The sequence below is a fragment of the Phodopus roborovskii genome, unplaced genomic scaffold (assembly GCF_943737965.1).
Source record: "Phodopus roborovskii unplaced genomic scaffold, PHOROB, whole genome shotgun sequence".
Taxonomy (NCBI): domain Eukaryota; kingdom Metazoa; phylum Chordata; class Mammalia; order Rodentia; family Cricetidae; genus Phodopus; species Phodopus roborovskii.
In genome coordinates, this window is record NW_026125472.1 from 7,976 (window position 1) to 79,465 (window position 71,490).

At 37.3% G+C, this 71,490-nt stretch overlaps 2 protein-coding genes and 2 pseudogenes across 2 annotated transcripts; all 4 read right to left on the reverse strand.

Moving 5' to 3' along the window:
• Nucleotides 1-14,544: 14,544 nt before the first annotated feature.
• LOC127215540 (vomeronasal type-1 receptor 4-like) lies at nucleotides 14,545-15,505 on the reverse strand (annotated as a pseudogene).
• Nucleotides 15,506-33,730: 18,225 nt separating this feature from the next.
• Nucleotides 33,731-34,724, reverse strand: LOC127215536 (vomeronasal type-1 receptor 4-like). The gene is given in 2 exon segments (XM_051175945.1): nucleotides 33,731-33,921; nucleotides 33,924-34,724. Coding segments are annotated over 2 exon segments (918 nt in total). The 5' UTR covers nucleotides 34,651-34,724.
• Nucleotides 34,725-42,603: 7,879 nt separating this feature from the next.
• LOC127215537 (vomeronasal type-1 receptor 4-like) lies at nucleotides 42,604-43,470 on the reverse strand (annotated as a pseudogene).
• A 7,894-nt stretch (nucleotides 43,471-51,364) lies between these two features.
• LOC127215538 (vomeronasal type-1 receptor 2-like) lies at nucleotides 51,365-52,303 on the reverse strand. Its single transcript, XM_051175946.1, has one exon. It carries the CDS (start codon nucleotides 52,301-52,303, stop codon nucleotides 51,365-51,367), a length of 939 nt encoding a protein of 312 aa, XP_051031903.1.
• Nucleotides 52,304-71,490: the final 19,187 nt, after the last annotated feature.

Here is a 71,490-nt window from a genome sequence, read left to right on the forward strand (position 1 = left end):
TATCCGCCAGCCTGGTCCCTCATCCATGCCAGCCCAAAATAACACACAGAGATGCTGTATTAGATATAATGCTGTTGGCCAGTTACTAGTTTCTTATTGGCTAGCTCTGTCTTAAATATTAACACGTTTCTATTATTCTGAGTATTTCTACATGGTCTCATCTTACTGGAGAGAGGGCCTGAACTTCTGTTCTTTTGGTCTTACATGTTGACCCTCCTCCTACCTCTTTTTCAAAACCTCCTTGTCTCCTAGTCCTGCCTATCTTGCTCCCCTATTGGCCAACAGTGCTTTATTCATTAACCAATAACAGAAACATATTTACAGAATGACATCTCCCATCAGACTGTGGTTCAGGAGTTGCCTACAGTACAGAGAGTGCTTACAGTACAGAGATCACCTCCAGTAGAACCCAGCCAAAAATAACACACTCCAACCCTAGCCTCCTGCATGGAACCAGGCTTCTATAATCCAGGTAATCAGGCTTCTAACACAAGTCCTTTTTTCAAATCATGTTAGTGAAAACAAAATGATTGTTCTTGAATCCCTGATGGGAGTGAAGAAATTGAGAAAAACAGTCTGTTGACTGCAGTGAAAATCAGGGAACCAAAAGTGACCAGGAGAAATTTCAGGCATTATAGATCCATTAAATGGCACTCCTTTAACTCATCTGGAATTGAAAATGCTCAAAATGTTCAAACACATTGCATACCAGGCGTTTAAGCCAATGGTGAGTGAACTGATAAGTTTTAATTGGAGGCTAATATAATTCAAGGGTTGCCACATAAAATGTTGGTTGGTGGGGTTTTCAGGCATGAATGAAGATAAAGAGGGTTGAGAAGTCCTTTGAGTAGACAAAACAAGAATGTCAGTCACATAACAGAGCAGAAATTGATGCATAGGCTAGAATGTCTGTTTGGAAGTCAGAGATGATGGTGGCTTTTGAATTTATAAAGTGTGGTGAAATCTTGTTTGTACAAATAAAGTGTATCTGAAGATCAGAAAGTGGAGCTTGCCACAAGCTAACCATAGAGGCCTTCTGGTCTATGCAGGCAGACAGGCAGTGAGATGGCTGCGGAGAGAGGAAAACAGGAATTAGTTCTTTTCTGCAGGGAAGCTAGAGTGGTAAAAGTGGCTTTGGCTTGATCCTTCTTTCTGGTCTCTCAGCATTTTCCCCTATATGTGACTCCGGGCTTTTATTATTAAGACCTATTAGAACTGAGTTACAAATTGGCACCCAATCTAGAAGTACCAATTCACAAAAAAAAAAAAAAAAAAAAAAAAAAAAAAAAAAGCAGCTTTGAGGCCACTGGCCAAGGCCCAGGCCCAAGCTACAGTCAGTACTCCTGCCTTACTCCGTGCCTAGCTGGCTAGGTGTTCTCTGTTTTTTTTCTCCAAGTCTTTGAGTGAGTGTAAGATGATGATGATGATGATGATGATTACTATTGTTGTTGTTATAGCTTTTTTAAACATTTTGTAAAATTTGGAATAGTAATCTTAGGGACTTCAGAAATGTCTTTCCTCTGACACAGATGTTCTAGGAATGTCCAATGACTATAAAAACATCTCTCTAGGTTGGTCTAATGCAATGTGGCATTTGTGTAGCATTGTCTGTTTGTGAGGCTCCTAACAGTGGGATTGAGAGCTAACCTTGGCACTTGAGCTGGATTTTGAGAGCCTATTACTTGTGCTGAGTTGCTTTGATAAGCCTGGATACAGGGGGAGGACCTTGGTCCTTTATCAACTTATTGATGCCCATGGATGCCAGGAGTGATCGTGGCATAAGCCTTAGAGATTGCCAGCTTTTTCTTAGAGTTAGAAAGTTGCTACCTTCAGTCCCAATCTACCTTCTCCCCCTCCCCAACTCCTGAGAAGTAGAATTTAGGGCTTACAGGAATGCAGTTAAGTAACCCCTCTTTATGCAATTATTTAGCAACTCCCAAGACCACTTCCCCTGCTAACAATTTGCTTATCTGCATATCCTGCTCATCTTCAGTGATCTATAATGAAGAACAGCAGGCAGCTGGGTTAACAGGCAATGACCTCGCCCCCTTTGATTCCCGCCCTACCTAGCTTCCCGCCCTGATCACTATATAACAAGCTTGAGAAAAATAAAATTTTGCAGCTTGATCAGAAAGCCTGTCTTGCTGCCGGTTTCTCCTGTCTCCTTTCCTTCATTCCAGATCCTTTAGCGTTCAGGCTTTCCTTACTGTCCCATTGGCCAGGGCACATGGGAGCCCTGCCACTTTCTGAACAGAGAAGGAATAGTGGATAAGGGGGAGTCAAGAGGGGTGATAGGGGAGGATGGGAGGGTGAGGGAACTGGGATTGACATGTAAAACATGCTTGTTTGAAATTTAAATAAAAAGGAAAAATAACAAATTCACTTAACATAATACTAGTATTAACTTTGCCCCAATACCTCTGACCTATCCTGGAACAAGTTTTTGTTCCTGTTAGTAGTACCATGCAAGAGCTCTATCTTTTAGAGCAGGGCTAACACCCAAATAGAAAGTCTTTGTTTATTCCCATAACATGCAGGGCTCTATTATATCAGTGGGTGAATTTGTCAGGCTAGGTATTACTGTAACTTAAAGCCTAGGTAATATTACATCTGCCGAGTAACATTGTTGGGTTTTCTGCCTCACTAACATGCATGGCACCTTCCAGAACTATGAGAGATAGTGAATAGGGAACAAGATTTCAATTGGATTACAGCTTTACATCAGGTTGTACTTGACTCCCATACATAGTCTCTTTAGAATTGTGTTTCCTAAATCATTCTCTGAAGGATAACCTCCCCCCCCCAAAAAAAAAACAATGGCAGTATACTAAGAGCTGTCAGGGCCTTGGGAACACTTGAACAAATGACCCAGTTGGAGCATGTAAGCCTGCTTTCGAACTGAATTCGTGGGACTTAGTTCAAAGTTAGTGCAGCAAGGGAGGGGTGAAGTGAAATAAATAAAGAGCAGCATGCAATCATAGTGTGAGACTTGTGGGTCAGTCTTGAATCCATGCCACTGGGAGTCACTCTGACAGTTTTTGGATAAGTCAAAGAGTTATTTAGAGAGACAGTGGTCTACCACATACACGAAATATGAAAGTCTTCCAAGTATTTCCACAAAGTTTGCATTCATAACAGAATTCATGGAGTTTAGTCTGATAATTGAGTCACACTGAGAGGCATTTTTAAATATTGTGTATTGACTGACCTGTTATACTTTAGAGCTAATAGAGAATAGAGAGTAACTAAACACTAGCCGAACTCCTGGAATCCAGTTGCAGAGAGGGAGGAGTGATGAGCAAGGGGTCAAGACCAGGCTCGAGAAACCTACAGAAACAGCTCATAGAACACAGATTATGTTGTTCTTAAATATGATTAAAGTAAAATGGACTGTGTCAGGCTCATTAGCAACTTTAGCAATCTTCCTGACTGACATTCAGAATTACTTGGGAACTTACACTAGCCAGTATCTTGATGAAATGCTGAGCTGTGGAAATACAGCTTCAAATTACATACTAAATTAAAATTAATTAATTACAAGAAAAGAATGTGGAGTCCACCCTACTTCGGAGACTTCTCGGAGCAACTCTGAAAAAAAGGGAGATCTGACTATCCACGCAGGACCACACGTAATTTCCACCTGCTTGGTCTCTGACCCCACCTCAGTCCTCTGCTGGAGCCCCGGGCCCCTTCCCAGAGATCCGCCTATCTCTGCCGGTCCCTCTGAGTTCCTGATGGCAAGATCCTTGACCCCCAAATCCGGGCCTCTGCTAGAAAGAGGCCTCAGCTGGAGAGTTCAGTTTCCAGTGAGATCCGACTATCCTGCAAAACCTTCCCAAGTTTCAGCTGAGCCCTTGTCCTCTTCCGCCAGCTATTGGCCAGAGGGTGAGTCTGGGCCCAATCAGGGCTGCCTGTCCCCTACAACCACTACCCCCTCCTCCCCCCGGCCTAAATTCCCTGGGTTGGCCCCTGATCCTACTGCTCCTATCTCCTGTTCCCATAAAGAGCACCCTTGGAGCTCTGATACACCCCCACCCAACCCCACCACGAGCCTGCCCCCCCTACCCTGTGCCCTACCCTACCCACAGTCCTGCTGCTCTGGTTGAGCACTGGGACAGAGGGTGGAGCCAACAGTCCACCCTACTTCGGAGACTTCTCGGAGCAATTCTGAACAAAGGAGAACTGACTATCCACGCAGGACCACCCGTATTTCCACCTGCTTGGTCTCTGACCCCACCTCAATCCTCTGCTGGAGTCCCAGGCCCCTCCTAGAGATCCGCCTATCTCTGCTGGACCACTGTGAGTACCTGCTGGCATCTTCTACTGGATCCTCATCCTTGATCCCATCCCTAGGTCCCTGTCTGCAGAGAAGCCTCCTAGAGAGCTTGGACCACACAGAGCTACAGATATTGAATCTCAGACCCACATAAGCCCACCCGGGAAGTACCATAGAGAGAGGGGAGACCCCACCAACACCTACTGGAAGAAGCTATGGGAAGACAGCAATACAAGAAAACACTTAACAACAGAAAGATAAGAATGACACCACCAGAATCTAGGAATCTACACCAACTAGAACGGAACACAACAACAAAGCAGAGGAAGAAGAATGGAAAGACTTAAAAATTACCATTATAAAAATGATAGAGGCCCTCAAAGAAGATGTGAGAAAATCCCTTAAAGAAATGGAGGAAAAAACAAACAAAAAGTGGAAGAAATGAATAAATTCCTTAAGGAAAGTACAGAAAGCCAAGAAAAAACAATTAAGCAGGTGAAGGAAACAGTTCAAGACTTGAAAACTGAAATAGAGAAAATAAAGGCAACACAAACTGAAGGAATGCTGGAAATAGAAAAACTGGGCAAAAAATCGGCAACTACAGACACAAGCATAACCAACAGAATTCAAGAGATGGAAGAGAGAATCTCAAGGCGCAGAAGATAAACTAGAAGAAATAGATTCATCAACCAAAGAAAATCATAAATCCAACAAATCCTTAACACAAAACATCCAGGAAATGTGGGACACCAAGAAAAGGCCAAACCTAGCATACAGAATAAAGAAAGGATATTAAGAGAAGTGAAGGAAAAGGACAGGTAACATATAAAGGCAGACCTATCAAAATTACACCTGACTTCTCCATGGAAACCCTCAAGGCCAGAAGGTCCTGGATAGATAGTTCTAAAAGTATTAAGAGAACACGGATGCCAGCCTAGGCTACTATATCCAGCAAAACTCTCAGTCAATATAGATGGAGAGAACAAGATATTCAATGACAAAACCAGATTTTCCCAATACATATATACAAAATCCAGCCCCTACAGAAAGTATTGGAAGGAAAACTCCAACCCAAGGAAGGTAACTATGCCCACAAAAATGTAGGCAACAGATAATCCAACTACCACCAGAACCAAGGGTAAAGCAGAACTAATATATTCACAATACCACTGCCAACAACAAACCTAAATCAAACAAGCATCAACAATCAATGGTCCTTACTCACCCTCAACATTAATGGTCTTAACTCACCTATAAAAAGACACAGGCTAACAGAATGGATATGAAGACAGAATCCATCCTTCTGCTGCATACAAGAAACACATCTAAGCTTCAAAGATAGACATTACCTCAGGGTAAAGGATTGGGAAAAGATCTTCAATCATTTGATTAGAAATAAAAAGCAAGCAGGTGTAGCTATCCTAATATCTAACCAGTTCAACTTCAAACAAAAATTAGTCAAAAGAGATGAAGACAGTCATTTCATATTCATTGCAGGAGAAATGCATCAACACAAAGTCTCAGTTCTGAACATCTATGCCCCTAATACAAAGTCACCCACATTCATAAAAGAAACACTACTAAAACTCAAAGCTCATATAAAACCTCACACACTTATAGTGGGAGACTTCAATATACCAATCTCAACACTAGACAGAACCACAAATCAGAAACTCAACAAAGAAAAAAAAAAGAATTAACAGAAGTTATGTCTCAACTAGGGTTAACAGACATCTATAGAACATTCCATCCAAAGACAAAAGAATATACCTTCTTCTCTGCTCCACATGGAACCTTCTCTAAAATCGACCACATACTAGGAGACATAACAAACCTCAACAGATACAAGAGAATAGGAATAGTCCCCTGTATCTTATTGGACCACCATGCTTTAAAATTGGAATTCAACAACAACACAAATAGCAGAAAACCTGCAAACTCATGGAAACTGAACAATGTGCACTTGCACCACTCCTGGGTCAAAGAAGAAATAAAGAAATTAAGGACTTTCTAATATTCAATGAGAATGAGGATACAACATACTCGAACTTATGGGACACCTTGAAAGCAGAGCTACGAGGGAAGTTCATTGCACTAAATGCCCATATGAAGAAAACAGAGGATAGTCACATATGAGAATTAACAGCGCAACTGAAAACCTTAGAACAGAGAGAAGCAAATTCACCCCGTGGGAGTAGACGCCAGGAAATAATCAACTTGAGGGGCTGAAATCATCAAAATAGGAACCAGGAAAACGATACAAAAAAATCAATGCAATGAAGAGTTGGTTTTTTGAGAAAATCAACAAGATAGACAAACCTTTATTCAAATTAACGAAAAAGCAGAGAGAGAACATGCAAATTAACAAAATCAGAAACGAAAAGGGGAACATAACAACAGACAGAGAGGAAATCCAGACAATTTTCAGGTCATACTTTGAAAATCAGTATTCCACAAAAATTGAAAATTCAAAGGAAATGGATAAATTTCTGGATAACTATCATCTTACCAAAATTAAATCAAGAACAGACAAACAACTCTAATAGACCTATAACCTGCAATGAAATAGAAGCAGTCATCGAAAGCCTTCCAACCAAAAAACGTCCAGAGTCAGATGAATTCAATGAAGAATTCTACCAGACATTCAAGGAAGAACTAATACCATTATTCCTCAAACTGTTCCACAAGATAGAAACAGAAGGTTCATTGCCAAACTCTTTTTATGAGGCCACAATAACCTTGGTACCCAAGCCTCACAATGACACAACTAAGAAAAGAAAACTACAGACCGATATCCCTGATGAACATCGATGCTAAAATAATAAAAATACTGGCAAACCGAATTCAAGAATACATCAGAGAAATCATCCACCATGACCAAGTAGGCTTCATCCCTGTAATGCAGGGATGGTTTAACATATGAAAATCTATCAACGTGATCCACCATATAAACAAAAAGAAAAAGAAAAACCATATGATTATCTCCCAAGATGCAGAAAAAGCCTTTGACAAAATTCAACACCCTTTCATGATAAAGGTCTTGGAGAGGTCAGGGATAACAGGAACATACCTAAACATAATAAGAGCAATATACAGCAAACCAACTGCCAACGTCAAACTGAATGGAGAGAAACTTAAGCCAATTCCTCTAAAATCAGGGACAAGACAAGGCTGTCCTCTCTCTCCATATCTCTTCAATATTGTACTAGAAGTTCTAGCTAATGCTATAAGACAACAAAAGGAGATCAAGGGGATCCAAATTGGAAAGGAAGAAGTCAACTGTCTCTATTTGCAGATGATATGATAGTTTATATAAGCGACCCAATAAACTTTACCAGGGAACAACTGCAGCTGATAAACACCTTCAGCAAACTAGCAGCATACAACATAAACTCAAAAAAATCAGTAGCCCTACTTTTTTCAGACGACAAAGAGACAGAGAAAGAAATCAGAGAAACATCACAATAGCCACAAGCAACAAAGTATCTTGGTGTAACGCTTACCAAACAAGTAAAAGACCTATATAATAAGAACTTTGTGGCTCTAAAGAAAGAAATTAAAGAAGATACCAGAAAATGGAAAGATCTCCCATGCTCTTGGATAGGTAGGATAAACATAGTAAAAATGGCAATCTTGACAAAAGCAATCTACAGATTCAATGCAATCCCCATTAAAATCCCACCACAATTCTTCACCGACCTTGAAAGGATAATAATCAACTTTATATGGAAAAACAAAAGACTCAGGATAGCCAAAACAACCCTATACAATAAAAGAACTTCAGGAGGCATCACCATTCCTGACTTTAAGCTCTACTACAGAGCTATAGTTCTGAAAACAGCCTGGTATTGGCATAAAAATAGACAGGTAGACCAAAGGAATCGAATTGAAAATCCTGATATTAACCCACACACCTATGAACACCTGATTTTCGACAAAACATCTAAAATTATACAATGGGGCGAGGACAGCATCTTCAACAAATGGTGCTGGCACAATTGGATGAGGGTGTGTAGAAGACTGCAGATAGACCCATGTCTGTCGCTATGCACAAAACTCAAGTCCAAATGGATCAAAGACCTCAACATCAATCCAGCCACATTGAACCTCTTAGAAGAGAAAGTAGGAGGTACCCTTGAACAAATTGGTATAGGAGACTGCTTCCTGAACATAACTCCAGGGGGCACAGACACTGAGAGAAACAATTAATAAATTGGACCTCTTCAAACTTAGAAGCTTCTGTAAGGCAAAGGACACAGTGGACAAGACCAAACAGCAGCCCACAGACTGGGAAAAAATTTTCACCAATCCTATATCTGACAAAGGGCTGATCTCCAAAATATACAAAGAAGTCAAGAAACTAGTCAACACAACACCAAATAACCCTATTAAAAAATGGGGTACAGAACTGAAGAAAGAATTCTCAATAGAGGAAATCAAAAAGGCTGAAAGACACTTAAGAAAATGCTCCACATCCCTAGCTATCAGGGAAATGCAAATCAAAACAACTTTGAGATGCCATCTTACTCCCTGCCAGAATAGCTAAAATTAGAAACACCAATGATGATTCATGTTGGAGAGGATGTGGAGAAAGGGAACACTCCTCCACTGCTGGTGGGAGTGCAAACTCATACAGCCATTTTGGAGATCAGTATGGCGGTTCCTCAGGAAAATGGGAATTAGTTTACCACAGGACCCAGCAATCCCCCTCTTAGGCATATACCCAAAGGATTCACATCCATGCAACAAAGACATCTGTTCAACTATGTTCATAGCAGCACTATTTGTAATAGCAAGAACCTGGAAGCAACCTAGATGCCCCTCAATTGAAGAATGGTTAATGAAGATGTGGCACATCTACACAATGGAATACTACTCTGCAGAAAAAAAAATAATGGTATCTTGAAATTCGCAGGCAAGTGGATGGCACTTGAAGAAACCATCCTGAATGAGGTAACCCAGTCACAAAAAGAGGAACACAGTATGTACTCACTCATATATGGATTTTAGACCTAGATCAAAGGATCACCAGCCTATAATTCACACACCAGAGGAACAAGGTGTATTCTAAGAGATTCATATAAAGTCCCTCACAGAACTGGTAATGGACAAGTCCCCCCCAGAGCTCAGGGGAAGTGGGGGGGGCAGCGAATAGAGAGAGAAGTAGGAGAAAACAAGGGAGAGGAAAGGAAAACATGTGTGACCAGAAAGTTTTAGCCTGGTTAGGAATAGAAGACAGGAAAGAGAGAGAGGAGAGAGAGAGAGAGAGAGAGAGAGAGAGAGAGAGAGAGAGAGAGAGAGAGAGAGAGAGAGAGAGAGAGAGAGAGAGAGAGAGAGAGAGAGAGAGAGGAGAGGGGACATAAAGAGGGAGCCAATATTGGTTTGAAGATAAAATTGAACACAAAGAAAGGTCTAGAGAACTACAAGACTGCTGCCAACTAACAATTTGAGCTTCTGTGGAAAGGCTATAATAAATGCCCTTCCCGGAGATTAAGATCAACAACTAACTTCTCCATGGAGCCCTCAACTAATGCCTGTTGGAAACAGGAGCAAACACCCATACATAAACACTGAGTCGAAGTAGAACCCAGATGCAGATGGAGAGGACAAGACCAGGCGGCAGAAACACACAGAGACAGCTTACCTGAACAAGGAGGAGCTAACAGGCCACCAGACTGATAGCTGGGAAGCCAGCATGGGGCTGACTCAGGCCCCCTTGAATATGGGTCTCAGCCAGAAGGACTGAGCAGTCTAAATGACCTCAGACAGTGGAGCCAGGATGTATTCCTGGTGCACAAAATGACCTTGCTGACACATCCCCCATGGAGGATAACTGCCTTAATCTAGAGACAGGAGAGAAGCCCTAGTCCCTACTTCTTATGACCTGTCAGACCTACATGACCCCTACTGGATGACATTCCCCTACATATGGAATTGGGGTGGGGGGATGGGAGGGTGGTTATAGTGCATGTCAGAGGGCAGAGAGGGTAAAAGGGAGGGAGGGAAGGAGGGAGGGAGGAAGGAAGTGAGGGAGGTTGGGAGGGAGGGAGGGAGAGGGAACTGGGATCGACATGTAAAATAATAAATTAAATTAAAAAAAAATGCTTTGACTCCAAAATTTAAGTTCAAGGACAAGTTACTGGCAAAAAGGATTTCTATTTTTGTTTCCACAGAAAATGAAAAGCTGTGGATTCCTTCCAGACTAATGTGGTTTGATCAAGCCAGACCACCTGAAACAGAGTACCAAGTGATCCTACATGCAAAACAGCTGGACAAAGCAGCCTGACAGACTACAGCCAGGATTTCTGAATCTTCTTCGAATCCCCCATGACAGCACCCCTGAATTGATGGTTTGCAGAGCGAATGAGTCAAGTGATCATTCTTTATATATAAATCTTTTTAAAATTTCTTTATTTATTTTATATAACCAAGTCCATTTAAATGAAAACAAACATTTATAGACAATATTTGGGAATTTGGGCGTCGTTCTTTCCAAACTACTTCCTGCTGGTAAGGGGTGCAAATAAGCCTCTCTCTGTGAGTTTATTCAGGGCCAAATGGCTGTGGATCCAGGAAAGACAGAAAACACCATCTACATTTGTGTATACCAGGTTATGTCTTAATGACAAACAGGCTATTCCTGATGGTTTTGAATTGATCTAAAAGCCTTCTCTCCTATGTCTGATGAGTCTCATCCTACCATGTTGTAAGAGAGTTTTCACACTCTAAAAGCCAGGATTTACCATTCCAGGAAATCTCTGGCCCTGAACCTATTACCTTGTTATGTCCTACCTATGAAGTTCCTAAAATTTCCACAAAAATTGGCAGCAACTTTGTGGCAAAGGTCCAAAACTTGAGTTGTGAAGGGGGCATTTGAGCTTTAAGTTGTATTAATAAAGATATGAGACTTGCTGGGATATTTAGAAATGGAGAGTAAAGAAAAAACAGAACAGGAAATTGAAAGGCAGTTGGCAAAATTAGAGGTAGTAGAGGATTAAAAAGAGGCCAGGCAAAATGTCACAAATGATAGTGACATGTATCAAGAATCATGGGCAGGACTTGGGCAGCCACTAAAGTCATGAGCAATTGAAAATTCCTGAAAGTTGAACACAGTTATAGCCTACATTTTCAATCCAAAAAGGCATAGTTGGTGGGATAAGATATTTAGGTTGAGTAAACAGATAGATAAAGATGGCAACTAAAATTGACATTGTTGGAGTTGACTGGAGGGGAGTGAACGAAGGTGCATCTCAGAAAGACAACATGATTGAGGGGCATCATAGCCTAGAAAGTCTATGTGGAAGTCAGATATTTGGGGGTGTAAAGAACACAGGAGTTGGATGATGGAAGATAAGGAAGGTTTCTCTGATCACAATGATTACAGTCAGGCCTAAGAATCCCTAATCTGTTTTGGCTGCCTAACAGTTCTAGACACCATAATCATCAATGACTACTTATATTAGCTTATGCAGCATATACTAAGATTCTAATATGGAATCTTCTCTCTACGGATGGAGTACTGAATAGTGAATGATTAGTGTTTATATTTTATCAAATACTTGTTTGTTTAGGTTGTGCCAAGTAAGGCTCAACTTGCTGCTGGAAAGAGTTCATTGAGCACAGCTCCAACATTACTTCAACTAAACACAATGTAATATAAATTCTCAAAATACTTCATCATAATTTGGTCAAAATCCTTTATTTGTAATTGTGTGGTAAAACATTCTAGAGGAAAAGGAGAGATGAATATATTCAAGATACATTTTAGGCATATAGGAGAATTTCAAAAATTACATAAAAATATTCTTTTTATTAAAAGTTCAATACTCAAGTTTACATATATATATATGACACAGAATGTTTCAAAAGGCCTATGTAGTTGGGCAGCAAGTAGTGGTAGTTCCCATGTATGATACTTGTTTTATCCTTGGGTAGTTCAAAAGTACCACTGCAGTTCATTAAGCTGCTTATTAGATGATTCAGAAGCCAGTCTGGAAAGAAGCAAGAGATTCAAATTTCTCCCATCTGTAATACCTTAGTTTATTAAACTGAGTGCTTATGATAAGGTAGGCCATATAAAGAAGTACTCTAAAATTTGCTAAACTTACCACAGTGCCCTACTGATTTATAGATATTTTCCAATATTTCCTAGTACATCTGATGGAAACCATATTTCTGGGTACTCTTATCCCGTTTACCCAGTGTGGAGAATACATCACACACCCCTGCTTACCCCAAGCTTTGTCTGTAATACTGGATGCTATTACTCAAAGCCAGTAAACAGAGTTTGCCATCTTTCCTTTCAAAGGCAGCAATATGCATACCATGGGGGAAGATGTTGTAGCTCTTGGTACCAAATAGCTGCATCTGAGATATAACATACTCATGTAAGTTTAAACAAATACTGGAGAAGGACACTGGTACCAACTTCAGAAGGTATTGTCAAGATTTAGCTACAGAGTTGAATCCAGACTAGTTGTTTTTTAATTTCCCAACTAGCAATGGGCTATGTTTTCAAAATTCAACAGGCTTTAAGGGACTTCAGTGATGATGGAGTTTCCTTTAAGTTGTCTATTTTCATTTATTTTTATAGGCTGTGATGTTGGCAGTATTCAAGTTATCTTTCCATGTCATTCCCAGTACATGCAGCCATGATGGCCTAGGATGGAACAGTCTGAAATGAGAATGCCAATTAAGGCTCAAAAGCAGTCTTGCAATAGACTTGTTTAGATATAATTTATTATCAACTGATGCCAGCAATGATGTGTAAGAAGTGAAACAATTGTTTGTTGCTATTAAGCAAGAAAATTGATACAATCAGGACCAATCAATGTGGATGGGTCCTCAAAAACATGAAAATTGATCTACCATAATATCAAGTTATCTCTTTTGACCTTATAAACAAACACCCTACATCTTATTACAGATGGTTTTATATCTATACTAAACAGTGTCCAAGAAATAAGCACTCATTTCTCAAAAATTTTACAATATTTTATGAAATCCCTATAAACAACTACCTATAAACACAACACTTGAAATTTTATCAGGTCTTTTAACACACAAAGGACCCCTGTGCTACATTACTTCACTCTGTTGTGGTTCATTTATCTTCCTTTGAAGGTCCACCATCTCCTCCTAGGACCCATTTGTTAAGCTGACTCAGAATAAGAATTCCTCAAAAAAAAAAAAAAAAAAACAAATGCCTTAAATATTGGGGTGCCAATATTTTAGGATGTATTTGGAACATCAGAAAGTCAAATGTAATTAGAAGAAGTTGAACATGGCTATATCCTTGAAGGATAGACTACTGGCTCTGTAACTCCTTTCAGAACTCTGGATTCTCCACACTAATGTACGAATAATATCACCTCTTTGCGATGTCTTCTTCCAATGTCTCAAAAAGATGCTATTCATGGTCACTCTCTTTCTATCTTCACCCAAATTCAGGCACTTGCTGCTGTAATTACTGACATTGTTGTGAATCTGAGATGATACTGGATACTCCAGCACAGCCCTCTTTAATGATAATGAAGACCAAAAGGTGACAACATCTTCCAAAAATTGAAATGTCACATCATTGATGGGTGGAGGAACATAGAATAAAAGCAGGCTTGATTAACCTAAAGAGAGTGCTGAATAAATTGCTGCATATAGCTTGAATTGTTAATATAAATCTCTAATCAAACCTGGAGAAGATGCTCTTTCTCAATAGCTTGTGCTAACATAGTCCCATGAAAGGTATGATTCCAACTTTCATATGTGATAGAGTATAGCTACATACTGGCCCATGGCAGGTTGTGGCTCCTACATCTGTATCAGCTCCAGGCAAGTAATCAGGAGCTTGCCCATAACAGATGTTTGGGCACTTAGGTTATGAAAACCATATTAACTGAATGAGGTTTCCTTTTTGAAAATTTATGACTTAAACAGTAGCTGTGGTTTCAGAGTCTTGTGCCTGTGGAGTTTGACTTCCATATCCAGCATGTTATATGTACATCCACCCTATGTGAAATGTGGGGATAATTTTTTGAAAACATATTGAGCATGTATACCTCAAGGCAGCCTGGCCCAAAGAAAAGCTGTGAAACAGGTCTTATACAAGGTGAATAGGCCTGGATGACAAAAGTATTACAAGAACTGGGTTAAAGTCCCACCACTGAAAGAAACCTGAATAACCCTAAGGTTTACCTTAAATAGACAAATGTGTTTCCTGAAGAATGTTTAGGTTGTTTCTTTTTTCATGAAAAAGCATTTAGTTTAAGTACCTATTCTGTATCCTTTATCCAATGAAAGCAGAGTATGGAGAGAGGGGAGGATTGACTCATAAGTACAAAGGGGCTCAAAGTAGGAAAGACAAAGTAGTAATGATTGTGATATACATCAGAAACCAATTTTGAACAGACAATAGAGCACTGCAACCATGTGAGATGGTAGAAAGGGTATAAATAGCCAGAAAGATAAACATTCGGAAAAGATGTTCTGGGTAGCTCTGGATTCTGGGGAGTTACTGTGGAAAACACAAGTACTGCGAATATTGTGAACTTTCTCTTTGTGCCTATACAAAAAGACAATCATTAAGATGTTGGACCATGTGATCAGGACAGAAAATAGAAGCTCAGGAAACACAGATAAAACTATATATAAGGACACTGTGATTTTGTCATGGCCTGCAACAGTATAACGTTCAAAGCCTGTCTCTTTTGTTCTGTTTTTTCTTCTTAATTGTGTGGACATGTACAAAGGGAAAAGAATGTTTACCATGATGTACAAGATCCAGCAGATAGAAATGTAGATACCAATGTCCTTGGGAGTTTTGGCTTTAAGTTTCTTCCAACAGGAGTTTCCAGGGATGATGATGATGACCGAGAAGACACTCAGGAGAGAGAGGGTAGCAATGGACATGCTCCTGAAAACTCTTTGAACATACATAAAAAGTTGATAGCTCCAATCATTGAAGAAATATTTCAAGCCAAAAGTTGTCATTGTGTGGCCCATTCCTTTAGAGAGAATGATCAAGAAGTTAACCATGATCAGATGGATGCTAATTAAATCCATGGGCTTTACTTTGTGTTTCTTGTAATATATAAATAGGTAGTAAGAAAGAAGAGAAACATTTCCCAGAAGTCCAATTGTATTCTCTAGCAATAATATTATTCCTATTCCCAAATTCCTGAAGTCCATTTTATTACTGAGCAAAATTTACTTCAAAATATGCCAGCAATCACTTCTCAGAATTTTGTTTTAATTGCTGAAAAGGTCCTGTGTACCTGATGTCACAAATGCACAAGAATCACATTAGCTGCAGTGTGAAAACACAAGATTGTCAGCAAAAAATAGACTCTGTTCATACAACCTCACACAGGTATTTTAGCACTAATGACAATGGTCTATAGGAACTGCAGAAGCCTCAAAATGCACATATTAATGGAGTAAGTTCCGATTACATTTCTCACAAAAGTCAGCACTAAGAATAGGCCAAAGTTATCCTGCCAGAAGCAATGGCCAGTGAGTTCAAAATGAAAGAATGCTGAATTCTACAAGTCTACCCATATGGGGGAAAATGTCTTCTCTCGTCATTTTCTCCAAGAAAGAAATTCACTGTGAATGACTTTCTCCTGTCAATGTTAACATTAAAATTGAAAATATTACAACAGAAAAATGTTTTCTATCCTTTGGCAATTATGTTCATTACACAGCACTAATCATTATGTGAAGAAGTTGAATGAGGTAATGTTATACATTAAGAGATAATGCCTTAAGTTACAACCCCTACACATGCCCACTAAAGAATGGTGGTGCAGAGTTGAGAGGTGGACGGAGGAGACATTCTTTTGCATTAATGTTATCTAACACATTGCAGAGAAAACAGATGAATGATCCCAACATACATTAGTTAGAAAAAGATAATTTATAAATAATATATAAGGGAAGAATGCCCATCATTACAATCTGATCTATTACCTGGCGCCTCACTCAGCAGTAGAAATATGAAACCCGGAGTCTAGGAAACAGTAGTTCTTGACAAACATATGAACACCACAAGAATCTTGGCTCTGCTGTTCACATTAGTTCGAATAATTACACATATGAGAGGCTGTGAGTGTATAGAATACATGAACACCTTAATGTAGAAAACCTAGCATTTATGGAATAGATAAGCCTTCCTAGTACTCAGGACTTATAGCCAACGAAAGACTTGAAAGGAAAGAATACAAACCATCCATACCTGTCCATAAGCAATGGAGTTACTAATATTTTCATAATGCTATAGTTTATAACAATATACATGAAATCAGGAGTGCATTCACAGCACCAAAATGTACTGAAATCTACTTAAAAAATGTAAGAGATCTTTCACTATGATTCAAGCTATACAAAGATTAATACTGGGAAATAGTGTTCTTGTCTTTCACAGTTTAGCAGAGACATGAACCTACCTCTAATAGTTTCCACTCCTGCCAATAACACAAATAGAACTCTAGCATTGATGCAAAGACTTAAATAAAAAGAAAGCTAGTTAAAATATTTTCTATAGTATGATTTTATTTTTCAGACACTTCTTCAATAATGCAAGTTGGCTTGGAAAATGCAATAATCTTCCTGTGTTAGTCCATGGTTTCCTAGTGTTGATACCTCAAGCCAGCCTTCAGTTTCTTAGTCAATGCGTAAACTTGGGACGTTATTTTCATTTATGATCTGTGACAATATAAACAAACATACAAATTCAAGGATATGTCTGTTTTAACACAAGAGATGTCAACATTTTGAAGACAATGTACTGCAGTGGAATCTGTCCTGTGTTTCGGAATCACACATAAAGACTAGAACCTGGAGAAGTTGTAGAAAAAATGAAATGATACAACAAAGAGAGAAAGCATTCAGGATTTCATCTTTACCATAAGACCAGGAATTGCCAATGTAGACAGTTATTAGTTAAGCTGTTAGAATTTTGCCTTACCAGAAAAGATATTGTGTTCAATCTCCAAAATTCAGATAAAAATCTGGATTCAGGAACTCACAGTGATAATTCAAATAGTAGGTAAGTGTCAGAGTCAGTTAGATCTCTAGGTGAGGCTCACCAGAAGGCCTAATATAACCTTGGAATTTCAGATGAGTGATAATCTCATATGATCAGATGAGTGGAAGAGAAAAATATTGGAGGAACAACTGAAATTTTAGTCTGACCCATCACTTTCTCATAAGTTCATAATTACCTGAACACAAGAAAGCTGCTACACACAGACATGAAGACATATGTACACAGTAAGACATTGAGTTATCAATAATTTCCATTTAAAAGTTTTATTTATATTGCCTTTGTCTTGTCTATTTGTAATAAGTCAAGACTCTTGAAAATCTTATAAATAAAAACATATACATGGATAGAATTTATAATATATGTAATCTTATGGATTATATAATTAGAAGATCAAGGGGTAAGTATGGTATGAGGTCTAGATTTAACCTCTATCCTGATGAATATAAGGCTCTAAATTCTGGAAACTTCAGTAATGAAAAGTGAAAAAACCATCATGGGATAGCTGTAAATACAGAATATCAAAAAAAAAGAAAGAAAGAAAGAAAAAGAAAAGAAAAAGTAAAAGAAAAAGGTGTGTGGGGTGGGGGAGAATGACAGAAATTGTATGTGTACAAGACAAGAATTTTGTAAGACTCACACTGACATTGCCATCTAAACTTTAACATGGTGTCCCCAAGTTCAAAATGGAAAACAGTGACCATTAGGGAGACAAAGATCCTGCCCAGTCACAGAAACATTTTCCCCAGGAGGACAGATCCTGGCTCTTTCCTAGGATTAGATTATTTTCTTAATTCCATTTCTATAGCCTATTTACAAACACAAAGTCATGTTCCAAAATTTGTGATTGTCATGCTGCAAAATTAATTTGTGATTCATGTGCACAATAAATGGAAACCTGAATGATGCATTTGAGGAAATCCTGGACTACCTTCTAAATTATATATTTTTAGATTTTATAGTTGTCAATAGGAAAGCTGAGAGAGGATTTTGTTGTACTTTTGCTACATGAAAACTTAGCATGAGTTTATGGATACTGTCTTCTCTTTTTAAGTTAATGCTCTATCTCTTGACTAAATCTCTATAGTTCTCCTCCTACCATGAACTAATTTTAAGAGTTGTGTACTTACCAGACCTGCTTTCCCTGATTTTTTGCCGTTGAGGATGAAAAACAATATGCCCACCTGACTTTTCTCTCTGAAGAACATTCAACACAATGTGCTGCTCCTGACATGTTAGTCAACACTATGGGTGAGAGAGGCAGCCCAATCCTAAGATATAGGTTCACAACACCATGATATCAAATCCCTTCAGAAGTGCAATTCTTTCTCAAGAATAGTCATGATGACAAAGCTAGATTTGGGAGCCAAGAACTTTTTTGAAATTTTCAAATTGATTATTGGCAAAGACAGTGACAAGTTCCTTGTAAATGTATCCAGTGAGACCATGTGTTTGGAGAAGTCCTTATATTTTTCTGATCCCTGATGACTGACAAGGATGAAAGGTCCAGTGAGTATCAAATTCTCATGTGAGAAAGTACTGTAAGAAAGTATGTTTAATCTCTTTGGATGTGCATAGTCTTCCCTAAGGTTTTCTAAACAAATCAAGTTAATTATTAACTTTTGGATCCCAGTGCTGTTCACTTTTAGCACACCCCACTGAACACAATCAGTCATGAGTTTTGGGAATTCTGAAGTACAAGTAAAAGAGAAAGAGTGACATCATAATCCAAAATAGAAATCATTGCTTTCAATGGAACTCAATGAAATAAACTAGGAACAATACTATGAAAATATGATTAAATATTTAGAGATATAAACCTAGCAATGAACTGCAAGTCTCAACAGATCCCTATCCTAAAAGAATTTATATATGTACTCATTCCTCACAAATGACATCATATGTACTCAATAAGATTCACATAAAGAATTGCCAATTTCTCTTTTATAAGTGAATAGAAGCCAGAATAATCTAGTTGTTTTATTTTTTACTAATCACATAAGGAATATTAATTCCTTATCAGTGAATAAAAGGCCATGAAAATTAAACGTTATAAATTTATCTTTTATCCACGAAGAATCTTGCTTTCAGTGTTTTTGGCCAACATTGAAGTCAGTCAATACCATCTACACCAGACTAACATCGGTTCCATCACACTAAGTGCCTTTGGTTAGCAGTTGTCTGTGGGCAGCCGCCAGCAGAACGCCATTACAAGATGGCGAACTTCCTCCCTTCTTGCACCCTCGGTGCCTTACCTTATTTGGGCATATGCCTGCCTGATGGTAGTACTCCGGTGCGCTTGCTCGTTCCCTAGCCAATCCCGTGGCTCAAATGCTGTGGCGAGGTCCTCTGAGCCTATGAGGTTGCGACCCGTTGCCTAGTAGCATATATAAGCAGCTGCTTTTTCCTCCCCGGGGCCCCTCACCTTCAGCTCTCCCTTCAACCAAGAAGTGCTCCAATAAAGTGTGATCTGAGAAGAATCCTCGTGTGGTTGCCGTCTGTCCTGCGGGTCGGGCTGGGCGCGCCACAGTTGTCTGTGTGCTTCAATAATTCTTTAGAATAAGTTAATATCATAGTATTATGATATTAGTATCATAGTATCATAGTATCATAGTATACTTAGTATGGCGAAAGAATAATTCCCCAGGTATAAGAAGATAGACTAAAAATAAGGATAAAATCCATGCACACAATGTTCTTGCCCATCTAGGCATATTCTCTACTACATGTCCAACAATGGCATGCATCCTGATCTTTCAAATTCTTTCAAATTGCACCACTCCTGATGACAAGGAGCCTGTGGGAACAATTATTTTTCAACCTGGCATATCCTGTGAATAGAAATATTTACATAAAGTCAATTCTGATTAACACAAATAGAGAAAAAGTGGATTGTTGTTTTCACCAAACTACCATTGGGGTGAACAGTTTCTCTGGAGAAACATTTTGAGGGTCTTTAAGATTTTTTCACATTCCCTACTGGCTGTTAGGAGCCAGAGAAAGTTCTGGATTTCTTTCCATGTTCATATACATGGATCCTGGCAGTATAAGTCAGCATATATCACTCAGACCATATTACAGTAATGTGGGGACTGTGATCAGTTAATGTTCATATCTCCTTCTGAATGGAACATTCTAGACATATTTGATACATACAGGACATTTATTTTGATATGCCATTATCATCCTTATATTTTGTTACCAATTGATTACACTAATCTCTCATTGGTCTAATTTATACAATGTCTTATTAGTACTATGTTTGAATAATGAAAAAAATAGTATATACAACATTCTACTTTATCCTTTGCTTCACTTGTCTATTGTGATTTTTTTAATATATTCCTCCTGCAGAGAGGGTAAAAGGGAGGGAAGGAGGGAGGAGAGGAGGGAGGGAGGGAGGGAGGGAGGGAGGGAGAGGGAACTGGGAACGACATGTAAAATAATAAATTAAATTTAAAAATAAAATGCTTTGACTCCAAAATTTAAGTTCAAGGACAAGTTACTGGCGAAAAGGATTTCTATTTTTGTTTCCACAGAAAATGAAAAGCTGTGGATTCCTTCCAGACTAATGTGGTTTGATCAAGCCAGACCACCTGAAACAGTACCAGGTGATCCTACATTCAAAACAGCTGGACAAAGCAGCCTGACAGACTACAGCCAGGATTTCTGAATCTTCTTCGAATCCCCCATGACAGTGCCCCTTACCAGCAGGAAGTAGTTGGGAAAGAATGACGCCCAAATCTCAAATATTGTCTGTTTGTTTTCATTTAAATGGACTTGGTTATATAAAATAAAAAAAAAAATACTGGCAAATCGGAAAAAAAATATATTCCTCCTGGAAGATGAAGGTCTAGTAAGTTTCTCTGCAGTGTAAAACAGTCACAAGTTCCAGAATTTAGGATCATAATAATTACTCATTGGCTACTTTTAAAAAATAGTTATTTTTCTACTACATACTAAAGATTCTATTTTTAAAAACATATTCTACGCACAAAATGGCTATTGCACATAGTTTATATACAATACTGAATATCTTTCTTTTACATTCCATCTTCATATCCTTAATATGTTATGGTTTAACAGAATTAAGTTTCCGAACAAAATAATTCATTCCCTTGTCAGTGTCACAACTGTATGAATAAATAAAATATTCCACAGGGCGATATAAATTAACCAATTCTCTCAAGATGAGGCTCCATACAGAGGCTGTCAACTAGAGAGAATTATGTTCCCAGTATCTAGTTGACTAAAGATTTATTTAACCATCTTACTTTGAATCATACCTATAATTATTTTCATATACGTTGAACATTTGATTTTATTCTACAAACCTTTAACACACCTTGATTGGAAGCATAAGTTTCTTAAAAGAGAAATACAGGTGATGACATTTTGTGGAAGAGTTTCCCAGAGAAAACACTCTCATGGGGACAGTGACATTGATGAGCAGGCAGCTGTTTTGAGTTTGTAGATATCTGCTGCAAAAAAAGCTGTGCCGAATGTGTGTGAAGTGTGTGTGTGTGTGTGTGTGTGTGTGTGTGTGTGTGTGTAGGTGTGTGTTGAATAACAGATGATAAACAAGAAGCATGGGAGAAGTGTGAGGTAGTAAATGGGTGAAAGAATGAGTGAATGATGTAGAAGTGTGTGTGTGTGTGTGAGAGAGAGAGAGAGAGAGAGAGAGAGAGAGAGCTGTGTTAAAGACTTTTGACTACAAAGAGGAGCCGTGCCTAGGAAACTTGTCAAGTTCTGTGTAGTGAGAGAGCTATATAAAGATATTTATAGCTATGTCTGTGTGGATATTTGTAACTGTGTGGAGGCCAGGGAAGTTGAAACTCTATGAAAGAGAGATGTAGATTAGAAATTTATGTGAAAGAAAGATGTGTAGCCATATGAAAATAGATGCAAATGTGTGTAGAGCTATATGGCATGTATATATGTAAAGAAAGATATAAATAATATAGCTGGATGGAGACAGATTCTCAGAAAGCATTTTTAAACATGAAGTAAAGAGAGAATTACCAACAGATTGCATATATTTCCTTATTTAACCCTCAGATAGAAAAGTCTACCCTTCATACTATTCATGTATTTTTTTTTTTTTTTGCATACCCTAAGTGCTGGAGGCTGGGACTCAAATAGCAATAATATACTACTACTCCATTAATTACTTCCTGGAAATCCACAATGAGTGACTGAGTTTTAATTCATTAACTTGGGTTAAGCATAAACATTTATGATTTCTATCAATAGAATGCAGTTTATCCATGGCAAGTCAATATATTTCAATCACTTCTGCTATGATCCCATAGGTGCCAGTATAAACAAGATGAAGCCCAAACACACATTACATATTACTTAAGAATGACAAGTTGCTTCTGAGGTAATTTGTATGTGAATTTTGAAGGAGATTAATGATTAGATGCAAATCTTTGTTCCTATGATACAATTATGTGAAATTTTGGTTCCTCGTGCAGAAAAATAAGAACTTGAATAAATTGAGGTATGATTCATAATAAAAAAAAGCTTAATGTGGGGAAGCCATAGAAATGATAGCTGTGATGTTCATTAACCACCATCCACTATTATATACAATAGCATTCCAGCCCTGTAAGATGAAGGAGATGGCATAAAAACCTAGAAAGGTGGACACCAGGACCACAAATGATCTGGGTGGCTCTGGACTCAGGGGGATGTAATAGTTGAAACATAAGTACCATGGATGTGTTGAACTCATTGCTTGTGCCTGTACAAAATGATCAACATGGCTCCACCCATCCAGGCAATGATTATAGAAAGCAAAATTTCAGGGAATACACAGAAAGCCACATACAATGAGCTTCTGACTTTGTTATAACCTACAGTGGAGCAATATTTCAAATTTCTTTTAACTGTCATGCTTTTGCTGCTTTCTTTGGTATACATATACACGGGGAAAATCATATTTATTCTCATGCACAGAACCCAGCATAGGAAATGGAGAGTCCAACATACTTTGCAGCTTTAACTTTCAGATCCTTCCAACAGGAGGCACTGGAACTGATGGTGATGGTCCTTGACATTTCCTGGATGCTCTCTACTTCCTGTTGATTATAAGAACTGATCCAACTTCCCATTGATTCACTGTTCTTGGTGCCATGTTAGGCTTACGTTTCTTTGAATTTCCACCATGAAGAACATTCAATCTGGACTTTAAAACCCAAATAACATCTCCATTCCATATGCAGTTTCTATTAATGGTGTCTCAATAAAGAAAAATAATAATAATAATAATTGATATGTAAGTTGGTATCAGAGAGTGGAGTGGTGCCATGACGAATCTGTGTGACTTTGGGAGGGATGTGGAATAATTTGGAAATTTGCATTGTTAAAACAACTTAATGCTACCAGAAGATTATAAAGAGACATTCTAATTGAATCCCAGGAAACTTTACTTACCAGAGTAATGGTGGAACCTGGCTGGAGGTTTCAGAATGAATCAACACCTTTAATAGTAATCGTGGTCCAACAAAACAAAACACCTTTGTGATTTTTTCAAAGAATACTTTGTTTTTCTGACTAAATCCTGATAACTTAAATTAAGCAGAATTTAGAAGTGATGAAACTATCTCTTTGGCCAAGAATATCTAGGGCAACATAACAGTGACTCTGTGGAATGGTTATTACTAATAACTCCTATAAATTCTACACTGAAAAAGAGCTATTGGACAGAAAGATTAATTGGAAAAATACACAGAAAGCTTAATGATATAGCCAAAGTGTGACAGAGAATGAAAGAGATGTTGTAATTGATGGGAAGATTAGTGCCACTAAGAGAAACCCAGCATGGGACTGACTCAGGCCCCACTGAATATGAGTCTCAGCCAGAAGGACTGAGCAGTCTAAGGGACCTCAGACAGTGGAGCCAGGATGTATCCCTGGTGCACAAAAGGACCTTGCAAACACATCCCCCATGGAGGATAACTGCCTTAACCTAGAGACAGGAGAGAAGCCCTAGTCCCTACTTCAAATGACCTGTCAGATCTACATGACCCCAACTGGATGGCATTCCCCTACATATGGAATTGGGGTGGGGGTATGGGAGGAGGATGGTTAGGGTGCATGTGAGAGGGCAGAGAGGGTAAAAGTGAGGGAAGGAGGGAGGGAGGGAGAGGGAACTGGGATCGACATGTAAAATAATAAATTAAATAAAAACAAAATGAAAATGTTATAAAAAATCAATAAGATTGATCAAAAAAGAAAATAAAAGAAATTGCAAGAAGCTTACAGATCACCAAATAGAGTGGACCACAAAAGAAAGGACCTAAGAAATGAGCTGAAGTAGCTATCCTAATATCTAACAAATTAGACTTTAAACTAAAACCAATCAAAAGAATGAAGAAGGTCATTTCATATTCATCACAGGAGAAATCCATCAAGATGAAATCTCAATTCTGAACATCTATGCCCCAAATACAAAGGCACCCACATTCATAAGAAAAATTACTAAAATTCAAATTGCCTATAAAACCTCACATACTAATAGTGGAAGCTTTCAACACCCCACTCTCAACACTAGACAGGTCCACCAGACAGATACTTAACAAAGAAACAAAAGAACTAACAAAATTAATGACCCAATTGGGTTTAATAGATATTTATAGAATATTCCATCCAAACACAAAAGAGTATACCTTCTTCTCAGCCCCTCATAGAACTTTCCTAAAATTAACCACACACTAGGCAAGATAGAAAACCTCAATAGGTACAAAAAAAATTAGAATAAGCCCCTGTGTCTTATCAGATCACCATGCTTTGAAGTTAGAATTCAAAAACAACACAAATTGCAGAAGCCCTAAAAACTCATGGAAACTGAACAATGCCCAATTGCACCATTCCTGGGCCACAGACGAAACAAAGAAAGAAAATAAATACTTCCTAAAATTCAATGAGAATGAAGTCACAATATACCCAAATTTATGAGACACTTAGAAAGCAGTACTAAGAGGAAAGTGTCACTAAGTGTCCACATGAAGAAACTGGAGAATAGTCACATTAAAGAATTAACAGCACAGCTGAAAGCTCTAGAAAAAAAAAGAAGAAGAAGAAGCAAACTCACCCTGGAGGGAGGGAGACACCAGTAAATAATCAATTTGAAGGCTGAAATCAATAAAGTAGAAACTAGGAAAACAATACAAAGATTCAATGTAACAAAGAGTTTATTCTTGGAGAAAATCAACAAGATAAATAAACCTTTATCCAAATTAAGCAAAAGGCAAAGAGAGAACATGTAAATTAGCAAAGCCAGAAATGAAAAGGGGGGACATAACAATGGGCAATGAAGAAATCCAGAGAGAATCTTCAGGTCATACTTTGAAAACCTGTACTCCACAAAATTTGAAAATTTAGTGGAAATGGACAATTTTATGAATAGATACCACTTAACAAAATTAAATCACGAACAGATAAGCCATTTAAACAGACCCATAACCCATAATGAAATAGAAGACCCATGACATATGGTACCTGTGTGAGGTCAGAGTGAGAGTAAAGCTTGGGGAATCAGAGAATTGGAGGTTTGAGATGGTGTGCAATGTCTGAACCTTTATTTAGAAGTGGTAAATAAGAATAGACAATGACAGAAACTGCGAAAGCACTTATCATGTTTTCACAGTGTTCAACATGTCACATGTTTGAGTGAGGAATATACTCAAGAACTGCAAAGATGGCAAATGAATAGAGTCTCTGCAACAATGGTGATGATATCCTGCCCCATAATTGGGTTTTTCAAGTGAGTGAAGGTGAACTGAAAACAAATCTAGAAACACAGAGATACATCAAATGAGTCATTTCAGCATCAGGTGTTAAAGAAAGTTTGAATGAAGCTAAATAAGGTTAATGTTATTAAGAGATCTTTATGGTAAGCAAATGCTTGTCTTTAGCTTGTCTTTCACTAACCTAAGCTGCTGAGGAATATGGCTCTTGCATTGACAGCTGACAAACTGTGTTATTCCACACAGTCTTGAGGTACTTTCATCCAAAGGATCCTCTGTGTATAGAAAGAACTAAAATTATGTATCCTGCATGCTTCAAAGAATTCCACAGGCACATTGAGAAATGTCCCACCAGATTGAAATGATAGTGAAACTATGACCACTAGTAAATCCACAGGATTCTCCTTCAAGAGGACTTGTGGCATCTCAAATCCCCAGCCTGGAGCTTGTGAGAAATACCACTTTCAGACATGACTTAAACTGATCCTGCCTGCAACTGTGCTTGCTAACTGTGCCTCAGCTTCTTTGAACCTTGACATGGGTGTCACTGGCATGGTCCATGAAGCAGGAGAGCACCCCTTAGTGACCTACCAAGAAGCTTCTGATCCAAACAAAGACACATCATCTTACACAAAGCCTGTGTGAAGTAAGTAGAAAATGTACATCATATGGATTAAGAGACCAGGACAATACAGAAATGACTATAATGAGAAGGGGTTCAGGTTTTAGGGATTAAGGAACATGGGCAGTTATTATTTTCAAAAGGACATGACATACCTCAAAGTTAAATGTTCTGGTTATTATCACAGATTGGTTTCTCATGGATAGCAACCTAAAGTTTTAATCTTCTTGCAAAAAAAAGTAAGTTTAAACCAACTCTTCGCAATGACACATTCTATTTCATACAGTCACTACACTGTATTAAAATTTTTAATACTATTTTGTTTTGTAGATACCCTAAGTTGAAAATTCTTCACAGAAAATAACTCTCTTGAATACTTTGTTTCAGCAGGGGGCAGGGGGACAATGATCAAATAAATAAGTTCTAGTAAGCATCAATGCTTGAAAAACACGTAAACACATTGTGGGATATATATATATATATATATATATATATATATATATATATATATATAGTAAAAATAACCGACTTCCTTCTTTGTGAAAAAAAATTGTGTTTAGGACTTTTGCTAATCCCATGGATAGATAAATATTTGATGATTTCTTCTTTGACTTGCATAGGAAAATATCACATTTGTTTGTGATTTTTCTATTCAGCAGAAAATCACCAGAGGTAACTGACATTTCCTATTTGACTGAAATAAGGCATCAGTACTGTGCAATGGTGTATGCTACCTGAACTCATATGAAGGACCTGGCTAGAAATCAAGTGACTCCAATATATGATCACCCAATAGAACTCATAGTCACTAATGAATTCTGCCACTTATCTCATTCTAATCCTACAATGTCTCTGGTCTGAGGTGTCACTGAATGCCGTATCTTTCCCTTTAAGACACTGTAGAAAATCAACCTCTAGAAGGCACTGGTGGGGTAACAATGAATTTGAAAACCTCAGAGATCAATTCCCTAAAATGTATTTTGACTGGTCTGGTGTCTTGAAGAAAATGATTCTCATTTTTGCTATTTATTCTCTTCAGTGATTCACTTGTATAAATATTTATACTCATGGAATCTCCAGAAACCATTGAGAATTGTTGAATACTATGATGTTTTGGGCAGTAATATAGAGTAGTTGTGAGAGGTCAAAATGAGAGGGTGGTAAGAGGGAAAAGTAGGCTTGGGGTGATGCGCAAAGCCTGAACCATTAAGATGAAGTGTAAAAGGAGAAAGAAAACACAAAATAGACAAGTTCAGAATCATATTATACATGGGTTAAATGTAGCTGGCTTAAATGCAATGCCAGGTTCAACATGAAAAAGGCATCGGGAGAACAAGAAAGTGAATTTTTGGGGTACAGATATTAGGAAGACAGTAAATTGGCAGAGAATAGAACCAAAAAGTGATAATTCCCTCATGCTCATGGGTCAGTAGATGAAAATGTAAAGTCCTTTTAAAGCATGGCATAAAGTCTATGGTGTAGTGAAGATACCCATAATCTAGAGTAAGACCTGAGGAAGTCATCTCTTCCTTGGATTTAGATCAAAAGTTGAACACTAATAAATACTTACAATATTGAGACATCTTTAATCTGTGAATGTTTTAGCATTTCTTAAACCAAGAAGATGAAATATTTTGAAATTTTTTTACACTTTCTCCTGTTTTAAACTTTCTTTTTATTGTCCCGGCATTCAAGAACCTGGAGCTGCTAGCCATGGTGGCAATAGTAGTGCCAGTACCAGCAAAGATTGAAGAGTCTTTGATGAATAAACACAGAATGGAGGAAGAAAACAAACAGCCAGTTCTGTGACCCAAGATTATTGGAGAAGTATGAATAGATGAAAGTGATTAAGAATCCACTTTTTCTTGCAAGGAACTGCTCCTCTTCTGATTTGTTCTCTCTCTTTAATTTCCACAGACTCCCTACATAATACCACCAACTTAGAACAAAGTATAAATTCCATGACTAAGATTGGGGTTAATTCATCTCCAAACTGTATCAGAAAAGAAAGGATAACTTATTTAAAACTGAGAGAAATGGAAACAGATGTTAAGTGTTAACAGAACACTAAAAGGAACAGAGGGCATAGTGAGCACAGGTGGGTAAAGGAACCAGTGTAGAAAGAGGAGAGAAGAGGAAAGCAGTGCAACTAGGGAGATTGAGCCAGGGTAGGAATAGAAGACAGGAGAGGGAGAGGGGGAGAAGAGGGGGAGAGAGAGAGAGAGAGAGAGAGAGAGAGAGAGAGAGAGAGAGAGAGGACATAAAGAGGGAGCCAATATTGGTTTGAAGAGAAAACTGAACCTAGAGAAATGTACCTACAAGACTGCTGCCAACTAACAATTTGAGCAACCGCGGAAAGGCTACGCCCTTCCGGGATAGTGAGATCAACAACTAACTTATCCACCATCATGGAGCCCTCATCTAGTAGCTGATGGAAACAGAAGCAAACACCCATAACTAAACACTGAGTCGAACTAGAATCCAGATGTAGAGGAAGAGGACAAGACCAGGTTGCAGAAACACATAGAGACAGCTGACCGGAACAAGGAGGAGCTAACGGGCCCCCAGACTGAGAGCTGGGAATCCAGCATGGGACTGACTCAGAACCCCCTGAACAGCTAGAAGGACTGAGCAGTCTAAGGGGCCTCAGGCAATGGAACCAGGATGTATTCCTGGTGCACAAAAGGACCTTGTGGGCACATCCCCTATGGAGGGATACTGCCTTAACCTAGAGACAGGAGAGAAGTCCTAGTCCCTACTTCAAATAACTTGACAGATGGCATTGCCCTACATGTGGAATTGGGAGGGGAGGGTGGTCAGGGTGCATGTGAGGGGGGGAAGAGAGAGTAAGAGGGAGGGAGGGTGGAGGGAGGGAGAGGGAGAGGGAAAAAAGAGTACACCGGCTAATTGAAAGAGACATTCATTTTGTAAAAGGACTTGAAAATGCCTGAAATTTCAGCATAATGACTTTTTAGGTTGTTGTTCATTTGAAACACATAGCGCATAGGACTGTTAAAGGCTGTACTCTATTTGAGGACAGTTGCAGAGCATGGAGAAGGGAGACACAGCTGATGGTTTCAAACATTTGAAGAAGTACTGAAGTTAAGGAGGGTCCAAATTGAACATCTTGAGATTAAAAAAAAAATTAATGCACCTCAAAGTATGAATGTTATGTGGGTACAGCACACACTGGTGCATTTGGATTTAAGGGAAGAATAGTGGGTTGAATTGAACACTTCTCTCATCCTGGAACCTGACTCCATTGTACAACACAGTAACCAAGGATCCAAATGTGGGGCTGAACCAAATGGGACTATATCCTTGCTGCTGATCTAGCACAGATACTCTGGGGATTGAGTATTGCTGCTCCCTACAATCTATGCTTTCATCTTGCCATGGCTGTCCTTTGCATAGTTCAGAAGGCAGAAGAGATTTTCCTCTGTAACCCACCAAGAATATTTAATCAACAAAAGAAACAGCAGAGGAAAACTACAGCAATGAAGTAGATATGATTCATCCACATTTGAAGGGCAAATAGAGGAAAGTATCATTACTTTTCCAAACATTTAGTAATCATGCCTTCACTAAATCTCTTTTTATTTTGCCTTGAGGGTTAGGTAATCACACCTTAGACCACATCTCTTGTTATTTAGATAAGACATCACTAACTAAAACCAACCATCCTACAGTAGCCATGACTTAGAATTTTAGGTCTCATGATGTTAACCTTGGAAGAAAAAGGATAGTTTTGAACTCTTTAACCTAACCTGAAGGATGTAAAATTAGTGTAGTGAGCTCAAAATATAATACTAAAATTTTGAATCTAGTCCTGGATATAAAGACTACATTGCTAATAATATATATTCACATTTTGGTATGAGAGAATTGTTATGGAAAATGAAGGCCAGACTTGAGTAGAGTGAACAAGGTAAACATTTAAATATGTTGTCTGTGTTACCAGAGAGTTGAAGTTGTATGCTGTACTTCCTCTTAATCCAGAGGACTATGTTTCATAACCCTAGTTCAGGTTCCAAGCTATAGATACTCCAGGAACTAATATATGTGACACAATGTTTACAGTGTATACATACACACCTACTAGGAGAATATAAAATAACAACTGGAATCAAAATACAAAAATGAAAAAGACAGGAAAAAGCTATATAGGCTTCCCTTATATCTTGAATTTTTTAACTTATTATTTTACATGTCGATCCCAGTTCCCTCTCCCTCCTTCCCTCCCTCTTTTCCTCTCTCCCTCCCTCCTTCACTTTTACCCTCTCTGCCCTCTCACATGCACCCTAACCATCCTCCCCTCCCCATACCCCCACCCCAATTCCATATGTAGGGGAATGCCATCCAGTTGGGGTCATGTAGATCTGACAGGTCATTTGAAGTAGAGACTGGGGCTTCTCTCCTGTCTCTAGGTTAAGGCAGTTATCCTCCATGGGGGATGTGTTTCCAAGGTCCTTTTGTGCACCATGGATACATCCTGGCTCAGCCAGAAGGACTGAGCAGTCTAAGGGACCTCAAACAGTGGAGCCAGGATGTATCCATGGTGCACGAATTTTTAATTTAGTAGAATTCTTCACAAATACATGTCACCATTCATGGTATAGATTTGATGTGATCTGGCTATGGTACACTCTATTTTCTCTATGACCATGACTCAAGATTTGTATATAGTAGAGAGATTGCCTCCAGAGTAATACACAGAAAATAGATTCTATCCCTGTCATGCATCATGGGGCCAAGCTTGCTCTTGTCATGTGGTCAGGTTTTCAAATGCAAGTCTTGGAAGGATATTTTTTCTGATCCCGTTAGGTTAAAATATGACACTTAGTGACTATTGATGAGAGTGAAAGAAATGGGAAGCACTGACATAAATTATTATGTGGAATATAGTGAGCATCAGGGTATCAAAAAAGACCAGGAGAGATGTCAGGCATTATAGTCAATGGGGTTCAGTCAGCAACAGCGGCACACATAAAACTCATAGGGAACTGAAAATGCCTAAATGTTCAAATCCTTGCATACCAGGTTTGTGAGCCAGAGAACACACTGAATGTGTTGACATATTTTAATTGGGGATTAATATAAGTCAAGAAGTTGCCATATAAAATGTTAGTTGATGGAATATTCAGACATGACTGAAGATCAAGAGGACTGGGTATGAATTCCTTTGAGCAGAATAAACAATAATATAAGCCACATAACAGAAAGGAAAAATTTTCATACACTACAATGTCAGCTTGGAAATCGGGGATTATGGTGGATTTGAATTAAAAAAGGTAACAGTTATAGGACAATGAGAGACATAGTGGACAGAACTCTTGTATCCTGGAGTCTCATTTCCTTGAACATGGCAAAGTTAGAGAAATATAACTCCTGTGAAGTCAGCTGGAATAACAATATCAGGGATTTCAGAATTTCCTCTTCTCTGACACAAATACTCTGTGAACTGCAGATGACTATAAAAACATTTCTCTAGGTTCGAGAGTTGTGTAGCATTGTCTGGTTGTGGGACTACTAGCAGAGATCAAGATCTATCCTTGGAAATTGAGCTGGCTCTTGGGATCCTATTATCCAAGATGGGTTGCATCACCCACCCTTGATGCACGGGAAGGAGCTTGGTCCTGACTCGGCTTGATGTGCAGTGTTTGATTGATGCCCATGTGTGGCCTGCCCCTTTATGAACAGAGAAATACAAGGACAGGATGAAGGGATAGAGGGGAAGGCACTGTAACAGGAGCAGAAATGGAAGGAGGGAACATGAGATCAGGATGTAAAATAAAGGCAAAAAATTAATGAAACAACAACAGCAGAATATTTCCCCCATACACATGTTTGTTGAAGAGAGTAAATTTCTGATCTTCATAATTGAAATTATTCAAGAAAATGTGGCATGCTTTGTTTATTGCCATGGGAATCCTTACCCCATCTGAATGGAGATGGAATAAGAGTGGATGTGGTTATAAGGGCAGAGAGTCAAGAAAAATTGGTAGGAGAGAAGAGAGTGGAAACTTTTGTTGGTTTATAAAATAATTTTTTAAATGAAAAGTATGATCTTGGCAGCTTACTATGTATGCTGTATATTGTGACCTCCCTTCTCTCTTTTGAAATTGAAAGACTATTCAACCTATTGCCTCTGGAGTATTTCTTCAGTATTCTCTGAACAAATATACCTGTTAAAAACAGAGCTTCTACAGAATAGTTAACATAGCAAAGTATTTTGGTCATTTTCTACATCTCATCAAAATTCTTTCAGGTCCAACCCTCCCCACCTACAGACCAAATTTCAAGTTAATTTGTTTGTAAGCATATCACATATATTTTGTGTTCACCAAGTATTATTGAATATAGGACCTATCACTGAATGTGATAAACTTACAAAACTACAACACTCTTTAAGGAAACTTACCCACTCAATCTCCTAACAGTTACAAACGCCAATTGTACTTCACATAGTGATTGGACGTAGTGTCTAGGTCCTCCCTGGCCATACTGCTGGTATATTTTCAAACTTGAAAGTGTCTTTTGTATATTGCCACAAAATAACTGTGAGTTCAAATATATGACTGCAAAGTACTTGAGTCATAAAATATGGAAACTAGCAAACACTGACTTAGAAAACTCATCTGTAATGGTAACATTTCTGAATGCTACAAGGTGTTATGCATTATATTGGACAAATTCAGTAATCATTACTACCTAGCAATGAATGATAACAGCTATAGAAAAAGACTGGCCTGTCAAGCTAGGCTTACATACACAACAGTGATAGAAATATGGGAGAAGTAATCAACCATATTAAGATGGGATATATGCAATCCAGTATTACAATAGTTAATGTGGTTTGAACCTGTGGCTTGCCTGACGAGAAACTATGATGAAGAATGTACTACCATTATTCTGGGAAATAATTTTACTATTAAAATAATACATTACATAATTTATTAGACATAATTTGAATGACATGGGCATCTAAACTGTAAGACATACAACATTACAATTGCACAATTTATATAACTTTGATAAGATCATTTCATTTTCATATTCCTTATCAAGAAAAAGTACAACCTGAAAACAATGAAATCATTACTCATCACAAAGGGGCATAAAGCAGGAAAACACATAGAAATGATGGCTGTTATATTCATTAGCAACAGATTGGAATTATGAGAAAGAGCCATGTAGCCTTGTGAAATGGAGGAGATTGTATTAAAAGCTAAAAGGTGAAAACCAAGGCCAGGATGTTTTGTGTGGCTCTGGATTCGGGGGAAAATCTGGTGGAGGCATGAGTGCTGAGGATGTATTGAACTCTCTTTTTGTGTCCATAAAGTATGACAATCATGAAGATGCTGGAACATAAAATGAGTATAGAAAATAAGACTTCAGGAAACACCCAAAATGTTGTGTACAGTAAATTTACTATTTTATCTTGACTGAGAGAGGCACAAAATTCAAAATGTCTCTTGTTTGTCTTATTTTGACTATTACTTTTGGTAGATGTATACATGGCAAAAAATATATTTACTATCATGTACAGGATCCAAAGGAAGGAAATGGAGATGTGAACATATTTTGACAATTTGATTTTAAGGCTTTTACAACAGGAGACATTAGGGATGATGCTGATGGCCTGGAAGACACTCAGTAAGCAGGTGGTAGTGATGGACATGCTCCTGCCAAGTCTATGTGCATATAAAAAAAGTTTGCACACAACATCATTAAAGAACCATTTCCACTCAAAAGCTCTCATTATCAGCCACAATCCTCTAGAGAGAATGATTAAGGAATTTGCTATGAACACATGTGTGAGAATTAAGTCAACAGCCTTTAATGTGTGTTCATTGTAGTAAATGAGTAGATAGTGGAAAAGAAAGGATACATTTCCCAGAATTCCAAGTGTAATCTGAAGTGAGATCACTATTCCTATAGCCAAGTTTCTGGAGTCCATTCTGTCAGGCAGCACTTTTTTTTCTTTAAAATTATACTAACAATTATGTCTCTGAGTCAAATTATACATTGAAAACGTTTATCCTTTTATGCATGTGGAGAACAATCACTTGAGCTCAGTTTGCAAAGTCAGAGTATGTAAATTAACAAGACTGTCTCAAAACAAGTGCTTTGCCACAAGTAATACCTCTCAGTGAATTTGTTGAAGTTTATGATTCTCCATATTCATGGAATTAATTTCTGGTACATCTCTGTATTTCTTAAAGTCTTCAGCATTTAAATTAACACTGTATTTCAATGAAGCAGCAATCACCAATTTAATGCAAGTGTAAAGAATGTTCGTGTCCATGTTCCAGAGTGAACTGTTCTTTGTACAATACATTGATGGAAAGGAGACAACAATTTGCAGCTTTAATATGAAAGAGCTCCATGATATTTTCATCCAAATTTTAAACTAAAAAAAAAATGTACATTTTTACCTCAACAAAGTGAACCTTTTTTATGTTCTTTTATAAGAAAATGTTTATAAAATCTTATACTGAGGTTCAAATGATAAGCTCGATAAAGTTAAATTAAGAAATACAGCACATCAAATTTCACACACACACACACACACACACACACGCAATTTACTTTGATGTATTGTTGGGAGTCAGAAAAAACGTGTGTTCTGTTTGGCAATCTCATATGAAATTTACAACCACAACAATGAGGAAAACCAGGGGAAAGATGTCCTATTCTAAACAGATCCATTGCCAAATGTCAAAATGCAGAAATATAAATGAAAACTAGCATGAATCACAAGACCTGGTAAGAATAAATTAGGCATGTGACACACTGTCAATAGTGTTCCTATTGTCTCAAATGTTTAACTGGAGTATACATGTGTCTACTTGTTTCCAATTTCACTACTATGGAAATGTCTTCAAAGACAAATTTTAAAATATATGTATAGGAAATAGTTTCTAAGCAAGGGCCTCCCCGATGCAATTTTTAAGAATATACTCTCAATTAGACATGGTGGCATGTGCATCTCATTCTTTCACCCAGAAAATAAACAGTTAATCCAGGATTGCCAGAATTACATAATGAGACAAATGAATCAAATGAGACAATGAATCAAAATAGACAAACAAAAAGGAATATACTGCCTCTGCTGATATTGACAGTTCTATCCTCTTAGCAGTATAAATGAATAGGAAGTGCATTAAATCATACCAAATGCATAAAAATATCAGTGTTCATATGATATATATTCCTTGAGGCAATCACAATGCACATTAACAGTATTCCAGCCTCTTACAGGTTAGTACAGATATAAACTCATGTCCCCAAAGCCCTGTTTTACCAAGAATCCAACAGGATTGTATAACTGATGTAATGAATTATGAGTATAACCAATACACTTTTTTCCAGCGTTATATACATTCCATAAATCATAGATGTGCAAATATGTTTTCACTCTGTAATCTAGTCTGGCCTGAGACTTCCTGCAACTTCTTTCTTGGTTGATTTATTCTGGCATCTGTTTCTTAATGTATGTGTTGCATACTAAGTAGATTTTTACTTCTGAATTCCAGTGCTCTTGGCATTGTGTGTTTTTAAGTCTTTCTTTCTTTCTTTTTTACTAAAAATCTAATCACCTTTCACAACAAAAGAAAGTGGACTTGTTGCTTTGTTGTAAGGGTTGTTTACATATGATTGATATGAAGTGTGTTCTCTGCAAGATGAAAGTCTTAGAGCTATTGGTCCAGATAATGATCCAAGCCAACTGTGTTGCATTTTATGATACTTTAGTTGTAATTTAAGATAATGAAATCATACCAAGAATATTATCAGAGTACTTCAGAGAACAGTTTATAAAACAGTACACTGTGCAGCATGTTCAGTTCAGTCCACCTGGAGGCCTAAGGTGCTAGACAACTGGCTGAGGATACTGTTTTCATATGGCAGGCGAGTTAGGAAAAACAATGCAAATTAACAGAAAATTTTCCAAACTGATCTGCCAAGTACTTGAAAGAAAATTATTAGGAGTGGTACGCACCATACTTAAGAATAAAGTATAAAAACCTGAGTGCTCTTTCATTATACAGAACAAGTAGCAAGGGAAGAAGAGAGATGACACAGGAAACCATTGTCATACAGACAGGTGTGATGAACCCCTATTTTACAATCCCTGAGGGGTACCCTTCCAGTTTCCAGTGGCTGTCATTTGTCTTTAATGCCATGAAATTTTTCAGGTGTACACATTGTGATCACATTTATTATATCACCTGAAATCAATTTTTTTCAATGAGCAATACCTACTCAAAATTCAATTACATTGAGTCTTTCTGAAGCTAGATTGAAAACAGCTAATACAGGTGACAATCTATGAATCACTATCACAACCCTGTTCCTCTGCCACCTACTGTGATTTGTATGGAGTTTTGATCTGAAAATATAGTTCCCTCCACTTGCAAGACAAATCCTGAGGGGAAAAAAAAACACGTACATGATTCTCTAGAAGGAAAAGGTTATTCTGAGAAGTTTTGACCCTTGGAAAATGAGAATATGGCCTGGTTGCTTCCAAGGATAGTCACTGAAAGTTTTAATCAATTGTGGTACATCAGCTCCATTTTAAAACCTTACACTGCTAGTAAATTTTTTGTATTCTAGCCTACATTGATATCGTGTTCAAATGTGATTATTTCTACAGAAACTGCCTGTATCCAAGTTGTGTTTAATGAAAGTAAGAGAAACCCAATGCTTATTTTGCCAACAAACATGTTTATACGTTTGCTGATAGTAAAACTTAAGAATATGTCTGCAAAGAATTGAACACAATTCACCTATGAGTCTACTTCGAGACATAATCATATCTAAAATATGAAAGCTATTATATGAAACAATTTTTGCATAGAATTTAAGTTATTACTATGTTGCACAGAGAACCCAAGTGGTAAAGTGTTTGAAGTCTATGTAGGAGAACCTGTGTTCTTTCTCCATATCTCAGATAAAAACATACTTGCTGTAATACACGTGTAATCTAAACTCCAGACAAACAAAGATGGGAGAATATTTGGGGGTCACTGATTAGCCAGTCTAGGCTGCTAAGAGAGAAACAGGCAGTTAAAATACTCTGTTTCAAAAAGAAACAAAGTTATATTTTCTAAGGAAGTCTAACAAAACACTCAAGTGATAGTTCTCCTGAACTCATCCTGTACCATCATCTACACACACACACACACACACACATACACACACACACACACAAATATGTGTTCACACAGATACATGTGACACATGCACACACACACATACACACACACACACACATATATATATATACATTCACTCAGAATAAACATTAAATTCTCAACAATTTCAAAATAAGTCTTACATTGATAATCTCTATTTATCAAACTGGTAGTAATAAATCCAGTTTATGAATCATATTTAACTTTAAATATATGTAGATGGAACACAAGAATAAAAATTATGCATTTTATAACTTTAAACACACGAGAAAATGTGAGCTGGGGGAACCTTCCCTTGCTCAATTCTATGCTTTAAATTCCTAAAGTATGGGTTCCAGCAACTTCAGCTATCAAAATTAGACAATGAAATTCAAAGTTGACATACCATTCTAGTATAAATAACCAGAAGAAATGAGAGAAGACAGATGGCATCTGAGATGGGTGTTTTGCATGATACAATTACAATGTTACCTTGCTTTCAGCATCATGATCCTAGCTTCAAGAAGTAAAGCAACCTTATCTGTCATCAGCACTGAGTGTCAGGACCCACTCAGATCCTGTACCATTATAGATGAGTGCTGCCTAGAAATGTGTTTCACCCACAGGCAGTTCCAGATCGAAATTCCTCACTAGGATGACATGATTTTGATAATATTCATCATACACTTTAAGCTTTTATGCCAGCATCTATGTTTGTCATCTTGAGAATTTGTCATTTAGTTCATATATAATATGAAGAGTTGGGAGTAGTAAAAACATAATCACTGCCATCTTTCATCACCTTTGAAATCATATTCATTATCACTGAAGTGATTCATGAATAGTCTGGCAGGCATTTGGTTACTATTAACACAAATTCAGGGATTAACACAAATTCAGGTAAACCGATTCTGTTTATAGCCCAGAAAGCCTTCCTCTAACCTTGTGGAAATTTACACTGTACTATTTCAGTCTACAATATTTTTTCCAGACATGGGGGCTTACCAGATTTCCCTTCTGTCCTTACTCTGCCTTCCAAACTGGAAGTACACAATGATCACTTGACTCATTCCCTGTGAAAAACATCAATTCAGGGTGCAGCTCGAGAGAACAGACAGCACCATGGAAGTGGGAGGCAGCTCAATCCTAAGATAAAGGATCATAGTTCTATGACCTCACCTCCCTAAAGAACTACAAGCTGTAGTTGCAATGATTGCTCTCGTGTTAAGGGGAGCCAATGACTTTGCAGAGGCATTTTTTTTTTCTGTTAGTTTATAAACACCAATGAATGCACATTTCTCCAAAGAGAAAAGGTGTTTGGGGAGGCTGCAACTATTTCATGTTCCCTGAAGGCTGTACAGCAGGAACTCTTGAAGAAAAACCAAACTTTCATGTGTTTTGCATTTTTGGATTTGTTTCCTATTGTAATCTATCCGCTGTGGCTCCTACACACTCTCTGCATCTTTTGTACAGGGTTCACTTAGTCCTAAGGGGAGTGACCTGAGGAAGACATCCTGTTTTGAGATGGTGCTCTAAAGTCGCTCACCCTCTGAATTTTTTCTGCTATGTGACTGGATTTACTATCACCTGCTCCAATAGGAAGTTTCACTGAAGATGGCTAGGACAGGCACTGATCTCTGAATACAGCAAAATATTACTAGGAGTCATTTTATTGTTCTATTCCATTAGTAAAACAATATTATTGGTCATCTCCTAGGTCCATGGGTTTAGTTCTAGTCTCAGTTTCTGATATATGAATTCCACCTCATAAAGAAGGCCTTAAGTCAAATCAGATATTGACTAATTACTCCCACAAGCTTTTTGCTGTTATTGCACTAGGATAATTTGAAGGAAACACTATTGTATATGGAAGGTTTTGTAGGAAGCCTTGTGCTTACCTTTCTATATTGATAGCATGTAGAACACCATCCTATACCAAGAACATTAACTACCTGTTCAGCTGGCTGGGGCACTGACCAGCCTGAGCGAGGCGCTTCCCCATCCCCCCTCCCCGCATAGCTCAACTGGCTCCTGCCTGTGCTCTGGCTCCACCCCTCCCCAGGCTCTGTGTCAGCAGCTTGAGATGCAGCTCTCCGCCAATATGCCTAGAACTCAGGATTCCGAAGGCTTCCTGGACACTGGCTCTGGGCTGGGTCCAGGCAGCTCAGCTCGCACTCACTGCAGAGATGAGCTGAGGAGAGGGGAGAGATAATGGGATGCCTGCAGCCATGGGAGGTGGAGGAAGCAATGGCAAGCCCTAGTCAACTCTGCATTTGCCTCCGGACTGTCAAGCACATTGCAGTGTGGCTGAAGGATGAAGGCTTCTTTGAATATGTGAACGTTTAATGCAATGAGCACATGTTCAATGATCACACAGTTGTTCTAACCATGCTAAATGTCTTTATCACACAGTATACACCAAGAAGCTGGAATTTCTTGCAATTCTCTCCTGTGTTCTCAACCTCTTTGGAATTTTCTTCATTCTGGCTGCCCATGAAGATTATTCCGTTGATGTGTTTATTGCCTATTATATCACAACAAAACTCTTTGTACTACCATATTCTGGCCAATACCAGAGAGTATCATCAGAGTGGGAGAGCGATAATTTGGTTTCCTATGTTTTCTTTCTTTGAATGCAATGTTAATGGCACAGTATCTAATGAATATTGTTGGCCATTTTCTAAACCAAGAATAATGAAAAGACAAATTGGATGAAGACTATATCTCTGTAATGATGTTGAGGGCTATTGATGGGAATTGTATGTTGATTCCTATTGTTTGGATGTAGTGATATGAGTGTTGTTTTTCTCCATTTATTGATTTAATTGTCTAGAAATATGTATTCCTTCTGTTTGCTTGAGTAGGAATGGTTAGCCTATTCGGGATATTTTTTTTTCTCCTTATGAATTGATAGGGATGCATTTGTGATTAGATATCACAGATTGTCTTTTGTGCTTATTTATGGTGATTGAATATTTTGTTGGCTATAATACTATAAGTTGGAATCTTTGGCCTCTGAGTTTGTAGAAAATTTTTACTTGCCCTTGCTACTTTTGAAATCTTTATTGAGAAGTCAGGAGTTAGTCTAATAGTTCTATCTTTACATGTTACACAGACTCTTAAGAAATCCAAGTAACGAAACAGCCAGCCAATAAAGAGAAAAGCAGAAGGCAGTACCTGAACTTATCCAAAAGCAAAACAAATGTTGATCAACCTGTGTGAAACTTTTGATTGGTTCTTTAATACAGCTCCAGATAATATCTGAGGGCTTAGATCACTTTACATCTTCGATTTTTGAATATAACACAAACTTCTATGTTACGTCTACTTGCTATGTGTCTCTTTTTGCTACTCATTGTATGTGTGTCTTTTTGCACAGTATCTCAACAATCTGACATTTTGAACATCCTGTGATCTATACTGCAATACAACCTCCACTGTGACAGCTATGACTAATGGGTTCTCATGCTATCTTGGGGACACTGTGACACACACTGCCGTGTCCCCAGTGGTTCTCTAAAATTCTATAGGAAGACTCAGTGACCCACTTGTTCTTGCATTTAACATGCCTCCAAAAACAGTACTACTTGTAAAACAAGACCAATTATGACACCCATCTTGGAATTTACCACCATCAACCACATTGCAGCATATCTGTTATTATAAAGGAACTATATTTAATAGCAAACAATATCTCAAACTTTCTTCTTTCACATCCTGGAATCTTAGCTTGGTTTGGTCTTTCCCATATTCCCACACAGGAGACCTTCATATGCTCTGGGTCCTCTTTAACTATTGTCCTTCAAAGTTCATGAGGATTTTAAGACCTCTCCAAACAATGTATCTTTGGAGACACTCATGAGAATTCCATAAGCAGCTTTGGTAATTACCAAACAAATAAAGCTTGTGAAAAGTTGTTTACAAAGGCATTAAGTTAACAAAAAATGGAAATATAATTTTTTCAAATGCCTTTGTCACAATTCTATATCATGTCATAATAATAGTGTCCACTTGTGTTTTTTTGTATGTTGTATTATGGGGACATACAATCATATCTATGCCCAACCTATAAGAGGCAGGATAAGTCTTGATCTGTGGTTTCTTTTCCTAAACACAATAATAATTTATGAACTGTTAATTTTTGTTTGTATTTGCTTGTTGTAAAACTTTTCATCTCAACATAAATCCAGCCACACTGAACCCCTTAAAAGATAAAGTAGGAGGTACCCTTGAAGAAATTGGTATAGGAGACTGCTTCCTGAACATAACTCCAGTAGCACAGACACTGAGATTGACAATTAATAAGTGGGACCTCCTCAAACATAGAAGCTTTTGTAAGGCAAGGGACACAGTTGACAAGACCAAATGGCAGCCCACAGACTGGGAAAAGACTGGCTTATCATGATAGTCTCATTTACACAACAGTGATAGAAATATGGCAGAAGTAATCAACCACATTAAGATATGATATATGGAATCTAATACTACAATAGATAATGTGGCTGTGAACATGTGGCTTGCCAGACCAGAAACTATAATTCTATGAAATTACTATTACTTTTATTCTATGAAATAATCTTACCATTAAAATAATACATTACTTAATGCATTAGATTGATATTTTGAATGACATAGGTATCCAAATTCTAAGATACATAAAATTTACATAATTTTGATAGAATTATTTCATTTTTAAATTCCTTATCCAGAAAAAGTACAACCTGTAACCAGTGAAATCATGACTCATCACAAAGGGGCATAAAGTAGGAAACCCCAGAGAAATGATGGCTGTCATATTCATTAGCCACGAAGGAGAATTATGAGAAACAGCCATGTAGCCTTGTACAATGGAGGAGATTGTATAAAAAGCTAGAAAGGTGCAAACCAAGACAAGAATGTTCTGGGTGGCTCTGGATTCAGGGGAAAATCTGGTGGAGACATGAGTGCTGAGGATGTATTGAACTCTCTTTTTGTGTCCGTAGAGTATGACAATCATGGTGACGCTGGAGCATACAATGAGTATAGAAAATAAGACTTCAGGAAACACCCAAAATGCTATGTACATTGAATCTACTATTTTGTCACGACTAAGAGCAGGACAAAATTCAAAATCTCTCATTTTCGTCTTATTTTCACTATTACTTTTGATAGATGTATACATGGGGGAAAACCATATTTACTATCATGTACAGGATCCAGAGGAAGGAAATGGACAGGTGAACATATTTTGGTAATTTGATTTTAAGATCTTTAAAATAGGAGACATTGGGACTGATGGTTATGGCCTGAAACATACTCAACAGGCAGATGGAGGTGATGGACATGCTCCTGCCAAGTCTGTGAACATAGAAAATAAGTTTGCATTCAACATCACTGAAGAACCATTTCCACTCAAAAGCTCTCATTATCTGTGGCACTCCTCTAGAGAGAATGATTAAGGAATTTGCTGTGAACACATGTGTAAGAATTAAGTCTACAATCTTTAATTTGTGTTCACTGTAGTAAATGAGTAGATAGTGGAAAAGAAAAGATGCATTTCCCAGAATTCCAAGTGTACTCTGAAGTGAGATCATTATTCCTATAGCCAAGTTTCTGAAGTCCATTCTGTCAGGCAGCAGTGTTTAATTTAAAATTATAGAAACAAGTATGTCTCTGAGACACATTGAAAGTTTCTATCCTTTTGTGCATGTGGAGAACAATCACTTGAGTTCAGTTTGCAAAGTCAGAGTATGTAAATTAAAAAGACTGTCTCAGAGAAGTGTTTTGCCATCAGTAATACCTCTCAGTGAAATTCTTGAAGTTTATAACTGTCCGTATTTATGGAGTGAATTTCTAGTGCATCTCTCCTTTTCTTAAAGACTTCAGCACTTAAAAGATATCATACTTCAATGAAGAAACAATCACCATTTGAATGCAAGTGGAAAAAATATTCACATGCACATTCCAGAATGAACCGTTCTTTATACAATACATTGCTGGAAAAGAGACAAAAATGTGCAGATTCAATGTGAAAGAGCTCTATGCTATTTTCATCCAAAATTTAAACTCAAATGTAAATTTTAACTCAATGAAGTCAATGTTTCTATTATCTTATATGAGAAAATGCTTATAAAATAGCATAAAACAATCTTATAATGAGGTTCAAATGATGAGCTAGATAAGGTTAAAGTCAGAGGCATAGCACATAAAATTTCACACCCACATGCATGCACGCACTCGCACACATGCACGCGCACACACACATACACACACACAATTTTTATGTTTTACTATTAGCAATTATATAATTGTGTGCAATGAATTGAACAGAATTGCCTTTATGATGCTTGTTCAAGATACATCATCATCTCTGAAATAAGAAAGCTATCATATGAAATAATTTTATACATAGAATTTAAATTATTACCATATTACACAGAGAACACAGGTGGTAAATCGTTTGCAGTCTACGTAGAAGATACTGTTCTACTTGAAATCTAAGTTACAAGGAAGCAGATGAGAGACTTGGGGGTCACTGATTACCCAGGCAAAGCTACTAAGAGAGAATCAGACAGTTAAGATACCCATTTCAAAAAGAACAAAGTTATTTTTTTCTAAGGAATTCTAACAGCATACTCAAGTGATAGTTCTCCTGAACTCAAGGTTCACCTGCGCACACACACACAGACACATGCACATATATACACACACAGTAAAGAACATTAAATTCTCACCATTTTCAAACTGATAATCTCTAACTTGTCAAACTGGTGGTAATAAATCCAAATAATAAATTCCATTTAACTTAAAAATATATTTACATAGAACACACGGACATAAAATATGCATTTTGTAACTTTCAATGAACCTTTGAACTGTAGAGACATTGCTGTGGTGAATTCTATGCTTTATCTGTCCAAAAGTTTCAGCTATCAAAATTAGAAACTGGAACTCAAGATTGGCATACCATTCAAGTATCACTAAGCCAGAAGAAATAACAGAAGCTGGATTAAATGGATCTGGAGATGAATGTTGTTCAAGATTCACAATTACAATGTCACCTTCCCTTCAGTACCGCCTCCCCATGTTCAAACAGCAAAGCAGCCTCAGCAGTTACCAGCACTGAGTGTCATGACCCACTTAGCTCCTGCACTATCGTAGATGGAGTGCTGCTAGAAATGTGTTAAACACAGAGGCTGATACAGATCGCATATCTTCACCAGGATAAAATGATTGTGATAATATTCATCATATACTTTAAACTTTTATGACAGCATCTATGTTTGTCATTTTGAGAATTATCAGCTGGCTCATATATAACATGAAGATTTGAAAATGGGAAAAACATAATCATTGCCAGCCTTCATCACCTTTGAAGTTATATTCAATATCCCTGGAATGTTCATCAATAGTCAGGCAAGGATTTTGTTACAATACTTTTATACATCAGAGATTAGTTTAAATTCAGTGAAGCCATTCGCCTCAGTAATTTAAAAGAAATCCTTTTTTTAATTTTATAGAATTCACAATGCTCTCTTTCTACCTAGAATACATTTCTAGACATTAGTGCTTACCAGATTTCTTATCTGTGGTTGCTTTACCTTCCAGACTGAAGTACACAATGAACACTTGACACATTCCCTCTGCAAACTATCAGTTCAGGGCACAGCTCCAGACATAAGAGCTAGCACCACGGAAGTAGGAGGCAGCTGAACCCTAAGATAAAGGATCATAACTCTATGACCTCACTCCCGTATGAATGACAAACTTCTAACCTGTAGTTTCAATGGTTGTCCTGGCTTTGGGAGCCAAGGGATTTGCTGAAACATTTCTTTTCCCATTTGCTAAGTGACACCAATGAATGTTCACTTTCCAAAGGGAAACGTTTGGGGAGGCTGTAACTTTTTCATGATCCCTGCAGGCTGTGTGGGAGGAACTGTTCAAGGAATATCAAGCTATCATGTGTCTTTTCTAATTAGACTTGTTTTCTCTGGGTTTTGTTACACAAAGTGACACTAATTATTAATTTTCAGTTCCCACTCATGACCCATTTCCAACATGCAGCAGGACAGAATCAGTCAAGAATCTGGGGGTATCTAATGGAGTATCAGTAAGACAAAAACATGATGTCATAATTTGCACTAAAACTCACTGCAATATTGGTAGAACTTGGTGCAAATTAATAACTGGAAATGATGGTAGGGAATATTGTAGGAAAAATCACAAATATCACACAGTATTGAGTGATGGGAGATGTCATTCTGTATAAATGTTTCTCATACTGGTTAATGAATAAAGCACTGTTGACCAATAGGAAAGGAAGATAGGAGGGACTAGGAGACAAGGAGGAAAGAAGAAGGAGGAAGGAGGAGTAAGATGGAAGATGGAGAGAGCAGAATGCAGGCGGGCTCTCCGGTAAGATAAGACCACGTGGAGATTAATAAAAATAGGTTAATACTTAAGACAGAGCTAGTCAATAAGAAACACGTAACTGGCCAACAACATATATCAAATACAGAGTCTCTGTGCGTTATTTGGGGCTGGCGCAGCGGCAGGACAAGACCAGAAGTGGGAGGAAAAACCTACTCCTTACAATTCAAAGGAACTAATCAGATCCTTATGCTAGAAGAAATCATATGTGTCTACATATGTATATGTATATGTGTACGTATGTGTAAATATATATAAAATGTTGCTCACAAATGAAGGCACATATGCCCAAGAAATTGACAAAAAATAAGGTGCTATCATTTGAATCTACAGGTGATGAGTGGAAACCTGATGCATCAATTTTTTAATTCCCTTTAAAAAACATTTTAGAGGAATAGATGAGAGGAAAAAAAGGAGAGAAAAGAGATATCATAAAAGAGGGAGCCATTATAGGTTTGAAGAGAAAACTGACTCTAGAGAAATGTCCAGAGACCTACAAGACTGACCCCAACTAACCATTTGAGCAACAGTAGAAAGGCTATCATAAATGCCCTTCCCTGATAATGAGATCAACGACTAACTTATCAACCATCATGGAGTCCTCATCTGGTAGCTGACAGAAACAGAAGCAGACACCTACAGCTAAACTCTGAGCCGAACTGAACTCCAGATGCAGAGAGGGAGGACAAGACCAGGCTACAGAAACCCACAGAGACAGCTGACCTGAACAAGGAGGGAGCTAATTGGCCCAGACTAATATCTGGGAAACCAGCATTGGACTGATTAAGACCCCCTGAACATGGGTCTCAGTTAGAAAGCCTGAGCAATCTAAGGGTCCTCTGACAGTGGAACAAGGATGTATCCCTGGTGTACAAAAGGACTTTGAAAGCATATTTCCCCATGAAGGGATACTCCCTTAACCTAGAGGCAGGAGGGAGAGCCTAGTCCCTACTCCAAATGACTTGACAGATTTTGTTGATCCCTCCTGGAAGGAATCACCCTCCCCTGTGGAGTGGGATGGGAGGGTGGTCGGAGGGCATCGGAGGGAGAGAGGAAGGGCGAGGGAACTGGGATCAATATGTAAAATCAGAAAAAAAAATAATAAAAAAAAGAACTGATTTAAAACAAACAAAAAATTTTAGTTCCATTCAATATGTGCTAATTATGGTTTCCGAGTTCTGCAACCTCTTCCACCTCTTTCACATCTCCTGCCGCATCTGGATCCACACCCTTCCTGTTTCTAATTAGAAAAGAAACAGGCTTTATACAATAAAAATGATGATAATAATAATGTAATTATTATATTATTAATTAAAAAACAAAAGCAGTCACCTCAGGATAGGACAGAACAGAAAGATACGAACCCAATGAAGAGATATGGAGCTGAGATCTATTTGTTCCCATAAAAATACAAACTTACAAGCCATAACATAAACTCTAAAATCCTATCGAATAAAAAGACAAGAAAATATAAAACTAAAGGAAAAATTGAAAGAGCATAAAATTAAAAATGAAAGAAAGAACAGGACCTGAGAAGACATTATAAGAAAAGGATCTGACAGGGACTGGTGGTGCACACCTTTAATCCCACAACTTGGGAGGCAGAAGCAAGCATATCTCTGTGAGTTCAAGGACACACTAGTCAACAAAGCAAAATCTTGTTCCAGCACAGGCTCCAAAGCTACATAGACAAACTATTTCCCACAAAGAAGATATGATTGCAAAGCCATCATAGTATATTCATAACAGCAAGCAGTCATTAAAAAAATATCCTTTCAAATCAAGGTAGTGTTGTAAGATGGTTATAACTTTTGAAATAAACACATGGTTGTTCTTTCCCAGAACAGTCAGAACAGAAACAGTACAGAACCATTTGTAAAAAATGTTACAGATGGTGCATAGCCCAATCCTTGAGAAACAGATGTGTAATCATAATCAGGAATGAAGCCAGTTTTTCTTTATTACTAAATGCTTTTTGAGCCTAATATGGAGGCAGGCTTATACATCATTCCCTACTTTTCTTATATATGTTTTTCAAATATTTGATAGGGCTGTAAGATTAACTATCTGTAGAATTAAATAAAATTCATAAAGTTGCATGGCCTATTTATAAATTATTCCGGGTAGTTTAGCATCAAAAGAACAAAGGTAATACAGGTAGCTGTTTTATACCCTTTAGCAGAGAGTTTTCTTTAGACCTAATATTCAAACCCGTGGATGAGAACAAGGGATATACTATTTCTGTCTCTCTGAAATTATGGTTCCATTGTCTGGGCCCAGGAAGGCCAAAGATGGTGAGAGGATTAGGGTATAGATCATCTTTGAAGCAATTTGTAATCTTCAATTGATGGCTAGATTGTATTTAACAGACAGCTGGAGTTCTGCCAAGACAGATATAGACAAGGTACAGAAGTCAAAACTAAAGAAATTTAAAAACTTATACAAATAGAGTTTCCCATTTAGGAAAAGGCAATATTGGGGAACTGCCCAGACTTACATACATTGAAGTATGAAGTCTTTCTTTTAAAGTACCTATATGAATTTCTATGTATGAATCATGTTATAAGTTTCCTCTCTCTCTCTTATTATTTTTTCTTATTTTACATATCGATCTCAGTTACCTCTCCCTCCCTCCCCCACCTCTCTCCCATCTCATTCCGCCATAAAAATATTTCTTTCATTTTTTTCACAATTCTTCTGCATTTTATTTATATTTCAATTTTTAATGGAATATACACAGTGAATGTACACAGAGGGTGTTATAAGTTTTAAGTCAACATTTGTTACATATTTTACATATTTTAACATTATACCCTGTAACACAGAAGCACATGCAAAGGATGGAGAGAGAAAAAACTAAACCAATATGTAAATTGTACAAGACATGCAGTCAGTGAAAACAAAATTAATACATCAACATAGGAACCATAGGAAGCATTGGTGACCTTTAGAGTTTCACCATTCAACCAAAGAGGTTTTTTTTTGTTTTGTTTTGTTTTGTTTTTTAAGAAATAAGACTTTTTCTCAGTTTCCTGCTTGCACAACCCAAGCAGTAGAAACCGCCATAAGCTTCCAGGTGTTGGGTTTCCTGGTTCATTAGGCCAAGCTTTTCTGCTTTTTCTCTCAGCTGTGGGTAATGATTGTCATGCTGTGTTGTGCCTACCCAATCACTTGGTTTCCTGGTCTACACATGATCCTCAGTGCTACTGTCTGTTTAGTGTGGGCTAGACATTGAAACCCTGCCAATGCTTGTTCATGTGGAAGCCTCTATGATTTCTTGGATCCCAGTCTCACCAAGGCATCCCTGGAGTTCCTGAGCAAGTCAGAAAAAGAACAGATTGTACAGATCAAACTCCTAAGTAACCTAAAATTATGAGATAGGCTGTGAAATATCTCCCTTGTTCTCCTGGATGGGGGTATATTGCACCCCATCAAACATGCTCTTCCACAATTTACTAAATCAGGATGCCATAGAACCAGAGCCAGAACAGATAACGAACCAGGCTTCACAAAAAGAGTTAGAACATTCCCGTGACTTACCAGAGTATGGTCCATGAAAAAGAAAAGGTGCTTGATCTTTTTTTATGATACTGCCATTTGTTCAGGCAATAAAACAAACAGAAGGCAAGAAGGCTAAGGGGCTTTGATAGATGTCTACAGTATGCATGGCTAGGAGCAGCTCTTCAGTCCTGGTAAGCCAGAGGACTCATATAAATTCCTAAAGGATTTAACAACTCAGGGATTGGGATTTTCTAAATGGGGGAATAGGCAGGCGATATAGGGCCAAATAAAGAAGTACTTTTTAAAAAATGAGTAATCTTACCACAGTACCCTATGTATTTGTAGTTCTCTTCTAATATTTCTCAGTACATCTGAAGAAAGCCATACTTCTGGGTGCTCTTAGCCCTATGCACCCTGTGCAGAGGCTATATGCTACATGCTTGCCTGAACCCCAGTCTATATCTTAATACTGGATGATCTTAGTGAAAACCAGGGAATAGAGTTTGCTATCTTCCCTTTCAAAGCAGCAATACCAAACCGTGGGAAGATATTGTACTAGATGTGGGTAGCAAATAGCTCCATTTGAGACCTAACATACTCATGTATATTTAAAGTACTTCTGAGAGAGGGACACTGGCACCTTCTTCAGAAGTTATTGTCAAGGAGTTAGATACAAAGTAAAAGCAGAAAGATGGCAGCCAGACTGAGTCATTGTTTTTCAATTACACAACTGAACACAGGTTGCAGGTTCCAATCCCAGAAGGCTTTGAGGGAACTCAGTGGTGATGGAGTTTCTGTTAAGTGGTCTGTTTTCTTCCTTCTTTATAGCTTTGCTGAACAAACTGCAGCATACAGATTGAACTGTTATTATAAATCTCCAATTAAGCCTTGAAAAGATACTCTTACTATTTATAAATCATAGGTTTTTAACTAGTTCCATGAGAGGTATGATTCCAGTAATCATAAGTAGTAGGGTGTAGATACAACCTGGCTCATGGAAGACTGGAAGAGCACCTATAAGCTAGGTGATCAGGAGCTGATCCAAAAAAAAGACTTTGGGGCACTGAAGTTATGGAATATTTATGAGCTGAATGAGGGTTTCTGTGTTGAAAGTTTATATTTAAATGGTAGCTGAGGTTGCACTGTTTTTTTTATAGTGATCATATACTAAAAGAAAACTTTATTGAGAAAGTAATAACCAAATACATCAGTAGTGCATATTTTGTGTTCCTAGAAAAGTTTGATTACTGTGTTAAGATGTAGAGTTTAGCCTCTATCGAACACATCTGTACAGAGCATCCAAGATGATATATATCAATCTATCTGATGTCAAAAGTGTGGATAATTAGTTGAAAACATATTGAGCATGTACTCCTCAAGGCAGCCTTCTCCAAAGAAAGCCTTTGGAATATGTCAAAGGGTGAAAAGAATTGGATTCCAAGAGTTCCATCAGTGGAAGAAACCTGAATAAAGCTTAAGGTGTGACTTACATAGAAAAACAAAAACAAAAACCGTCTTCCACTTCCACAAAGAATTTATATACTATTTACTTTTGTAAAAGAAATTGAATTCTGAAATAGGATGCATTTAAATAGTTATAACACTATTAGAGGATTCTCTGTCCTTTATCAAAAGTAAGCTAATCTGGAAAAGAGGGGAGGATTGACTCATAAGTAAAATGGGGCTCAAAGTGGGAAAGCACAAAGCAATAATGATTGTGATCTTCATCAGCCACCAACTTTGACCAGAAAATAGAGCATTGCAACCGTGTGAGATGGCCGAGAGGGTATAAATAGCCAGAAAGGTGAATACTCGGGCAAAGATATACTGAGTGGCTCTGAATTCCAAGGTATTACTGTGGAAAGCACAATTGCTGCGAATGTGTTGAACTCGCTGTTTGTGCCTATATAAAATGATAATCATAGAGCTGCTGGACCAGGTGATCAGGATAGAAAACAGAAGATCAGGGAATACAAATAAAGCTATATATAAAGAGACTGTGATTTTGTCATTATCTACAACCATATTGCTTTCAAAACCTGTCTCTTCTGTTATGTTTCTCCTTAATTTTATAGACATATACAAAGGTAAAAGAGCATTTATCATGATGTACAAGACCCAGCACATAGAAATGTAGAGACCAATGTCCTTTGGAGATTTGAATCTAATATTCTTCCAACACGAGTTTCTAGGGCTGATGATGATGACCTGGAAGACACTCAAGAGACAGGTTGTAGCAATGGACATACTCCTGAAAACTCTTAGCACATACATAAAAAGCTGGTAGCTCCAATCATTGAAGAAATGTTTCAACCCAAATGCCGTCATTGTGTTGACCATTCCTTTAGAGAGAATGATCAAGAAGTTAACCATGATCAGATGCATGATAATTAAATCCAAGGGTTTTACCCTGTGTTTCTTGTAATAAATGACTAAGTAGTAGGTAAGAAGGTATACATTTCCCAAAATTCCAACTGTATTCTCTATCAAGAATATTATTCCTATTCCCAAATTCTTAGAGTCCATTGTGTTAGGGAACAAAATTTACTTCAAATCTCAACAGCAGTCATTTCTCAGTGAAAATTTCAGATTTTTTTTTCTAACATGTCACAAATTCAGTAGAATCACATTAGCTAAAATGAAAGCATAAGGTGGTCTTCAAAACACTATTGTGTCCACACCACCTGTCACAATTATTTTCACACAAGTGACAACACCTAGTAAGAACTGCGGAAGATTTCAAGTGCACTTATTTATGGAGCAAATTCCTATTATATAACTAATAAACAATAACACTAAGGATAGGCCAAATTTATGCTGATAGAAGCAATGACAAGTGAGTTCAAAATGAAAGAATGTTCAGTTTTACAAGTCAATACATATGGGGAAAAGTCTTCTCATGTTATCTTCTCCTAGGAGGAATTCCATTATGGATGCCTTTCACCTGTCAATACTACCATTCAAATTTAAAGATTCAAACAGGAAATAGAATGTTTTTCTATTCTTTGATAATTATGTTTATTATGGAGCACTAATCATTAGGTGAGATTATTGAATTAGATAATTTTACATTAAGAGATAGCTCCTTAAATTTAACCCCTACAAAAATCCACATAGGAATGGTGGTTCAGAGTTAAGAGGAGTAGAGAGAGGAGTGGTTGACACATTCTGAATAAAGAATTGTTATCTAACACAATATAGAGAATACAAGTAAAGGATTCCAACATAAATTGCTTAGAAAAATGCAATACTCTACAAATAATATATACAGTAATAATGTCCGGTGCTACTAACTGATTCATTGTCTGGTGCCTTAACTGACATCCATGCTCATAGTTTATATCCAACATATTACATTGAAAGCTTAAGAAATGAAAACCTGTACATTAGCAGTGCAGTGATTGATGTTTATATAATGTTAACCTATGCAGCAATGTAAATTAAATCAACAATGTATCCATAAAACTCAAATGTACTGAAATTCACTTCAAAATGTAAGAGATCTTTCTCCAAGATTCAAATTTTAAAGAACAATATATGGAAGCAGTGTTCTTGTCTTTCTAAACTTAGCCCACTCATGAACCTACCTCTAAAAATTTCTACTTCTTCTAATAACCCAGTAGTACTTTACTCTTTATGCAATGACTTAAATCAGAAGTAAGCTACTAAATGAAATGTTCATTTTAGTGTGTGTGTGTGTGTGTGTGTGTGTGTGTGTGTGTGTGTGTGATTGTGTGTTCAGACAGGATCTTCTTCAGTAATGCAGGTTGCCTAGAATGTCTAACCATCACCTGCCTCACTCCAGGGAATCCTGGAATTGGCGCACCAAGCCAATATTCAGTTTCTTGATCTATGTATGACATTATGAGGTGACTGTCATTTATGATCTGTGAAGATATAAACAAATACAGAAAATTAAGTATATATTAGTTTGAACATGAGATAGCAACAACTTGAAGATACTTTGAAAACAAAGTGCAGCAGTGGAATTTACCTTGTGTTTGTGAATCATGCATAAGGACTATAACCCAATTCACTGAAGAAAAAGAAGGGCTTTCATCTGCACCATAATACCAGGAGTGGCCAATAAAGGAAGTTAAGCTGCTACAGTTCTTGTCTTACCAGAATGAACATCTGAGTTCAGTCTCCGAAATCCACATTAAAATCCAGAGGTAGGAGACCACAGTTATATTTCAAACAGTACAGAAGGGGCAGATTCACTTAGATCTCTTGTTCAGACTGACAATAAAGCAAAATATTCCCTGAGAATCTGGGATGATTGTGAGACACTAAATCAAATAGAATGAGATTTTAAAAATATCTAGAAGCTACAACTGAAGTTTTACTCTGACTCCAGACTCTTACATAAGTTCATGCTCACCAGATCACAAGAGATCTCCTTCACACAGACACAGGGACATAGGTACACAGCAAGACAAGTTATAACTAATTTCCATTTAAATCCTGTATTTCCTAATGCCTTTGTCAAGAAAAACTATTTTTAATGAATCAAGACTTATGAGCAACTTCTAAACAAAAGCAGATAGATAGGGTTAGTAAAATATGAAATCTTATAAATTACACGAATAGAAGACAGATGAGTGAATAGGATATGATGTGTAGATGTAATCTAAATATAAGCTCTTGTCTGAATGAATTAAGCTCCAAATTCTGGGGAAAAAAATGAGCAAGAAAAGTGGAAAAACAAACCCTGAGATACAGTGACCTCAGAATATCACCAAACAAGAAAGCTAACAGAAAACTTAAGTGTGCACACTGACATCTTCACTTTAACACTGCATTCCCAAGTTCAAGATGGAGAAGAGTGACTGTTAGGAAAGACAATGGGCATGTGCTCCCTAGAAACATTTCCTGAGGTAAGGATAAATGCTAACTCCTTCCTTGGATTAAACATATTTCTTAGTCACATTTCCACAGTCTATTTATAAACACAAAGTCATTTTCCAAAATTTATGGTTGTCATTCTGCAAATTTAATCTATGTCTCATGTATACAATGAATGGAAAACTGAAGGATGCAATTAAAATAATCCTGAACCACCTTTGAAATCAGATTTTATTAGGTTTCACAGTTTTCAATAGCAACCTGAGAAAGAATTTAATTACATGTACGCTACATCAAAAATTAGTATAATCTCAGGCACACTGTCTTCTCTTTAGTAACTTGGCCTACAGACCAGAAAGTCTCATTGTCCCTTGACAGAAACTCTACTTTTCTGTTTCTACCATGTATCAATTTGAAGAGTTGTGTACTTACCAGATCGTCTTTCTTGTTTTCTTTGCCTTTGTAGATGAAAAATATTATGTCACCAGATTTTCTCTCAGAAGAACTTGCAGTTCAATATGCAGCTCCTGACATGAAATTCAACACTGTAAATGAGTTAGACAGTCCAATGCTAAGATAAATGTTCATACCCATGTGACCTCAAATCCCTTCAATAATTCAATTTTTATCTCAGACATAGTTATGTGACAGAGCTAGCTTTGGGAGCCAAGAACTTTTCTGAAATTTTCCAGTTGATTATTACCAATGACAGCAACAAGTTTTTATGAGTGTATCCAATGAAACAATATGTTTGAAGAGGCTCTTACAATTACTGGATTCCCTGATGGCTGATTAGGGGTGAAGGTACAGTGTCTATGAAATTCCCATGTGAGCAAGTCATGTAAGAAGATGTGCTTGTCTCTTTGGAAGTGGCTAGTCTTCTTTGGGATCTCCTAAACAAGTCAAGTTTATTATAACTTTTGGATAATATTGGTGCTATCAGAACACCATACTGAACATAGTCAGTCAGGAGATTTTGGATTCTATTGAAGTACAGGTAAAAGGAAAGAGTGACACTATAATCCACACTACAATTCATCATAGCTGAACAGGTGTCCTTGTTGTATGAATGTGCGTTCTTTATGTATATGCCTAAGAGAGGAATTTTGGGGTCTTGAGGTAGATTGGGTCTGATTTTCATGAGAAACAGCCATACTAATTTCCAAAGTGGCTATACAAGTTTGCATTCCCACTAGCAATGAAGGAATGATCACCTTTCTCAACATCCTCTCCAGCATAAACTGTCATTGGTGTTTTATATTTTCACCATGGTGACAGGTGTAAATTTGGAAAGACTTGTTTGGATTTGAATTTCCCTGATAGCTAAGAATGTTGAGTAATTTAAGTACTTTTCAGCCATTTGAGATTCCTCCACTGAGAATTCTCTATTTAGATCTGCACCCCATTTTTTTTAATTTTATTACTTGCTGTTTGGGTGACTATCTTCCTGAAATGTGTATATATTTTGAAAATCAGCCCTCTGTCATATGTGGGCTTGGTCAAGATTTTTACCCATTCTGTAGTCTGCTGTTTTGTCTTGTTGACTGTGTCCTTTGACTCACAGAAGCATCTCAGTCTTGAGGTCCCCTTTATTAGTTGTGGATCTCAGTGTCTATGCTGCCAGTGATATGTTTAGGAAGCAATTGGGAGGTTTGAGCAGTTTATGGGGCCATTGGCAGTGGAAGCAGTATTTATCCCAAAAACCCTTTGAACATACATAAAAATTTGGTAGCTCCAATCATTGAAAAAAATTTCAACCCATAAGTTATCATTGCATTGCTCATTCCTTTAGAGAGAATGATCAAGTAGTTAACCATGATCAGATGGATGAGAATTAAATCCAAGGTTTTTACCTTTTGTTTCTTGTTATATATAACTAGGTAGTAGGAAAGAAGAGAGATGTTTCCCAGAATTTCAACTATATTCTGTATCAAGAACATTATTCCTATTCCCAAATTCCTGGAGTCCATTTTGTTTCTGAGCAAAATATGCCAGCAGTCTCTTCTTAGAGGAAAGTTTTGGATTTTTATAGCTAAGATGGTCCTGTGTACCTGATGTCACAAATGCACAAGAATCACATTACCTGAAGACTAAAAACCCAAGGAGGTTAATACAAATATATCCTGTCCACACCAACTCTCACAATTATTTTAACACTAACAACAGTCAGTAAGAACTGCAGAAGTCTTCAAATGCACAATAATCGAGTAAGTTCCCATTATGCTTCTCACAAAAGTGAGCACTAAGAATAGGGTAAAGTTATCCTGGCAGGAACAATGACCAGTGAATTCAAAATGAAAGAATGCTCAATTCCACAAGTCTACCCAAATTGGAGGATAAGGTCTTCTTTGATCATCTTCTCCAAGTAAGGAAATGACTGTGATTGCCTTTCTCCTGTAATATTAACATTAAAATTGAAAATATTACAACAGGAGAGAATGTTTTTATAATCTTTGATAATAATGTTTATTACATAGCACTAACCATTAGGTGAAAATGATGAATTATATTATGTTATATAAAGATATATCACCTTAAACTCCACCACCTACACATACACATGCAGAGTTAAGGTGAGGAGAGAGAGAAGAGGTGGAACATTCTGTGTAAAGAATTGTTGTCTAGGGATGGAGAGATGGCTCAGCCTTTAACGGCTAGGCTCACAACGAAAAACATAAGAATTGTTATCTAACATAATGGAGAGAAAACAGGTAATGATTCCAAAAGAAAATAGAAATTAGTTAGAAGAGGACAATACTCTATTGATAATAAATATAGGAAGACTGTCCAGTGTTCCTATCTGATCTATTATCTGGTTCATAACTCAGCATTAAAATGTGAAGCACAGGTCATAGGAAACAGTAGTTCCTGGGAAACATGTGGATGAAACAAGAATCCTGACTATATACTAAAATCCACTTAGAGATCTTGCTCTAAGATACAAGTTATGCAAATATAAATACATGTAAACACTGTTCTGGTCTTTCATAGCTTAGCAGAGACATAAACCTACTAATAATGTCCACTCCTGAAAATACACAATAGAACTCTAGTATTGATGCCATGACTTAAATCAAAAGGAAGTTAGTTAATGAAATCTTTTTCTATTGGCTGTGAGTGTGTTCAGACACATCTTCAGTAATGGATGCTGGCCTGGAATGTTCAACAATCCTCCTGCCTCAGTTCATGGATTCCTAGGTGGATATAGAAAGTCAAAGTTCAGTTTCTTGATCTATGTGTGACATAGTGAGGTGACTTTCATTTATGATCTGTTAAGGTAAAAACAAATACACAACTTTAATGACATATTTGTTTTAACACAAAAAAAAATGCCAACATCTTGAATACACTTTAAAGACGATGTGCAGCAGTGACTTGCACCCTGTGTTTGAGAATCATACATGAGACCAGAACCCCCAGTCTCTGAAGAGAAAGAAGGGATGATGCAAAGAAGAAAGAAAACGTGCAGGAGAGTTCCTTCACACAGACATAGGAACATAGGGAAGGAAGAAGACATTAAGTTATAACTAATTTCCATTTAAAGCCTTTGTTTACTAATGCCTTTGTCAAGTAAAATTATTTGCAATGAATCAATATATAGCAATGAATCAATATATATGAACAGCTTCTAAAAAGTATACACAGAATTTTTAAAATATGAAATCTTATTAATTGCATAAATAGAAAACCAAGGGATAAATATGATATGGGCTGTGAATGTAACCTAAGTTTAATCTCTTGCCTGACATTTATTAGGCTCTAATTTATGGAAACTCCAGCAATGAAAAGGGGAAAAACATATCCTGAGATTGCAGTGACCTCAGAAAATCACCACACAAGGGGAAATGACAGAAAATATATGTTTTATGGACCAGAATTTTGCAAGACTCATACTAACATTGCTACCTAAACTTTAACACAGCATTCCCAAGTTGAAGAAGGAAAGTACTGACTTTTAGGAAAGGCAAAGCTCCTGCCCAGTCACAGATGCACTGCTCTCTAGAAACATTTCCCCAAGGCAAGACTAGATCCTGGGTCTTTCCTGGGATTAGATGATTTTCTTAGTTCTATTTGTAAATCTATAAACACAAAATCATTTTCTGAAATTTGTGTTTGTTTTGCTGCAAAATTAATCTGTGATTCATGTGCACAACGAATGGAAACCTGAATGATGCAGTTAACATAATCTTGAACAAATTTTGAAATCATATTTTATTAGGTTTCACAGTTTTCAATAGGCAGCCTGAAAGAAGATTTTGTTACACTTTTGCTACATCAGGAATTAGCATAAATACAGGAAAACTGTCTTCTCCTTAGTAACTTGACCTACAACTCCAAAAGTTTCCCTGTTCCTCGCCTGATTCTTTACTGTTCTGTTTCTTCCAGGAATCAATTTTAAAAGAGTTGCACTTACCATATATGCCTTCCTTGCTTTCTTTTCCTTTGAGGATGAAAAACAGCATGCTCACCTGACTTTTCCCTCCACAGAATTTCCAGTCCAATGTGTGGTACCTGACATGATAGTCAACACTATGAAGGAAAAAGTCAGTCCAACCCTAAGATGAAGGTGCATAGATCTGTGACCTCAAATCCCTTCAGAAATGTAATTTTCATCTCACCTGCAGTCATCATGACAGAGCTAGCTTTGGGAGCCAAGAACTTTTCTGAAATTTTACAGTTGGTTACTGTTAAAGACGGTGACAGATTCCTTGTAAGTATATCCAATGAGACAATAAGTTTGGAGAGGTTCTTAAATTTTCCTGATCCTTGATGGCCGACTAGGATGGAAGGTCCAGTGAGTATCAAAGTCTCATGTGAGAGAGTTTTGTAAGGTTTATTTTTCTCTTTGGAAATGGCTGATCTTCTTTGGGATCTTGTAAACAAAATCAATTGATTTTTAACTTTTGGATCCCAGTGTTGCTCACTTTCAGAACACCCCACTGAATGCCATAAGTCACAAGTCCTGTAAATTCTACTGAACTACAATAGGGAAAGAGTAACACCATAATCCATGCTATAAACCATTGCTTTCAACTGAACTCAATGAAAATAAACTGGAAAAATCATACAAAAATATGAAATTGCATAAGTTATTTATAAATTAAGCAACAACTGCAAGTCTGAACAGAGTCCTATCCTAGAATTTGTATATATAATCATCCCTCACAAATGATATAATGTATCTAATAAATTTCACATAAAAATTTGCTTCTTTCTCTTTCTTAAAACACTAAATAGAATCCAGAATAATGTAGTCATTTTTTTTTACTAGTCAGATAAATAGTATTCATTCTTTAGCATTTAATGAAAAGGCATAAAAATTAAAGGTTGAAAATTATCTTCTGTCCATGAAGCATCTCACTTTCAGGGTTTTTGGCCAAATACATATGAGAAAAATACAATCTGTCAGACCACCATCAATTCCAAAACACAAAAGCCATTGGTTTTCAATTCTCTGTGTGCTTCAGTTATTCTCTATTAGGCTAGGAGCCCAGAAAGCTGCAGTAGTTGCTGCAGGAAAAGAATAGCTCTAAAAATGTCCCACGTAGAAGAAAATAAAGTAAAATTCAGGGTAGCAATTTGTGTATAAAACATTCTTACCCAGTTAGGTATATGCTCTACTACTTACCTATACCTATTGTACAGATATATTAGTTTTATAGAAGACATGAGAAGATCATCATTATTCAGAGTTCTAAAGGTGTGTAGTGTCTTTTGGGTCGGATGAACCCAGGTCTATTCCTGAAGGCAACACAATCATAGAGAGCGGGTTGGGTTAGTCAAGTGTGGGGAGAGGTGTGAAGCTTTACAGGATCTCAGAATTGACCGATGTTGTAGAATATTACTTTAAAGTTTGTTGCTTTGTTTATGTTGTGGAACACTGGTTTAATGACGTAAACATGTGTTGCTATTTTTCATGCTGCATTTATTTAACTCAGTGAAGCTGTGACTCCTTGCCTGTGTAAAACACCTGATGGTCTAATAAAGAGCTGACTGGCCAAAAATGAAGCAGAAAAAAGAGTAGGCAGGGTTGGCCGGCAGAGAGAATAAATAGGAGGAAAAATATCTGAGACAAGAGAGAAGGAGCAAGATAGGACAAGAAGAGGTGAACATCAGGGGCCAGCCACCCAGACACCCAACCACCCAACCCAGCCATCCATGGAGTAAGAATGAAAGTAATATATACAGAAGTAAGAAAAAGAAAATTGCCGGAGGCAAAATGTAATCAGGAGAATTTAAGTTAAGATGGGAAGAAACAAGCCAAGCTAAGGTTGTGTGTTTATAAGAAAGAATAAGACTCTGCGTGTTATTTATTTTAGGAGCTGGGTAGCAGGTCCCCAAAAGAGTAAAACAGCCAGAGGAAAAAAAATTGCCACTCAACATGGGGCTAGAGCAAAGAATAAAAAACAACATTTTGGTATTCCAACGTGGGGCTAGAGTAAAAGAAAATCCAACAACAGATTAACCTGTATAATCAGATATGTAGACTCCCTTGCATCTCTCATGGTAGTCCTGTTCTGCTCCTCCATCAATTTGGACCATCACTGAAATCAGGAGAAAGAATGAAATTCCTTAGAACCAGAATACTAAAAAGAAGTTCTTACTTTCCACGGCCTATGAGAGAGTTATCAGTTGAGGAAAACAGCAAACTGAAGATGCTGATGAGGGCTTAGTAGGTTCAGGAGATAGCAAGAGGCCTATGTGACATGGGCAGGGACAGAAAACTGTACAAGAGAGGATATGAGCACACAGTCTGGGAAGTTATAGCAGATATCATTGAGACCAATGAACACTTTTCTTTCATACTTCTATATAATTTGGATACTGTGAAGCATTTCATTACTCATTTTAGAAAAACACAAAATTTTATTTATCACATTAAATGAAGCATAACTGTATTTTTAATGTTCAATGACACTTTGTTAAGCTATAGAAGTTCTAGTCATTGTCGCCTGGGTTGGCAAGGGTTGCTTGGGATTCATAGGTGAGATATCCAAGTCACTCTTGGACATAAGATAGATAGAATTATTAGACATTCCTTGAGAGATTTACATGACCCTAAATGTCTTAAAGAACTATATGTAGATAGGGAAAATATTGACAATATAAATATTTTCAATATGTGATATGAGTTGACAAGAGCATACAGTGTATATAAAGAAGATCTGAAAAACTCAAGCAGTCATCCACAGCATATTTCACTTCTAAACTAATAAATAGTCTTGCCAACCAACTTATGTTTAACTTTACTTTAAGTTGTACTAAAGCATTCATTTAAGTTCATTCAGCTACACCCTTCCTATACCATGCAAGGAAGGAAGGCCAGTGATATGTTTCATTTTGCACCAATGAAATAAGTTACTATTAAAAACACATTTTAAGAAAGATAAGTCAAGGAGAATTTTTTCCAGTACACATAGCTCCTTAAAGTGTTGAACAAACATACTACAGAGGATTTTTAATCATTATATTATGAGAAAAACTGGACAATGAATGAGAGAGACCCCAGATTTAAATATGCCCCACTACCTGACTAGCCTTTGAAGAGACAAAAGTCTGTTGCCAGACTGTGCTTTTCCTCCTGAACCCTGGTAGTTCTGGAAGCAGGAGTTCTATAGGAATTATTCATTGAAGGTCCAAGGCTAGAGAATGATAACATTCTTCATGAATATATTTTTAGAAGGATCTAGGTATGCTAAAGTCACCTTTCAATTTAGAAAGCTGCTGGAGGGCCTGGCAGACCTGTATCTTAGCAGTATATGAAATGTACATATGGGATTATTCCTATTCATGATTATTTCTTATAACTGAATAAATAAAAATGTCAATTCTTTATTATCTGGCATAAATTCAGCAGTTTCAATATGCAAAACAACTCTTTCTGCATGTTGAGATTCAGTAACTATGTTTAGATGTTCTGGAGAATATAATACAATGGGAGGGTGGTTCATTTTGAGGACTACCCTTTTCCTATAATAAACATAAAAGTTTTTTGTGTTCGTAACTTATTTCTGTGGCTTACTGAAGCAAAGAGACATCTATAAGCAAAAGGCTTTCTGGTGAGTAAGAAGTGATATGGTCTGGTGTGAATTTTATCCCTATCATTTCTTTGTTGATGTAAAACCCTCAAAGTGGAATGGATGGTTGATGGACAGGCAGTAAATTTGCAACTCTTAATTTTATTTTCCTTCTTTAATTGATGAAAAAAAAGGAATACTCTATTTTTTAGTAAAGTAATAAGAACTGTAGCATCCTCTGGTTTTTATTTGGTGTTTTTAGGAGAAGGTAGCATTGTGTCATGTGACATTTAATGGATAATAAAGATTATATCATTTGTGAGGAATTATTACATGTATAGATATCACTAGTATATGGCTTTGTTCAGACTTTAGTCATTGCTGAGCTTGTAACTGTAATATTCCCCAGCATATTTACAGATCAACATTTGTAATTAATTTGCCCTCAGTTTGTAAAGAAAAAAAAAGAGAAGCAATGATTTCAAGTGTGGATTACAATGTCGTATTTTTCCATGTGCTAGTGCTTTGGCAGAAATCCATGAACACTGGCAGACTATGTTCCACTAGATGGCCTGAAAGGGATCAGTGCTGGGATACAAAGTTAACAATTGTTATTTAGAAGTTATAATAGGCCAGCCATATCCAAAGAGACACAATCTTGTTATCCACCCCACCCCTACCCCGCCTCTCCTCCTAGTCTGACAACAGGGATCATAAAAACAGAAGAGCCTCTCCAAACACACTGTCTCATTGGAGACACAAGAAATTCATCAGTGTCTTTAGTAATCAGAAGTAGTAAAAGTTTCAGAAAAGTTCTCTGCTCTCAAAGCAGGTGCTATCATCGCCTTTGTGGATAAAACAAAGATTGCAGTTCTGAAGGGAGTTGAGGCCACATGTCTATGAACATTTATCTCAGGGTTGGGAAGCATTCCTCTCCCCTAGTGTTGGCTGTCATGCCAGGTGCTGCACACCTAGCCGAAGATTCTACAAAGAGAAAGAGTAATGTAAGTATTTGTTTTTCACTATCTAAGGCAGACAAAGCAAAACAGAGAGTTCTGGTAAGTGCACACATCTGGAAAGGTGATTGTTGTATAGAAAGATAACAGCAAGAAATCGGTCAAGGATTAGGAGGCCTTTCTGAGTGTACAGGGAACTGTTTTATGTAGCACTACATCTGTGACTGAAACAGGACCAGATGTGTACTAAAAGTGAATGGTGACCACTACTCAAGATGTTTTTTTCCAGTTTATCATGGGTATGTGGTGTTCATGTGGAACTGACATAGTCATTGTTAGTTTTTTTTTTTTTAACAGATTTATTTATCGTATAGTGTTCTGCCTGCAAGTGTGTCTGCATGCCAGAAGTGGGTACCTGATCTTGATAGATGGTTATTAGCCACCATGTAGTTGCTGGGAATTGAATTCAGGATCTGTAGAAGAGGTAGCCAGTGCTCTTAACTGCTGAGCTATCTGTCCAGTCCCTGCCATTGTTAGTTTCAAATAATCCTGTTCTAGTACAAATCTATCTCCTGTCATTTCTCTTTGCTTAATGATATTCTAATCTCACTAAAATCTCAAGATGGGTTTTTCAATTTCCATTGCTGATGTTGGTGGAATTAGAACATTATGCGCAGCAGGCAGGAGTATAAGCTTTAGGTTGCATTTACAGCCAATATTTATCTTTTTCATTCAATGTATACAATTCATAAAATCTCATTTTCTTCTGATTCAACATATATCTTGTTAATTGTCATTCAGAAGTCTTGATTTATTACTAATAGATTGGCTTGACCTATGGAAAAGTACATAATGCTTTTAAGCTGAAACTTGTTATAGTTTAACATCTTTTCTATGTGTCTGTGCTCCTGTGTTTGCATGTGAGGTTTAACTCCTAATCCGGTAGGTTTCACTTCCTAATGGGAAAACTTCATTTGTAGTTCCTTGAGCATACTTTATCATCTTTTTGAGGCAGGGGCTTTTTACTCCTTGGATTCTAAGGGTATGTTAAGCTTTCTAGTATGCTTCTGGTGTCCAACACTGTCTTCTACATTCCCTCGTGCTGGTCTTATAATTCTATGTCAGCACAGCCAAGTTCTTTATGTGAATTATGGAGATTGAAGTGAGTTTCTCCTATTGGTAAGAAACAAACTGTAAGGGCTTAACCATCTCCTCAGTTTTTAATAATATGTTTTCTAGGCTGAACAATTATCATATATTAATTTTTATGTTTTATAGCAGAAAGCAAAAGTAACATTGGTCAATAACTCACTTGATAGATAACACCATATTTCATCTCTTGGAATAATAAAAATATATCTGGTGAAAAATACATCACTCATCAAATACAACTGGAACAGATGCAGTTTTTGTAAGATTATGTCACAATGTGGGGACATCCCTTTATACAAGGCCAGCAGTTAAGGATACATGTGTGAGTTATGAAAAGTAACAGAATATCGGTTAAGCACTGAAGAAAATGACTGACAAAGCATGGCTTGGCATAAATTTTGCTTTCAGTCTTGCCATGTTCCTATTTCTCAAGTCTCCACATTGCCCATATGGCCTTGTGAATTTTGATGGTTTTTTATTTGTGCTCTGAAATCTTGTGTTTTAAATTAAGAGTTTCATTGTCTACATCAAACTGTTATCCAAGCCACAGGAAATACAAATGAACCATACTACAATAGTGATTTATAGAATGTCACTCCTGTGCAGTTTTTAGTTTAACTGTGTAAAGGCTTCTTAACACAATTCAGACTTGACAACTTGATATGGTACAACTACCCAACTGTGTGTTCTTGTGAGTGGTCCTTTGGCTCTGAAGACAAATAGCAGTCACTGGAAAGTGACAGAATGATTCTAGGAATTAGGAATCCAGGAGTGGTTGACAGATCTCAAAGAGAAGGTGGAATCAAGAGTCTTTTCCTTGTCCTCATCTTCTCTTTCTTATCTTCACTGAGGGTTCAGGTCCTTATGTCTGATTCTTAAATACTGAGTGTCTTCTAATGCTCCATATTGTCTTCAAAGTGTCTCAAAGCCTTGCCACTACTTATATTAAATAAAATATCCATGACTTTGAGCATTTATTTCTATTTTCACAGATCTTAAATGAAAGCCATCTCACTGTTTACCACGTAAGTCAAGAAACAGAATGTTGGCTTGTTGTAGAAATATCAGGAATCCTAGTACTGAGGCAGAAGGATTTCCAAATATTCCAGTCCAGACTGAATTACAGAGGAAGACTCTGTCTGAACACTCCTGCCCTCCCAATGGACATAAGATCTAGCCAACTAACTTTCTTTCAGTACAAAGTCATCCCATCAGTAATAGAGTATTTCTGCAGACTTTAAAGAGGCCAGAACGCTGCTTCATGTGTTGTGATTTTCACAAATTGAATCTTAAGCATGAAATCATATCCTTTCCAGATGTTCTTCAGCGAATCTAAGATTTGTGAACAAACATATAGTTTCATTTTTATTGATGCACAGGATGGCATTACATTAACATAAGTCAATGACTACTGCTAAAGTCATGAATTTATGCATTTCTTTGCTTTCAAATTATCACTTCTGTGTAAATTCTGAACAGTGTCTATGAAGATTCACCCATAAATATGAGGTTGTCAACCTGATGTTATATACCTGTTCCACCTATACACAGACTTTCATTTGGGAAATTATGAAGCAATGTCAACACATTGTCACTACCTGCAATCCTAGCTTATGCACATCCTTACCAAGAGCTGCTATTTCATACAATTTTTATCTTATATTTCTACTGATTGATGGTGGCAAATGTTGCATTTCCAGTGGACATTATTTTCCTAATTATTTTTATTGCATACAGTCTTTGTTAAATTTCTGTTGTAATGGTTCAAACATTTCCATTCAATTGTGCACTGTTACCAATCTCTACATAGGACCATCCTCTTTCTAATCTCTCTCTTTCTCTCTCTACCCTAACTCTGTGTGAGCATTCAGATATAGGTGAAAATGTGTGTGTTTGTGAAGTTTGAAGAGATTTCCCTCTTAATATAACATTATCTAACTTATAATTTGAACCTAGTAGTTAGTGCTATTTAATCAATGACAGAGAAACATTGTTTTTCTGGTTGTATCATTATTATTTTTCTTTAAAATTGACATAAGAAATGTATTTTATGTAGTGTGTTTCTTCTACAGAGAAGATGGTGACAGGAGACTATTTTTCTTTAATATTGGTAGACATGCAAAACTGGGCATTCCTTCTATTTGCAACTCACTGTTCATTCCTTCTCCCAAGATAAATTTGCCCTATTCTTAATGCTGACTTTAATAAGAAATATAATGGCAATTCTCTCCATAATTGCATGTATCTGAAGACATCAGCATTTACACTGAAAATTGTTGTTCATATCAAAGTAACTTTGATGTGGAGTTTGTAAGGGTCTTGCTCATCTAACTGCATTAAGTTTCTAGTATTGAGCTATTGTGACAACCTATACTTGTTACCAAAAAAACTATCCCTTTACACTGAGAAGTGATTGTTGACATAATTTGAAGTAAAAGTTGTTCATTGACAAAATGAACTTCCGGAAGTTGACAACAGGATTATTATTCCTATCACAGAGTACAGTGGGAATACTGGGAAACTCTTCTCTTCTTTTGGACTATCTGGTCTTTTACCAAAACAAAAAGAAGTTAAAACCAATTGATTTCATTCTCTTGCATATGATTATGGTCAATTCCTTGATCCTTCTTTTTAAAGGACTGCCTAACACACTGGCAGCTTTTGGTTTGAAACAGATCTACAATGACTGGAGCTATCACCTTTTTCTGTATGGTCTTAGAATTTTCAGGAGTATGTCCATTGTCACCACCTGCCTCTTGAGTGTCTTCCAGGCCATCACCATCAGCAATGAGAAATCCTGCTGGAATTACCTTCAAGTCAAGTCTCAAAGGGACATTGGCCTCTACATTTCTGTTTGCTGGGTCTTTTACATCGTGGTGAATGCCATTTTCCCTGTATATGCATCCATAGAATTTAATAGAAAAAACAAAACAACAGACACAGAACTTGAACACCATATCACTGTAGGTCATGACAAAGTCACAGTATCCTCATATATAGCTTTCTTTGTGTTTCCAGAACTTCTGTTTTCTGTTCTCATCACTTCATCCAGCAGCTCCATGATAGTTAATCTGCACAGGCATAAGCAGCAAGTCCAATACATCCATAACATTCATGTTTCCCACAGAAGATCTCATGAGTCCAGAGCCACCCATAGCATCCTGGCCCTAGTGTCCACCTTTCTGGTGTTTTATACCTCCTCGGCAATCTTACATGGCTGTGCTGCTCTACTGTATAGTAACGATTCATGGTTGATGGACATCACAGCACTCATAACTCTGTGTTTTCCCACTTTGAGCCCCTTCATTCTTAAGAGTCAGGACTCTACTGTGCCCAGGCCCTGCTTTATTTTGATAAAGTATACAAAATTCCCAGTGTTGTTATAGCCATGTAAATTGCAGGCTATTTCACACACAAAAAAAAAAATCAATACTTTGCAAATAACACAGAATGTTTTGGGGATGAAGTCACTTGTCTTTCTAAGGTAAAACTCAAGAGATTTTCAGAGTTCTTTAGTTGCATCCAACACTGTCTAAACTGTTGGTACCTATGCCTTTTTATCCTTTAGTTCCCACTTGTCTCAGCCTTTCCTTGTGATATGCTGTCTTAATGAAAAACTACTCAGTATTTTGTCAACCCAGTGTGCCCTCTTTTAGTATCATTGTCTGCTGCTGTTCCAAAACTACCAAGCCAAATAAGTTCTGAGTCTGCTGGTAGCTATACTCAACCAGGTATGAAAGAAGGAATGACATCTCTCACATGTATTTAGTGAAACATAAGATTGAGAAAGAATAAGTATATCTACAAAGGCATATGATTACAGATTTACAATCTAAAAATAAGATTCAAGACCCATCCTCTAGGTATGAAACAATCTGTACAGCACTCTTTTTCAGTTAGACAGAAAAACGTTTCTCCTGTTTACTTCCATCACCAATGATGTAACATTCTATTAGGTAGAAGATGCTGCTTCCTTTTTTTCCTTGTTATGGGTAAATAAGGCTGGGATAGCAGCATGAAATACAGTGAAGTCCTTGGACTTTCCATCAGCATACATATGCCCAGAAGTGTTTGTGACAATAGATGCAAAAGCCTGAAGGTAGCAGAAGAAATATAAAGAATGAAAATACATAGCAGATACTTGGGAGCTGGGAAGAAAAGATATTGCGAAGAAGCAAGACTATATTCACAGGTTACTCTAAGAGTTCAGAGATCTGACAAGAGTCAAGAGCCAAGAGCCTAACATGAAAGGACTCAGAGCCATGAGCCACTTCTAGTTATATTCTTCTTGATGTTTCTGTTACATCCTAAAATATTGCTCCCTCAACATATACTATGCTTGTATTTTGAAGAATAATAGTGTAAAAACAATATCAGTCAATGAAAGGGAGTCTGTGAGAAGATGGTGAACAAGTAGCTTAAAAATCATAAGCACAAAAAGACAAAAGCAGGGTAGGACAGAGAGGCTGAGTATGTGAAAAGGTCCCAGAAGGAAATGGCAAATATCATGGACAATGTGTAGTATGTTTACATTGGTATTGTTGGTATTTCAAATGTTTAAAAACTTATGAAAGATTAATATTTCACGTGTGTCTTTCTTCCATTCTGCTCTGCATATATACATATTATTGTGTTTTCACTAAAGTACTCCTTTCCCTATGTCTAGCATCCACTAAATACATGTCATAAAGCCTATGCAAGAATCTACTACTACTCTGCAAAATGAACATAATACTAAATTGACTCTTAATCAATTGTTATTATTCTTGTGCATATCTTATTCTTATAAGAGAACCTTCATTTCACAGCAGATGACAATTAACACAGAGACTCATGAATGGTTAAGATACACAGAGTAAGAGACTAAGAATAAATAACCCTAAATAGTACATCTACATCATACCCTCTGCTACCAAAGCTCAGGGCACATTAAAAAGACAGTTGTTGAGGCACCATGATAAAAAATTCAATCTCAAAAACAATTCACTGAATTAGACTATAAAATTAGCAAAATGATCCAAAATTATTCAGATTATGCAAAAATAGAAAGCAACAGGGTGGGGACATTAAGTACTGAGCAGGCTGATGTGATGTCAGTAACACTCATTGGTCTCTGGAACCATCTCTCATTCGGGAGACTATTACATACATCTTCACAATGTCTGAAGCAGTGAAATCCAAATGTCTAAATGCTATGCCAAAGTGTTCCCAGAGTGGGTCCATACACTGATGAGGATTAGCTGCCAATATCACCAGGGATATCAACCCTCAATCTCTGTGACATAAACCTTTGTCTATCAGAGGACATGGACATTTAAAAATGGCCACAGATATAAAATTCTACTATACCCCCAGAATTCTCCTCATCCTAGTCAATCCTATCTTCCTGTCTCATTGGCCAGACAGTGTTTTATTCATCAGACAATAAGATAAACATAAATACAGAAGGATTTCCCCCATAGGAGGCAAGTACCTAAGCGCCCTACTATACAGTCTTTCTCTCTAGGCCATAGCCCCTTCTCTGGCACATCCCATGTCCAACCCATCTACTATAGCCCAAAACACCAGGCAGCAGCAGCATCCCTACCCTCCCCCCAACCATCCACTCACCACATCAATAACCAAGAGAGTCACATGCCTCACCTATACCTAGAGGAAGAGTGACCACCAGAGCCAAAGATCCCACATGCACCAATTTGAGGAAGAGAGGCCCATGGCTATATAGGCTCCTCCTGTATTAATTAGAGGAAGTGACAAGTACAAGGCAGTGTAAAAATACATCCAACAACATAAAGAACATTATGGCAACAATAGAAATTAGTGGTTCTACAACAGCACCCCAATACACATGCAGCAGGAGAAACCCATCTTTAAAAAAAACTTTATGAAGATAATAGAGGCCCTTAAAGAGGAAATGAAAATTTACCTTGGGGAAATGGAGGAAAAGGCAAACAAAAAAAAATTGAAAAGAATCAATAAATGCCTTAAAGAAAGCCAAGAAAACCAAGAAAAAACAATCAAGTGAAGGAAACAGTCCAAGATTTAAAAATTAAAGTAGGTAATAAAGAAAACACAAACTAAGGGAAAATGGAAAATCTGGATAAACAAATAAGAACTACAGATGCAAGCATACCCAACAGAATGCAACAGATGAAGAAAAAAGAATCTCGGGTGTTGAAGACACACTAGAGGAAATAGATTCATTGGTCAAAGAAACATCAAATTCAACAAGTTATTAACACAAAACATCTAGAAAATCTGGGACACCATGAGAAGACCAAACTTAAGAAAACTTTCTCAACCTAAAGAAGGCCATGCCTATGAAGGGACAAGAAGCTTACAGAACACCAAATAGACTGAACCAAAAAAGTCCCCTCACCATATAATAATCAAAACACTACCAGCACTTGGGAGGCAGAGGCAGGTGGATTTTTGTGAGTTTAAGACCATCTTGATCTACAAGAGCTAGTTCCATGACAGCCTCCAAAGCCACAAAGAAACCTGTCTCGAAAAAACAAAAAACAAAACACAAAAAAACAAACAAAAAAACAACTAAACATACAGCATAAAGAAAGACTACTAAGAGCTGAAAAGGAAAATTCCAAGTAAAATATAAAGGCAGACCTATCAAAATTACACCCAACTTCTCAATGGAAACTCTGAAATCAGAAGGTCATGGAGAGATGTTCTGCAGACACCCTTAAGAGACAATGGATGACAGCCCAGACTACTATACTCAGCA

Coding starts and splice junctions, on each gene's coding strand:
- LOC127215538 (XM_051175946.1), bottom strand. CDS start 52,303: ATGGACTCTAAGAATTTGGGAATAGGAATAATATTCTTGATAGAGAAT.